The sequence below is a fragment of the Taurulus bubalis genome (assembly GCF_910589615.1).
Source record: "Taurulus bubalis genome assembly, chromosome: 6".
Taxonomy (NCBI): domain Eukaryota; kingdom Metazoa; phylum Chordata; class Actinopteri; order Perciformes; family Cottidae; genus Taurulus; species Taurulus bubalis.
Genome location: NC_136594.1, coordinates 18633495 through 18705583, shown reverse-complemented (window position 1 = coordinate 18705583; position 72089 = coordinate 18633495). Strand labels below are relative to the sequence as shown.

General features: G+C 41.3%; 7 protein-coding genes across 7 annotated transcripts in view; 3 read left to right on the top strand and 4 right to left on the bottom strand.

Moving 5' to 3' along the window:
• Positions 1-19202: 19202 nt before the first annotated feature.
• On the bottom strand, positions 19203-31906 carry slc25a10b (solute carrier family 25 member 10b; the record flags this gene model as incomplete). Its single annotated transcript, XM_079220023.1, has 11 exons — positions 19203-19317; positions 19934-19990; positions 20110-20187; positions 20272-20364; positions 22507-22577; positions 22664-22707; positions 22789-22830; positions 22910-22958; positions 25539-25653; positions 27218-27337; positions 31817-31906. The coding sequence occupies 11 exons, from the start codon at positions 31904-31906 to the stop codon at positions 19216-19218; spliced, it is 861 nt and encodes a 286-aa protein (XP_079076149.1). The 3' UTR covers positions 19203-19215.
• A 2148-nt stretch (positions 31907-34054) lies between these two features.
• On the bottom strand, positions 34055-34723 carry LOC306737586 (claudin-4-like; the record flags this gene model as incomplete). Its single annotated transcript, XM_079219328.1, has 1 exon — positions 34055-34723. The coding sequence occupies one exon, from the start codon at positions 34721-34723 to the stop codon at positions 34055-34057; it is 669 nt and encodes a 222-aa protein (XP_079075454.1).
• A 1804-nt stretch (positions 34724-36527) lies between these two features.
• Positions 36528-40011, top strand: LOC306737466 (GTPase IMAP family member 9-like; the record flags this gene model as incomplete). Its single annotated transcript, XM_079219200.1, has 2 exons — positions 36528-36549; positions 39031-40011. The coding sequence occupies 2 exons, from the start codon at positions 36528-36530 to the stop codon at positions 39870-39872; spliced, it is 864 nt and encodes a 287-aa protein (XP_079075326.1). The 3' UTR covers positions 39873-40011.
• Positions 40012-44067: 4056 nt separating this feature from the next.
• On the bottom strand, positions 44068-46584 carry LOC306738372 (GTPase IMAP family member 9-like; the record flags this gene model as incomplete). The annotated part of the gene is made up of 3 exons (XM_079220217.1): positions 44068-44999; positions 46211-46282; positions 46476-46584. The coding sequence occupies 3 exons, from the start codon at positions 46582-46584 to the stop codon at positions 44068-44070; spliced, it is 1113 nt and encodes a 370-aa protein (XP_079076343.1).
• Positions 46585-53173: 6589 nt separating this feature from the next.
• On the bottom strand, positions 53174-54529 carry rasd2b (RASD family member 2b; the record flags this gene model as incomplete). The annotated part of the gene is made up of 2 exons (XM_079220044.1): positions 53174-53718; positions 53917-54529. 2 exons carry the CDS (start codon positions 54527-54529, stop codon positions 53174-53176), a joined length of 1158 nt encoding a protein of 385 aa, XP_079076170.1.
• Positions 54530-55383: 854 nt separating this feature from the next.
• Positions 55384-66635, top strand: mycbpap (mycbp associated protein; the record flags this gene model as incomplete). The annotated part of the gene is made up of 18 exons (XM_079219199.1): positions 55384-55429; positions 56303-56373; positions 56485-56626; positions 56771-56877; positions 57005-57188; positions 57684-57799; positions 57948-58098; positions 58304-58422; positions 60352-60476; positions 60924-61032; positions 61809-62001; positions 62150-62337; positions 62461-62607; positions 63518-63616; positions 63798-63925; positions 64045-64172; positions 64250-64386; positions 66537-66635. 18 exons carry the CDS (start codon positions 55384-55386, stop codon positions 66633-66635), a joined length of 2289 nt encoding a protein of 762 aa, XP_079075325.1.
• Positions 66636-71061: 4426 nt separating this feature from the next.
• The window catches only part of epn3b (epsin 3b), a gene marked incomplete at both ends in the record, with an annotated part of 7005 nt that continues 5977 nt past the window's right edge, over positions 71062-72089 (top strand). The window contains 2 exons of the mRNA XM_079219686.1: positions 71062-71130; positions 71335-71493. Coding sequence (XP_079075812.1) covers positions 71062-71130; positions 71335-71493 — 228 coding nt within the window. The remainder of the gene's footprint in view (positions 71131-71334; positions 71494-72089) is intronic.

Genomic DNA, 72089 nt, shown 5'->3' with positions numbered 1-72089 from the left:
TGTAGTTGCCATGAGCAGATATTGTAGAAATAGGAAGTAGGAATTTTAAGTAGGAATTTGAAAAAAACATTGGGTTTGGACATGAGAAACCACTGAACTTAATCAAACATTTTGAACAATTGTTCCATATCAACATTCTTGTATGGCAACCGGGCTCAATTTTAAGTGTATAGAAAAGTTTAAGACAAAATAAAATGAACTCAAAGATGTCTGTCCATCCATCCATCTATCCATCAATTATCTTTCCACTTATCTGGGGCCCGGTCGTGGGGGAGGCAGACTTTGCAGGGTATTCCAGACAGACCTCTCTCTCGCAACGCTTTCCTGATCTTCCTGGAGAACCTCAAGGTGTTCCCATGCCAGACAAGATATATAATCCCTCCAGCGTGTTCTGGCTCGACCCTAGGGCATTTTACCATGGACATGTCCGGTAAATCTCTAAAAGAAGGAGTTCCAGGAGGCATCCTAATCAGATGCAAAATCACCTCACTTGGCCCTTTTTGAAAGAAAGGAGCAGCGGCTCTACTCCGAGCTCCCTCCGGATGTCTGAGCTGCTCACCCTATCTCAAAGGCTGAGCCCAGCCACTGTGGAAGGAAGACAATTTTGGGCGCTTGTATCCACAATCTCATTCTTTCATCAATACCCAAAGCTCATGACCAAAGGTTGTAACATAGATGGACTGGAAAATTGAGAACTTCACCTTCAGCCTTAGCTCCCTCTTTGAAACAACGGTCCAGTACAATGCTTGAAGCCCTGCTAACGCCGTACTGCACCGCCTGTCCATCTCCATTTTACCCTCACTCAGGAAAAAGACCTGAGATACTTGAACTCCTTAACCTGGCTTGGACAATTACTCACCCCTTATGTGGAGGGATCAATCTATATTTTCCCGGCAGAGAACCATGGCCTCAGACATGGAGGTAATGACTCTCATCCCGACCACTTCACACTCAGCTGCAACCGCCCTAGTGCATGCTGAAGGTCACAGTCTGAAGGAGTCAACAGAACAACATCGTCTGCAAAGAGCAGAGACGCAATTCTGAGGTCCTGAGGCTTTGATATCCTCTCAATGAAAATCACAAACAGCATTTGGGACAACACCCGGGCAGAGGCTAACACTCACTGGAAACATGTTTGACTTTGAGCTGAGTATCCAGACACAGCTCTCATTTTGGTCATAAAAGGACTGGATGTCTTGTAGCAACACGCCTGGTACCCAATATATCGGCACTACCCCCCACATGACTATCCAGGGAACACAGTCCCTTCTCCAAGACCACAAAACACATGTAGCAAAACTCACATGGGCAAACTCTCATGATCCCTCCAACAGACCTGCCTCATCCACAAATGACGTGTTGGTTGTGTTCAGGAGTTCCTCAAAGTGCTCTTTCCACAACTTGACAATATCCCCAGTTGAGGTTCGCAGTTCTCCTCCTCCGCTCAACACAGCCTGAGCTAAGCCCTCTCCCTTTCCGAATTTGGCTTTCCTCCTTATGTCTGTCAACTGCATGCTGTCGACCACAATGACAACACCTTTTCTTTCTCACTTATGTAAGAGCTTGAGACTGAAACTTGCCTCACGTTCAATATTTACTGTGTCCGTAGAGAAAGATCAGCAATTTAAAACATCTGAAAGATGTGCAGCCTTGTGTCCTCCTGATCTGCGGTCATATCCTGGATTAATTAGCCACATGAGGATCGCACGTTGATGACATCAGCATCAGACCGAGATTAGTTAATATGATTTTCGCTGACACATAAAATGTCTCTGTTTAACCAGGCAAGGGCAATCTGCTCCTAATGTGCTCAGAATGTGTGTGTGTGTGTGTGTGTGTGTGTGTGTGTGTGTGTGTGTGTGTGTGTGTGTGTGTGTGTGTGTGTGTGTGTGTGTGTGTGTCCGCAGCATGCGTCAGAAACCAGCCTGGGTCAATGTTGATCAAATAAACAATTGTGTTTATAAAGCAGACCTTCTCTCAACACGCATACTGAGAAAACACACACATAGATGCGGTACAACTTTCAACATGCTCCACTGTCACACCACTTTGTTTTTATCCCCTGTGAAAAAGTGTAGAATAATGTGGTTTCACGCAGTGGAATACAGTTAGTGGATCAACTGTGTGCCCGAGATAGAGACTATTGTGAGCTCCTCTCGTGCTCCTCGTGTGAGCCCGTGCCTCGGCCCTCCATCATGAATAAATAATGGAGCAATCAGATAGAGGCAGGGTACACCATGGACAGGTCGCCAGATTAATTTAGGGCCGATTTAAATATATAGACAGACAACCATTCAACAACAACAACGGCACTTCCTTCTATGAATGCCCCCCACAGGCTCCATCCATAGGGGCTGGATGAGATTTACCCTGTCTTGTTTCACAACCACTCTCCTTCTTTGTCTGAAAAAAAGATTGGTCAGTGGAACCTCAAGTTTTTTGACAACAGTGTCAGGGGGAGGAGGTTAATGGAAAAAATAAGTTAGCTTACTTTACCTGCTTTCATGTTTGAAGACCAACGTCAGATAATCAATATCTGCTCTTTGTGAATGTTCCCTGTATGTGCGTCAACCTGTCCTGACCAAGCAAATCAAATCTCCGGCCTTCATACCATTACAAAAGAGTGGTCTGAAGAAACCTCAGAGCCCTCAGGCAGGACAACTTAGGATATTACTTCTTAGAGAGTGAAAGAAGCCACAGAAGGGGGCAAAAGGACACGCAGGGAGAGAAAGAGCTCATGGTGCAAATCTGGAATGAGGACAGATGGGATGGCTACACTGTTGGTGAGACAGGCTTCACTAATGGCCAATCACATCAGCCTCTCTCATCCCATTTTAAAAGCACATACGATAATTTTCAAACGGTTCGGAACGAGAATCCAGGTCAACTTCTCTGACAGTGAGGTTAACGAAAGAACATATACAAATATAAAGACCCCAAATTAGCTGCCTGACATTACAGTAAGCAATAGAGAGGCCATGTGTGAAACAGTTGTTTTCTACATAGGCTGCAAGTCCTAATATTCATCATCCGTTAATATGCTGATTGTTTCCTCTGAATTGTTTCCCTCAGCCTGAGTGATCTGTTTAGATCGCTTGTTTGATTTGACAGTCAGTCCAAAACTTTATTTGTATTATTATATATTAGAAAGCAGCAAATCAGCACATTTGCAAAGCTGGGCTTGTTTGCATTAAAAACTGACAGAAATTATGAATTGGTTATCAAGCCAGTTGGAAATTAATTTTCTACTGATCAACTAACTGATAGAGTAATTAGATCTTATTGCAGCAGCAACCCAGTACACATAAATACTCTGTTACATAACATTGATTTATGTCGTATGTGGCATCTATATAGTAATGTAAACTAACTGATGATGACTGCAGGGCCACTCTCAGTCCCTCAAGGCATATTACGGGGACTCTGGTTGCAGCTGCATTAGGCAATAATTATTATTATGTCCAGATGTCAAATGTAAGCAGCACAATATTCGCCAGAGATGTCTGCTGATTCTAGCTGATTACCCAGCGCAGCCTGACACAACTTCACGCATTGAGAACAAGACATTTAAGATAAAGTGAGGAAAATTGTTTGTTTTAGATGGAAAACTGTGTCTGTTGTATGATGATGACAAAACAATCCTTCATAAAGCATGTTCAAATCAAACAACATAACATAATCCTGAAAGCAGCTTTCTGCAGCTCCTAATATCACACTACACACATCTTTTAGGAGCTATTCAAAACTACCAAAGTGATATACATCAAGAAGAAGCTGTACTTGCATTCACATGAAGGACATGAAAACACGTACAACATCATATATTCTGTCTTTCTTAGCTCATCCAATGTCTCAAACAGCCTCAATGTTTCTGTCCTGCTCATCAACAAGCAACATTATCAAACCAAATAACATTTACTTGTCACATACACACAATCATATTAAAACAAATTACATTACATATATTTCAGAGAAATTCAATTGTTTAACATTGAATGAGTTTAGAAAAATGAAAACAACATCAGCAGTGCCAATGCAATGTATAGCAGGTGGATGAATCATATTGGTGAATTATAAAGTATGTGCCCTGCAGGTCACTATGGCATAAAGGGGACAAGCAGATGATGATTAAAGACCACAGTGAACTCGGTTTGCTGTCCATGCAATTTAAAACATGACAGAAAGTTGATTGTTGAAAGAGGGAACTGTTTGTTTTATTTAAGCTCTCTAATTCCCTTTTAGCGATAAGACAACACACAAACACACACACACACACACACACACACACACACACACACACACACACACACACACACACACGCACAGGCACGCTACAGCTCCTGAAGCATCTCAAAAAGTTGAGGCTGCGCTCTCTCCCAGAATGAAACAGACACACTGCTCCTCTAAAGCGTATAGAACAGAGTAAACAGGTGAACAGAGTGAAACCTTAACAAAACCAGTTTGTACCTCCAGACTTGCTCGTGCGCACCCGGCACCCCCACACTGCCCGCCGCTCATCTCGATGCCCGACCCATCACCGCAGGTAGCCTTCAGTCCGGAGAGCAGCACCGGCACGCATCACCGTGTCCAAAGGTAAAGGGGAACTAATTAAAAACCAAGGTGACTTAGGATGACAACAAATACATAAAAAAAGAAAGAATGGAGTTGTGAGCTCTTTACATTCCCCCTATACAGCTAGGCTCACTTTCGTTTGTCTGTAAGTCACTTTTCTAAAGGAGTCTCGCTCGTGTTGCAGTGGACTGAAGCGCGTCGCACCGAGAAAGGCTGAATGGTCCGCTGCTGATGCTCTGTGCTCCCTGTTGCCTTAAAGCAGCCAGAGTATGGAGAGGAGACTTCCGCTGGAAACTTTCAAAATAAAACTCAGAGTGAATGTTTTGCAAGTCTGTGCTGAAGATGAAGCGTGCTGTGTGTGTGTGTGTGTGTGTGTGTGTGTGTGTGTGTGTGTGTGTGTGTGTGTGTGTGTGTGTGTGTGTGTGTGTGTGTGTGTGTGTGTGTGCGTTTGATCTGAATTTTAATTTGATCTGGGCTTGACCTGCCATATAATGATAACCATGGTATATTGAGATCCCCTTATACATAGCCTAACACTCGGAAATTAAGTCATTGCATCCAAAATAACGTACAACACTATTATTACTATGTTGGGCCTGTTATTGTACAATAAAACTGACTTTGAATCTAGCATTAGAAGACAAATGTGATGTAAAAGCAGTGACGGGCCGTCAGGGCCTGCTAAGCCTTGTATGCTGGCCTAAACAGAATCACAAAGTTATGCTTGCCACTGTGTAAAAGTGAATAGTGAATGTTTTAAAAAGCAGCAGCGGATGGTCTGTAAAAATGCAACTTCAAAGAAAAGTAGAATGTCTTCATCTTTTTAATGAGAATATGCCCTTACTGTAAAACAAAGCTTAAAAGTATAGCGCAAGGTCAATGAATGTGAAAATATGTCTGGATGTAAACATTCATTTTAAAAGCTGCAGTCTTCTGTAGGTGTTTAGTTGAGCTGAAACACATTACACATTATTACCACGATTGTTATAGCAGATGAAGAAAACTGTATAACAAGATATTTAACAATCCTAAAGATGACAGAAAAAAAACAGATGCTGAACAGATTAGTCTCGAGCTCAGGAATGTAAAGATCACTACACCCTTGAAGTTGTCATAGCTGGTGCTCTTTGCTGAATCTCAATGAGGGACGAGGCAGAGGTTAGTTTGTTTACTCCACTTCTGTAAACGTCACATCATGATGTCATACAAGTAGCATGTAAACACTGTGTGTTAAATTGACCTTCAATTCAGGAGGTTGTAGTCCTCAGCTTCTGGACAGCGCTGGAAAAATAAAACATCCAATCGTGTTTATCTTTTTTTTTTTGTCGCGCCGTGCTTTCATACTTTTATTTTGAAATACCACTTGAATTTCCGGTAAGATTAGTCTAAGTACAGTTAGTTTTATCCAGGTAAAGCCGGTGTTGATAATTGAAAGTGGATCAGTCATTAAACATTTTTTCTGTCTGACTCATGGAAGTGACCAAAGGAATATAATAGGAAGTGATTTTATTTTGGATTTGTTTTGTGGCCTTTTAAAGAAATAGAGACTGCCACGATGAACAAGGAGCTTGTTGTGTCTGTATGGGGGGGGGGGGGGGGGGGGGGGGGGGGAGAGGGGGATGCAGAGGTAGACCAGATCACCTGACATGATCTGATCACATCCACCCAAATCAAGCCCACCTGCCTCACATTCTCTCCTCTGCTCTTCAGTGAATGTTTCCAGCTCACCTGCTCTTTCCCAGCTCATATTCCTGCCTATGTTATGCACCTAGGAACCAGCCATTGGTGCCTGCTCCTGTTTATCCTCCTGAGGCTCCTGATACCTGCATCTTGTTTAGACTTGCTTCCTGCCTTGCCCCTCTGGATTGGTTTGCTTGTTTGGACCACTTTGGGCCAGAAGCCAGACACAAACAACACATTGGTTTTGTGAAGTTTCTTTTCCACGTGTTCGATTTCAGTGTCTGCATTTAGGTCCATAAGTCGTCATACACACCCATGACCAGCTGATAAAGCAAGACTCGTGGGGGAAACAAAGTGGAGACCCTGCTTGTTATCTGTTCTCTGAGTACAGTCCCATGACTTTCAGCTGTAAACTGCCTGCATGTCTCAGTATCATAAAACGCATCGCCAGTAGAAAAGGGAAAATAAGTTCACATATATGGAAGTTCAGAGATGAAAGATTAAAATAAAACCACCCAGTCAAATAAACATTTCACTGCAACAGAGTATTACAACTTAAATGCACTTTATATTTAATTTTTCAACAATATAATGATTAATTTAAACCCCAATGTGAGTGCTTTTGAGTGATACTCTTGAAAGGGAAAATGACAAGTGGATTTTTACTATTTATTTGTCATGATTTTCACATGAACTACAAAATAATGTTTAAATTTGACATAATTGATTCATTGCATCACTGTCAGTCCTCGACTTTCATACAGACAGTAATAAACACTGATTGTACAATAACACAGATTACAGGTCATTGCTTTACCATATTTATTTGTGTCCTACATATTTAAAAAAAATAGTTTTGTGTAAGCCATGTGGCTTGTCTGTTGTCAGTTTTCATTTTGATGGAGAAGTTGAGTTCTGTTAATATTTAAAAAGCATCACAATCCCAATCTCCATTATTCTACTTCTCTGCATTAATAACAAGACAATGTGATTCACATTGCTCAGAGATTTCATTCAGGGTCAGTGAGCTGTAATTGGCAGCATAACCTCACTGATCATAGGTTATCTGAGTTGAAGTCTTAAAGGTGATGGAGGGGGCTGGCTGGCTGTTGGCATCAGGGATGTTGACCACGAGGAACTGATAGGATAAATAGAAGTACAGAGGAACGAATGGATAAGAGCCACGAGGCACAGCTTGACTTGAGAATGAAGCGAGAAGGGAGAGTGCATGAAGTCCCCCTGAGTGAACCCTTGCAACATTAAATTATTATGCAAACCCGATAAACCATCTATTACATTTTACAGATGTATTTGGCTCTACTTTCTATTATGGCTTCAAATGCAATACATTGTAATAACCTTTGTCTTCACATCCAAAGTGTCATAAGTCTCTCTGATACTCGATGTTAAACGTGGTGTATCATTTAACACCTGTCTGAATGTATAAGTGTCACATTTCTTTTCTGCATAATGTAACTGGAATCAAAGGTGGTTGAAAAAAAAAAAAAATTATTTGTTAGACTTTATCTCATTTTAGGGGAAACCATAACAGCCTTGATCAGACTTGAAGAGGGTCGGACTGTAAAAATAGCATAATTAAACCCTTGAAAATGAAAATAAAAAACGTTGCACTATAGTCATCATTCTGAAAAGAGTGTGAACTAAAGAGTACTTTATTTTGCATATAGTAGGATTCTCTGAATCTCATTTGAGAGATAAATGAGAATCTATTAATGTGCAAATCTTAGATTAAATCTGATCTCAGGTCAGATGCTGAATGGTCCCACTGTAGACAGTATGGTCTACCTCTTAATCACTCTCTGTGGTATTGCAGGTGGTGTTTATGAAAAATACAATTCAATATCAGAGTGACCTCTGAACTCGTATGTGCTTAACACAGACCAGAGCCTGGCACGGAAACACGGCTTTCAGAAGACACGTCCACCATTGTTTACTCATACACATGTTCAAACACACACAAACACATGCATGTTTGTGGAGTCAATTTCCACACGTACTTCTAATAACTCTACAAACTGCGATTGTGATTTAAGATGTGAAATCATATTAAATGTCACGGTTCAGAGAGAGTTGAAAGTTTGAAGCATCACCTGACAGTATTTTGTGGAATGAACAGAGAATGTATTTACTTTGGCCTCTCTGTCTCACTCACACACAGTTTACAGTTTTTCAAGGTTAAAAAGCATGTTGTGTAAAACATTATTAAGCAACCCATTCATAATTATAGTAATTGTATCAGCCTGAATGAGGAGAAAAAGAAAAGACCCACCAACGTCAGAGCTGCTTCACATGACGAACAGTAACATGTTCCTGCCTTCAATTTCTACCGATTGTTGCTTATTCATGAAAGTGGTCACTAGAAAGTCATTCTCTACTCCTGCTGTGATAGATTGACAGCGCTGCTCTGAATTTGGCAGTAATGCTTTGAGTTCATAAAGATATATCTGGGCAATTAATTTGTAAACATTGTGCAGATGGCAACTACAGATCTTTATAATAATAATAAGACTCTCAGTCACCATCTGTTCCATTCAATTAATTTATTTGTAATTTCCCTCAGCAATTGTGATGAAACCTACTTAAAGTTTCTTCTATTCTGTGAATGTGTGTGTGTGTGTGTGTGTGTGTAAAAATGCAAAATAACTGGCATCTTAGTCGAAGTCCCAGTACTGTTCCTTCAATTACAACTTTTTGAAGTTGGTTAACAGCAAGTTGATCAAAACTGCCAAACACAAATAGATTTGTGACATTTTTCTCTGAACATGGTTTCAAAACTCGTAAGAGTTTTCTACAGTGTGACATTCAAAACATGTAATGAAATAATACGAGTGCATCGCTGTAGCTGCAGTACACTCGTCCATCCGCTAAACGTGTTAAGCTTCACATTGTAAAGGATTTCTGGTCCATAAGAGAAGATAAATAGGAAACATTAAATCCGCCCCAATGGTTATGATCAGCTTCACCATGATGTCTCTTCTTCCTCAGCACACCAAAATCTGTTTTATTGGTCTCCATTGATGTATTTTGTCACTCGCTGTCAGTGACATTAACATAAAACCCATTTCATGTCAATGATCCCAGAGTTGTCTGTTTATTGCAGGCTGTGTGTCCCCAAACTCTCCAACTGCATATCAATAACTATGAGATGTTAGGTTCCTACAAATGAATAGATTAATACATTCTGATCAAGCTTGATAACCTCTCTGTGTGTCTAAAGCTGGGAATCTTGAAATGCAGTTCAGTTTTGTGTCATTTTGCATGTGTAGATGCTTTTTTGTCTAGTTTAGCAGTGAACACTAACTCTTTCTTATTTCATATCTATGAGGAAAAATATGTCTTTAAGAACATGGAGTTACCAGGCGGCCAAAGAAAAGGTTTATACAGGACACATTAGCTAATACTAACCGTACTTACTTACAATGCACCTTTTAAATGGATTAAACTAAACTGCCCTGAAACTTTATTCTTAATTACTTAATGTGTTTCATGCTTCTTGCGATGGTTTTCATCAATCCTTTTTGTCGCTTGATTGATGGTTGTCTGGCTTTAAACTTGCTGGCTCGATCTCAATTACCTGTTTACTAAAGTTACTAAATAACTTGCTAATAAAGCATGATTTCAGTGAAGTAGCACTTCAGTTTTATTAAGAAATACAGTAATCCTTTCTCAGTAAAGCAGCGAGAGTGAGACGGCTTTCCACCTATATGTCTTATGCTCAGGGTAAAACGAGGAACCTAAGAAAACGTGAAAATGTCCCACATTTGTTACAATTTGTTGAGAAAAAAGAGCAGAAATTTCCAGAGAATTCAGTTTATGCAGACTTGAATGTGTTATAAACACTTTATTCCTAATACATACTGCAATAACCATTATAGATGCATGTGTTTACTTGCTGATTCAGTTATTTGTACGTGCGTGATAATGGATGTACTAAAAGTACATGCCGGGGGCCCATTGAGGATGCACATGTTCGGAGCCCAGATGTATGTGCTGCTGCAGGATGTGCTCTGTGGGAGTGAGTGGGCAGACGAGCAACAGAAAAAATGTATTCAAGGACAACTGGTCTGCAGAATCCTTGTCTGGATGTATAGATAAATAGTATAACTTGAAAAGAATTCCTCATACAGCCAAGGCCTCCCCTTGGGATGTTTTCAAAACATCGTTTCAGGCTGTAGCCACACAGTTTGACACAGTTCTAATTAATTATTTTGCCTTGAATGTAAAGCAACTGAATCTAAAGCCAAACAGGCGTGTATGGGAATCATTAGATGCATATATGCAAATGTTCTGTGCTTGCCTTTTGTCCAGCTGGCGTATATTTCCCCCTCTCCTCACATTTCTAAGAAATATGTTTTTAATAGCACTTCCCTGTTGCTTTAATGCCCTTAACGTGAGACAGTGTGGCAACAATTTTTAAGTCCACATTTCCACAAACGCATGTCGCTTTACGACACGAACAATCAAATAACTATGAACCACGAGTGTATAGACGAAGAAAATGTGAGTGAAAAGATGAGAAACCACACCATGTTCAGCATCCAGTTTTTGATGCTGGTTTCACAGACACACATCACTTCCATAACACTTAAGAGGAAAACCTAATTAATGTCAGCTTGCACTCATAGATCAGGCCTGGATACCCTTTCACATAGAGGTATGTATGCACACGCATGTATATAGGACCTGGCCACGAAGACATAAACGCGCTTTCTTTGTCTTTTCACCCACACCTAAAACACACTAATTCAGCATCATCATCGTCACACACACACACACACACACACACACACACACACACACACACACACACACACACACACACACACACACACACACACAAAGTGCCGGCAAACATCTGCAGCTCCCCCCTGTTTGTCCCACAGTCAGAGGGTGAGTTATGATCATTCACATATTCCTCCCAGCAGAAATGCAACGTGAGTGTGTCAGAGAGACTTTTCTCCCCGTCGTACAATTTATAACACTGTTTTTTGGCAGAAGCATCAGTCTTATTGGTTGTGATGAAGTCAGGAAAGTGTGGTGTGAAATATGGGTTCTGGTTCGTGTGCATGAGAGAAAGAAACAACTCAGTTACACACTGCCCTCTGGCATTTCTCATATACTCTTTTCCAGTAATAAATACGTCCGATACACCGCCTTCTGCAGTTATGTTATTTTCTTTTCTTCCTCTATATGTAAACCTTTCTAATCCTTCTACGTCCTACACACTTAAACAGGGGAAATCACCACATGAAGGTAATGTGGGATTTCAGTTTTGTGAATGGCATCTCTAAGCCCTCTATCTTAAAAAACATATGATGTTGCAATTTATTTGGCAACAGTGGACTCTGTATAATTACATTCTAAGTTTGTACAGGCACTTCACTCTCAGGTGTTCTGGTAAAGATGTTTAAAAAAAAACCTTTTCAACTTTTAGCTGTCTTCCTAGCTATTTCCAACTGGTGATCAAAGTATTTTTGATTCTGATGTTGTTTGCAAAGCTTTCACATCAAAGTCCACTTGGTGCAACCTATATCTATAACATATTCAGACCATTCATATAAAAACAAACAACTATTTGCCATAAATGTCTACCTGAGCAGAGAATGAGCTCTCTCTCTCTCTCTCTCTCTTTCTCTCTCTCTCTTTCTCTCTCTCTCTCTCTCTCTTTCACCATTAAGAGCTGTGTGGAGTCAATAGATATCATCTGAATTGTGTTTTGAGCACCTTTAAAGTGCAACATTATTTCATCCATACAACAGCGCGTCCAGCCTAATGCTGCAATGCTTCTTACTGAACACAGGAAATCCATTCCTATAAGAATGAATGCTGAAGCCAACATAACACTATACATTCCACAATGAAAAACGGTTAAAAAGTAAAGTGGATAAAATAAACGCCATGAGCTACCATTACAGCTTTCCAGGTTGCTTCCAACTGGCTGCAACAGATTTCTTGATGACTGATGTGTCTGCTTGCCCGGTCGTGCAAAGCGTCCTCATCAACTATCTTACTGATGTGAAAAGAACTGCTCAAAGAGTTGTAATATCTCTGTCATGCAGTCTATTGATCACTTATGCCTCCGCACTCTTTGTGGTGGGGAAGTCATGACCTTGTGAGCAGAATAATGAGAGCAGAAAGGGAGCTGACAGCAGGTACTGAACTCTGTCCGTCTTCACCAGGGTCTTACATGTGAGATACACTTGTGTGTCTTGATGTCAGATATTTTAACTGTGAAACATAATGAAACAGGTTACATTTTGTATATACAAAGGCAACTAAGGGATTTACAACACACTGTATAAGTAAAAAGATAAAACATATTTCAAAGGACATTAAAAAGATCAAACAGAAACATATAGAAGGAGGTTCAGGATGTAAGAACACAGTGTAACTCAAAGTGTAAATCAACCCAGGTAGCCAGCGGACTCGGCGGCGGTGATCCGGTTTGATGCGGCCAAATGTGAGCCAGCTTTTGCTCATTTCATTTTTGTCATATTTGGCCCTGATTTAGCTCGTTACAGACGAGACACTGGCCTAAACTGGCTGAGAGGTGGGACCCGGTCTAATCAGCAGCAAACACTAAAATGGGTTCTGGCCCATTGATGGTTGTCATATCTGGGCCTGATCTAACATTGTAAACAGGGACCTCTCCTGGCTGAGACATGACAGCCAGGCTCATCGGCAGCCAGCACTAAAACAAGTTCAATCAGGAGAGACTTGTTTCGAGTTTAACAATAATTTATTTCAATTGCATAACATTTGATTTGAAAGTCTTTGGCGATTGGACTCCATCCTGAATTAGGATAAGCAAAGGGTAGTGATGCTGATGTCTAATAAGCAGCACCGCCCCTGGAATCAAGAAACTGGCGGTGGAGAAGAAGAAAGTTGTTGCAATCCGATTTTGTTGCACCTGACTGATGCTGACTAAAGGTGCCTGGAGTGGAAGAGGGTTGTCACTGTTTTGAGATGAAATGACAACAAACGTTAGCTTGAGTTATATGAAACAGTTGATGTTGGCAGAGGATAATCTAAATGTGTCCATCATTTCGGTAAACATTATGGCCGAATGATGGCAGTGTCTGCCACTGGAATCAGGCCGGCTTTTCCGGCCCGATTCTGGAGCGTCATTCATCCTGAGTCTCAGTCGAGACGGCAACCGGACTCGGCCCAAAGTAATTTTGGCTACCTGGGACAGGACAGTTCCTTCATTAGGATGCAGCACAGTTCATTTCTTTAAAGGAGACTTTAAACTGCCTCTGCAGTTGTGTATTGTCCTGCCCCTTTTCTGTGCAGCAAAGCGGTGCCTGTTTGTTGTTGAACGTTTTGACCCCCATTATTTTCCGATGTCCACTTTACCTCGAGCTGAGAATAAATACTGAACGGTTTCCTTAAATCAGACCACCGTGAAACCAACACCTGGTCGTCACTGACTGTGACTGACCAGTGTCTTATAGACAATCAGAGTAATTGGAAATATATCTGATCAAGTGTCGTCTTTACCTCTTTACTATTGTCTGGAGTCATTCAATGATGTCCTATTTGTGTCTTATTATCACATTTTTCTGATATTTTTTTCTTCTCTTTTTTTCTGACCACTTGGGGGAAAACAGCAGGCTGTGATCACAACACTGACATCATCCCATTTTTAGTTGATACAGCACAGCAAACAGTTTCCTATGTACACATCCAGTAGACACAGAGCAACATCAGCATTCATTTTGAGTATTGTTTCAGGTGACCGGAAGAGTTTAAGTCCAATATAGTCTCTCCTTCTAGCTCCTGCTTTCAGGCTCCACATAGTGAGAGTGAACCCTTTGCATGACCCTTTCACATTCTGCAAAATTGACAAGAAATATTGGTTAGTGGCGCTTTCACTTGAGTTGTAGGATAAATCCATATTTCCATATTTGTATTTTAATAAAAAATAATGATAAACTTTCAGTCAGAGAGAGTAGGTGAAGGAAATAATAGCAAATAGTTACATATGTTGCAGGTTCCAGGCATGCAAACATTACATTTGTTTTTTTTGTATTCAAGACAGGCCGATAGTACCTTTGAAAACACATTATCTCTCCCATAGGCAAGTTATACGAGTGTTAACAAGTGTAAAGAACCTGATAAAAGGGTTATACGAGCAGACAGGACAACATTGGGATGTTGATACATTGGCAGAGCCAACAAGAGCGTAAAGCAGAGTTCCAGTCGGCTACCAAACAACCTGCCACCGCCCACGGACATTGTTTGGTATTGCATAAAAATAACAAGCCCATAAGACTGAATACAAGTCTTTAAAATATAGTTAATCATCAGCATGAGGTGAAATACATTATAATTATAATCCCTTGAAATGGGTAAAACATTAAAGAAAAGGTGACTCCATCTGTTGTGTGTGAGGCTGGACTTTGGCTCTTGTTTCAACAAAGTATTTGCTCTCAGGCCGGAGCCCAACCTCTGCCCTGAGCTGAAGGTCTGACTCGAGCTGTCATTCATTTACCTATAAGTTCCATAGCACAGTCATTAATGAACGCCCATGAATTGTATCTGTCCCTCTTAACCTCTAAAGTAGTTAACTGACTCAATTTGTATAGAAGATCAATCATGAAATCACCAGTCTGTAATTAGTGTTTAATGAGTAATTTTCTTTACCTCAAAGTTGGATTAAGTTGTTTAATGCTGCAGTGTGTGTGTGGGTCTGTCTCGTTTGTTACTGCTGGCGTTCCGCTAACATCTGTCTCCGGTTTACCCGGTGACTTAAGGAACTTAAAACCCAACTTGAGTGACTCATCCAAACTTGAGTAAGTAAAAAGAGTAAAGTCTTTATCAGTGCTTGTGAAGTTTATTGGAAACAGCTGGTGCCGATTAGCTAATACAAGAATGACTTCCGTCCTCTTGCTGAACTAATGATGATATGCTTCATTTCTGACAAGCATATTGAGTATAATTTTTTTAAGAAATGCATTTTATTCTAAAGGTGAGGGGTGGTTATAAACTCAAGGAGAACAGAGACGCAGACACAAGGGGAAAGGTTTAAATCGTTTATTTGTAAATTTAAAGAGAGGGGAATTGAGATTTGAGAGGGTGATAGTGGCCGGTTGGTTGGTGTGGCAGAAGGTAATGGTGGAGAGTGCAGGCAAGGCTGAATTTAGATTTACAGGCTTTATGGTGTGAGTGATGACACAGGTAAGGGAGCAATAATCCTGATACACAAGGAGTCGTTAGAAGCCAGGCAAATGAACATGGAGCTTATATCAAATCTGTTGCTGAGGGCCGTCATCACACTAGCGTAGAGTGAGGACCCACTCCTGTAGATATTAGGTTTGTTCGAGATGAGCCAGTTCTGCGCAGAATCGATCGGTGGCGTTCAGCGCACAATGCATGCCGGTTAGATTTGTGTCCGACTTGATCCCGACTTGCTCTGACATCATGCACACGTGGTCAACGATAATCTCACAAGAGCAAGACGGTCGCCGATTTTAGAGCCGCGCGCCGCAGTAGCTCTCCACCGACTGCGTGGACCAGTGCATGATGGGAAACGCCTGGCTGTCGCCACATCAGAGAGCTGATTGGCTCTTAGATCTGACAGCAAACTCCTTATTTTATGTGTAGTTGTAATACTTAACGCTCGATTGTTGACTCTTAGTCTCATGCTTAATCTGAAAACAAATCTTGTGTGGTTGATAATACAAAATCTTATTTACACAACACATCAAAACCAGTAGTCATGTATTTCACAGGCAGACATAAAAAGAACAAAGGATGCAGCTACACACACATTTCTACATAAATATATATTTACAAATACATATGAATAAATCCAAACGTGATCTGTAAACTACAAGTAGCCAAAAGATCAGAGTTTTCCTGTGTATACTCTGAAGTCAGCTGAAAACTGTTCGACTTGACCACAGTTTTTTGTCAACGCCCCCTGCTGCTCCCGCCTACTTTCGTCTGGATTCCAGGCGAGGCGCAACTCTTTCGAACGATTAACAGCTCATTCTCAGGTAACAAAAACCCAACAATTCTTAGTTTCAGGTGATTATTGCTATTAAGTCATCTGTAGCCTCTGTGTGTTTGCTTTTAACAAACATATGCCTCTGTAACATTAAAGTTGATGCTGCTGCATCATTTCTTTGTTCTTGTATGATTCAATACTGGTAATGGTATTTTGTTATCCCTAAGGGGAACATTTTTATCAGGCGCATGCAAACATAGAACATTTGTGTTTAGTAATTTGAATATACAATAAAAAATACAAATATTAACGTGCGTTAAAAGGAACATCACTTTTGGAATAGAAGTCTGTCTTCAGCCTGAAAGTCGCAGCTCTGTTGGTCCTGAGAGGAAGAAATCTGAGTATCACAGAAGCTGCACCTTTTTCCACCCTGGGTCTTTGAATGTTGACTATGTATGTATGTATGTATGTATGTATGTATGTATATGTTTTTTTTACTGGTTTATGTTTTCAGACTGAACTAAACTTGAAAACGCAAAATAATCTAAATCTTTAATTCTTCTTGCTCGCTTGTGTAATGATTATGATTTCAGCTCCCGAAACCTGATTTGCTTGAATGTTAATGTGTGGTTAATAGGATGATGGTTCTGCCTAAAATCAAGGCACATTTCTAAAATAAGACTGCGTAGGCCCACAGCCTGACTCTCCTTTTCACTGCACACTCAGGCAGCATAGCTCACAAATTCCCACACGTATATGTGATGGTAGAGTTGAGCGCTCAGTCATTAATGCTTTGCATGTGATGGATAGTATTAATAAAGCAATGTTCATCTAGGTGGATTAACAGAGCCACACCGCCGCCATTCATCGTTACAGCTGAATACCACATCTTAACCATGGATGGTCATGTCACAGGGTGCAGGCCTTAACTCTGCAAAATAAGAACTGATATGAGGTCTGTTGGCTGGTGAAAAAGACCAGCAGAGCTGACTTTAAAGTGTATCTTTGTTCCGAGGAAGGCAAAGCTGTTACAGTCTTCAGTTCAGCATCAGTTGAACTTGAGCCTGTGGCAGCAGAAAACACAAAGATCACTTTTTGCTGTTATTACATGATTTACCATCGATTAGGGCCAGCCGCTGTTTTAGGAAATTGGAAAGATAATTTTCTAAATGTGGAGTTTACATCCAAAATAAGTTTATAGCCTGACTGTATTACCAAAGTAGACATTGAAACACCACACGTACATTTTTCATTAGTATTTTAATTCCAAAATCAACAAATAGTAGTCTACAAAATATAAATTCACATCACCCAGAACTGTGGGTCCCTCCAGTTACATGTCTGTGCATATGAATAAAGCTGGGGATATTAGTCATGACGGATATATAGTACCCCACGGTGTTGAGGGACGCGGGAGCCTCACAACATGCAGGGTCACACTATGTAAGGTTGCTCTGAGCATGTGGCTCTCTTTCTTTTTTTTTTGATAAATGCATCCTTGGATGAAGGTGCAGGGCTTCAAAGCATTCCCAAGAGAGCATAGTTCAGATTGGCATATACTGCCCCCTGGAGGACGCACACTGTAAGGCAACATGACTTGACGAGGTCTCCGTCAAGAGAGCAGGCACAGTACAGAGAATGCATTGTATCACTGAACCAAAGGCCAAACGTATCATCGGACAATAACTGGCACACAACATGTCGAACACATTAGCATTGTGAACTCGAAACATCTGATATCATTCTTTACTTTTAGAGCATGTTACAGTATGCAGCGGGTTAGTCAAGGATATTAATAAAGTGCCTTATAAAACAGAGTAGCATCCTGAGTCATAAAGTCTGACATGCGCTCAGCAACACAAAACAGTAACAATGCAGATTGGAAAGCTACATGTACACTCGTACAGTACAGCAGTTATCTACAAGCAGCTCTATTCATACAGTATAAGAACTTTTAAGAGTTAAAGTGGTCATCCAGAATTTCACTGGGACTGGAAAAAAGAGATAAAACCAAATGTACCTTTACCAGTCTGCGCTTTCCGCTTCACAGTTTCCCCACAATCTCACTCCTTATTTAAAAACACAAGACAAAAACAAACTTGGTCCTCTTCTTCAAAAGATTAAAGCCTGAAACGATTAAAGAGGAATTCGGAATGAAGTATCGGGTCAAAGGTAACCACATTTTAACCTGATCGTAGTTGATTTCCAGTTATAAAATGTGAATTTAGTGAGGAAAAAGCAAACACATGAGCCGTTTAATTCAGGGTGCATCACATAGGTTCACCAGTTGGGAATGATACTATGCAACTACGTACGTTTCTTCAGTCATATTTTTGGGAAATAGTATAGATTGGAAAAGATGGCACTGATGACAAGACTACACTGTGTTTGTTTGCACTTTGTACTTCCATGACACCAACGAGGTGTTGCAGAGGACTAATAGGAAACACATTCATGACACTAACTTTGTAAGCCCTGAAGGCACCGCACACCACTGGTGACCTGGGTTTAAGTATTGTTAAATGAAACATAAATCACAAAATCTGATTTGGAATTAGTTGAAATTAGCACTTTAGCTCAATACGTCTAACTAACCCCACCTGAAATTACGCTGGACAACTACATTGAACATCTGCCAGAGCTCATTTTCATCTTCCCTCCTAAATTCAGGAGGCCACTCTAATAACCCCATTTGAAGCACCTTCATATTTAGCACGTTCTTTCTTATCATATTGATAATCTAAGCTGACAGAAGAAATCGCTAGTTCTAGTGTTTCTTCTTTCTATTGGTTGGTGCTCATAATAATCAAAGCTATTGCTGGCTGTGAGATAGAGGTAGAGCAAATAGGAGAAGAAAAACATGCACATGTCAAAAATAAACTGCATATTTCTTCCCTTCTTTTCTTGTTCAAGAGTAGAGCGACGACAGGCTGTTTTGGGGCAGTGTTGATGGTGGGGTGGGTTGAAGAGCGGCTCGTCACAGAGCGTTCTCAGGAGATGATGCGAATGCCAAAGTATTTCTTGAGCTGCTCGAGGAAGATGAAGGTGAGCACTGTGTGAGGAATCAAGCGGATCCCTGCGGGGACGAGGCCCTACAACAGAAATTTGCATTAGATTACTAATTGTAGTTTTCTCACATCACATCTATCAGTTTAGAGCTGCCGAGCCTAACTGTACTTTAGCAGAAAACAGGTTCTTCATCATAAAGGTGGATTGCCCGCTACTGTAAAAGCAGGTCATTTAACACACTTGACATGCAGCCAGTATGTTTTTTTTAATTAAAGTACAACTTTTGCTGTTAAAAATATTCATGTGATTTGTCAGATTTGCTGTTACAGGGCCAATTCACCACCTTTTATGTGGCTGTCCAGTCAGTGTTGAAGGTAAATGTAGACTATAGTCCCTCAGTGCGGGCTGTATATTGACTGAGAAAGCAGAGTTATCCTGCTCATGTAGGCCATCTACATGTTATCAGTGGTGTTGGAGGAAGAAATGACCACACCATTTAGCATCCAAACTTGACTATTGTGAGTTTGTAAGCTGCTCAAAGTGCTACAGCTGACTGGCTGCTATACAGCTTTCAAAAGAAGAGACACATGTCCATGCTTCTTAATATATTTCACATTGAATATATTTATAATATTCTGATTAGATGTTTTCCCCTCGCTTTCTTAACCTCTAAATAACCTCAGTGTGTCGTTGTTGTACCTTGTAAAATGCCCTAGGACCAAGCTTGGCAGTTTCTCTTAAGCAGTGTGACACCCCCTAAAGAGAGAGACACACTGGATTAGAAGGAACGCTGAGGAATGAAGAGGATGGGCAAACAGAAACAGACTGATGAAAGGATTAGAGCAGCCGATGACCGGAGGGGTCGATCCACTCACTGTGTACTCTCCCTTTGAGCTCATCAGCCTTGTCTTTAGGACATCCAGAGGTTGGCACAAGAATGTAGCACAGCCTCCCTGCAGAGGAAAGAGGCATCAGTTGACAGAACAGAACAGACTCAATGAGGCTCCTAGGGCACACAAATACAACCTGATACTCACAGCAATGGAGCTGGAAACAAAGTGTGTGAGTATGTTATCTCCCATCATGCCCGTTCCCAGCACGAGCTGCTTGGCCTGGTCATAACACGCCAACTAAATACAAGAGGAAATATTTGTGTCATTCTGACGATCAATCTCATCTATTTTTTTTTCTCTCTCTCTCTCTCTGAGAGGAAGCATGGCGGTGGAGAGCTGAGAGCTAAGCGTTAGTAGTGGTTTACACGATATTAAGTAGTTAAAGTGGATGATATAGTGTGTAGTGTTGTGTAGTGTCACAGTGGGGTTGTAGGGTTTGTGTGTTTTGTGTAAACGTGAGTTTTGTTGGGTTTGTGTTTGTTTGTGGCTGCTCGGCTCACGCTAGGCGGCGAGCGGCACGCCAGCATGGACTGCAGCGGACTGAAACGGAGACACGGGGTGAGGATAGCGGGCTTCCCCTGCGCTGTAGAGGAGTGCGGGCTGGCCGTAGGGCAGGTGATGGCAGCGTGGTGTCCGCTGCCCGCATGAGCGGCGGGGTGGTGCTGTTCATAGACAGCGTGGCGAAAGCCAACATGGTGGTGAACGGCGTGTCCGTGTCCGTCATGCCGCTCTCCACGCCGGCGGTCCGGGTCACAGTATTGAACGTGCCGACGTTCATCAAGAACGAGGCTCTGGTCAAAGAGCTGGGAAAGTATGGTAAAATTATGTCCCAGGTGAGGAAGGTTTCCTCTGGGTTCAAGTCGCCACTGTTAAAGTACATGGTGTCACATAGGAAGCAGCTGCTTATGGTTTTAAATGACCACAGCAGAGACCTCGACCACGTGGTCAGGATCAGGGTCAATGACTTTGATTACATTATGTTTGCGACCTCAGGGTCGAAATGTTTTGTGTGCAGGAGCTCAGGACACCTGGCCAGAGCCTGTCCTGAGAGGAGAGCAGGTGAGAGCGCTGCAGGCGGAGCTCCTGATGGGGAGCCGAGGGCTGCAGAGAAGGACCCGGAGAGCAGAGACCCTCAGGATGACCAGGCAGCACAGGAGGGGACAGGTGGGGTCCAGAAGGTGGGTCAGGAGGGGCGGGAGACGTCCAGCAGGAGGACGTGGGACAATGGGTAGAGGAGGAGGGTCAGGAAGAGCCAGGTGGGCTCCAGGGGAACGGGGTCCTGCAGGTGGACGTGGTCAAGGACAGGTGGAGGCCAGTAGTAGGCAGGTGATGAGTGAAGAAACAAAAGATGAGGAAGTTGTAGAGGAAGGAAACAAGGCTGACAAGAAGGGATCAGGGGGGCTCTGGGGAAGCCGGAGGAGAAACAGATGAGGCTGAGTCCAGTGAGGAAGCGTTCTCTGACAGTTGTCTTACCTCTGGGTCCGAGACTGAAAGCCCTGTGGGCGCAAAGACATACAGTCTGGAACGAATTAGAAAGTTTCTCAAAGACACTAAGGGAGCGAGGAAGATCATGCTCGAGGACCACTTCTCTGATAAGGAGGGGTTGGGGACTCTGCTCGGGATCTCCTGCGCAAACAAGTAAGTGAAGGCTTCACTACGCTGGAGCGCTTCAGAGTTAAGAAGCTAGTAGTGAGGATCCTCGACGAGCTGCTAGAGGAGAGTGAGGTTATGAGGAGGATTTGTCAAGAAATGAGCAGGGCCAGGATGGAGAGCTGGAGTCCAGCCGGCGGAGCATCCTGGTATAACGAGAGACGGAGGGAGGAGGAGGATGCTGCAGGAGACCGGCAGAGGAGAGGAGGGCATCTGACATGTTTTGGTTTTACAGTTATATCAAAACAGTTTGTAGGCAGCCATCAACAATCAACTTGTAATATTTTTAGAGCATGCCCAGTGTTGTTCTAACAAGTGATGTAGTCTATGTTGTACCTTATTGTGTGGTACACAGTTAATCCATATACATACATTGACACCGAACTAATTGGATGTATCCGTGCTACAGTCTGGAGTAAATGTCTTGGGATATGTGGATATGCACAGATTTTTACAAAGTTAAGTAAGGCTGAGGTATATGAATTAATGCATAATGCATTGCTTAAACGTTTTTTTAAATCTGACAAAGCAGTATATTCATCTTGAAAATTGATTCAGCATTACTGTTCAATTGATATAACTCAATTTATTCCCATTATCTTATTAAAAAGACTTACAGATGGATTCTGATACCATTTCACGTGATTAATATCTCCTTAATGTTCCGAGGAGAATCTAAATTGTGATTGGTGACGTTGTAAAGTGGCTCTTTGAACGTCGGTGACTTGCCTGTCCCACAGTGACCATCGCTCCTCTGCTGGAGGCCATGGTGGCTCCTGAGAACAGTCTCCTCGGGCCCTCTGTGGGCCAAGACGTAGGTCAGATATGACGCAATACTGTGTTGCCCGACATGATGTCACACACAATATTGCTTATATGGCTTTACCTTCTCTGAAAATTCTGAAGAGGCCATCGATGGCATGTTTGTAGCTGAAAGAAATAACTGAATTACGATATCAGATTTAGAACATCTACGTGAACATTTTAGCTTCAGTCAGTAACAAGACTCACTTTCTCCTCAGTTCTGGTGGCATTTTCATGTCATTCTGCATCCTAGAAACAGGAGAAAAGTTTTTGAATAATCAGAATTGTGTACATATTAATGAGGATTCAAGTTATCACGGCCTATTACCTGACATTCACCATGTCTGCTGGCGAGCCAACAAACCCACCAGTGAAACCTGTTGGTAGAGAAAGCACACAATCCTGTATGGGTAACACCAGGGGTCTCAAACTTGCGGCCCTCGAGCTGATATGTTGTGGCCCCCTACTTGACATCAAAGTTTAGTGTTAGTGCAGCCCGCACGTTTTTCTGAGGTCCGCGCGCGCGGCCCCGTAAGATAACGTTTACTGGACGTTTCTATTAATAGCTCCGTGACAAAACGGAGTAGAAAAAAGATTCAGATACTGCTAGATGCGCCAAAATCTGGAGGTTCCGCCCACTCCTCTGTGTGATCAAATGTGCCTCTCATAGGAGCTTCACAGCCAGAGAAGTCTGTGTCCAGCTCCACCTTTCACCTGATTTGTTGATTCAGGTGTCAGTCGACATTTTGTGTGAAACTACCCAATGAACACTCAGGAAATCCCTGCGGACCCACCCACCCACATACGCTGCAAAGATACACTGGTTTTTATTCAGACAGACAACACACTACCACCTGAGAAAAAAAAAAACTTGCAGTGTACTAAAAAAAACAACACTGTCCACAGAGAGACGGCAGCTCTGCTCTGCTCAGCTGTTCAGTTTTACTCTGCGCTAGACACACATGACCATGCGCTGGTAAAGAGTACACAGTACACACACACACACATGCATACAGAGTACACAGTACACACATACATACTTAGTACACAGTACACACATACATACAGAGTACACAGTACACACACATGCATACAGAGTACACAGTACACACATACATACAGAGTACACAGTACACACACACACATGCATACAGAGTACATATTACACACATACATACAGAGTACACAGTACACACATACATACAGAGTACACAGTACACACATGCATACAGAGTACACAGTACACACATACATACAGAGTACACAGTACACACATAGTACACAGTACACACACACACATGCATACAGAGTACACAGTACACACATACATACAGAGTACACAGTACACACATACATAGAGTACACAGTACACACATGCATACAGAGTACACAGTACACACATACATACAGAGTACACAGTACACACATACATACAGAGTACACAGTACACACATACATACAGAGTACACAGTACACACATACATACAGAGTACACACATACATACAGAGTACACAGTACACACATACATACAGAGTACACAGTAAACACATACATACACAGTACACAGTACACACATACATACAGAGTACACACATACATACAGAGTACACAGTACACACATACATACAGAGTACACACATACATACAGAGTACACACATACATGCAGAGTACACACATACATACAGAGTACACAGTACACACATACATACAGAGTACACAGTACACACATACATACAGAGTACACACATACATACAGAGTACACAGTACACACATACATACAGAGTACACACATACATACAGAGTACACACACGCATACAGAGTACACAGTACACACATACATACAGAGTACACAGTACACACATACATACAGAGTACACAGTACACACATACATACAGAGTACATATGTTGTTCTTGTTCTGAAAACTGTTCTTGAAAAAACGAAACTGAAACATGCACATTGTAAATAGTTATTTTTCTATAGAACATATTTCGACTCAAATATATATATAGTAAATATTTGGTTTGAAAACTAAAATTGTTGTAATATTAATGTTTCATGTGCACACACCCATGAAGCTTGATCTGTAGTATGAAGTCATTTCTCAGTCCCGAGTCTGTTACAAATGGAACTTATTGACTTGCAGCAGAGATCTAAAAGCTAAATTCAGAGGAGAACCAGACATGATGGACCATTTCTGAGAGAATTGCCTCCATCCTTCCCTGAGCTGACAAAAGTGATCAGTCGGGTCATGTACCTTTTTGGAAGCATATATCTGTGAGAAACCTTTCCCCTCTGTGAACTTTAATAAATGCAAGTACAGGTCCAGGCTTAGTGATGCCCATCGTGAACCTGGATCAGGGTTTCACTGTGACCTGGTTCAGGGCTTCAGTGTGACCTGGATCAGGGTTTCTATACTATGACCTGGTTCAGGGTTTCACTGTGACCTGGATCAGGGTTTCTATACTATGACCTGGATCAGGGTTTCTATACTATGACCTGGATCAGGGTTTCTATACTATGACCTGGATCAGGGTTTCTATACTATGACCTGGTTCAGGGTTTCACTGTGACCTGGATCAGGGTTTCTATACTATGACCTGGTTCAGGGTCAATGTAGCTCAGCTGTGTGAGCAGAAGCGCTGCCAGGTGTCTGGCAAGTAATAGAATAAAGTACAAATGTATTCAGGTTTTTCATTTGTTGGTTCGGTGCAGTTTTAATAAGTTATTTTTAAAAAATCAAATATATTTGCACTGTTAAAAACTATTATAAAAATGTATAGAAACTGCTGGTTGCCTTTTTTATGACGAAAATATGTTATGAATGCTTTCTGTGTGGCCCTCCGATGAGATCACAATACCAGCGCTGGCCCCAAACCAAATTGAGTTTGAGACCCCTGGGTAACACTGTGTGTTGGTGCGTGTGTAGAGAAGCAGAATTAGTGTGTTCTCACCTCCGAAGGCTCCCAGCAAGACCTTCTGGTAAAAGGGCATTGGGCCCTGGCTTGTGCTGCCCATCATGTCTCTCACTGTCTCATAGATTGCAAATCTAGTGAGCGAATAGGACATCTGAGAGGAGAGGAAACGAGAGGAGAAAATAATGAGTATCCTATACTCTCCTTACTATTTGAATTTTTCTTTTTTTCCAACCAATAGGAGGCAATACAACCTATACCAGAGAAACCTTTCCTATCCAAAGAGCCATTTTGCCCTATTTTCCACCAAATAAAAATCGTCTGGAGCCACAAAAGCTATTTGATATCATAGCTTATAAAGTTTTATATATAGTCATAATATATATACAAAAACTATTGTTTGTTGTATTTATGAAATTATAGAACAAGAATAAAGACAATTATTGACATTGTATTGCTATTGTACCTGTTATAACTATCAAGAGGAGAAAAAGAAATACAGTCATGTGTCGGCTACATTGAGGTCAATTAAACACATCTATGCCGGCCTTGAAACCTCCTCATATGTATGGCTCATGGGATAGAGTGGTTATCCTGTAACCACAAGGTAGCAGGTTCGATACCTGTCCTCCTCACAGTGTGCATGTTGAAATGCAAGACACTGAACCCGCACTTGCTCCCCGGGCTCTTCACCGCAGCCCACTGCACCTAGAATGCTAAGTATGGTTTTCATGTGATAACTTATTATTTAAATAAAATAACTCTAAATAGGCCATGTCCACACTACTGCGTTTCCATTTAAAAGGCATATCTTTTGATACATTTCAGAAAATGCTGTGTGCTTGTTCTAGACTCTTTCAACATCAAATATTTTGTTGTTTACTAATTTCGCCACATATCAAGCAGACAGGTCAGCAGCATCGTTGGTAGTGAAAGCAAATGAATACGTCGGCGCAGAATTAAACTTTGTATTTTTAGCCGTGACTTTTCTTTTTTTTTTTATTATCCGTTGACAATTTACTGAGGGTGGGGCTCTGCATATCATGAGTAGCCACCTGCAGGGAAAGACGCTTGACAGCGACGTGATAGAATGTGACGCACTTTTAGTTAAAGACTAAATCGAAACTCTTTTTTTTCAGTGTCACAGTATCACCCCAAACTCCAAGATAAGAGGTGTTCCTTTTGGAAGATTGTCCACAGGGCAAAAAAAAAAGATATCTTTGTTTATTTTTTGTCAAAGCCTCAGGGAGCCGCACCAGAGGGGCTAAAGAGCCGCGGGTTGCCGACCCCTGACCTATACTAATCTAAAAATAAATAAAAAAATACATTAAAAGGTTTTGGGACAGTTTTGATCATTTAAAAAGGTCTATGACCAGAAACCAAACAGGATGCACTATTTACACAACATAAAACATATCCTACTCTACTTCATGCAGCGGCTGTGATTAAAACTTTTTTCTCCCTCAAATCATTACACTGACTCTCCTACAATATACAGACCTGCTGAACACTATGCTGTCCTCTTATGATTTATTTAAAAAATACCCCATTGGTGATCTGATATTATCCTTCAGCCACAAACCAACATTTCAGTCACTTGTTAATATTAACTTCACATGAAGTCGGCGTTTGAATGTCATTCGAAAAGTTACCCAAAAGCCTGTTCTTCTGTGGTCTTTTGTACTTTACATTTCGGGCTTGCACACAGACACACATACCTGTCTACACAGGGAGGCAGAGAGGCCACTGTAAAGAGCCAGCACGCCGTCGCTCTTCACCACATGAATGGCCATCCCCACCATCCTCTGCTTCACTTCCTGCTGTGTCTGCAGGTGTACCTGGAAGGACAGCCATGTATTCAATACCAAGTTAGACACTGTAGTGGCATTATTAAGAAAACATCAACACAGACACAACAACCTTTAGGAACTTTTTATTACAGGGTAAGACACCAGCTGGGCAACTAAATGTGTCAAGAGGCTCCATGTGCCACATCTTTAAAAGGGCACGCCGATTTAGTGTTGCACTTTGATAAAGTTGGGTTTTGACAGCAGAAGGAGAGATATCGTGATTTCTTTTTTTTGTTGGCCAAATAAAAAACGATCCTACACTTCCCACTTCTTGACCTGTACTTAGTCTGCTAAACACACGTGCCTTTCAAACTCCACACATCCTGTTTGAAATGCAGGTTTAGATTTAAAGAAAATTCTCCAGGGTCACATAAATGTTCTCACAGGCTGAGTAATACTGACCACAAGTATTAAAAAGGAGTTATATATTAATATGTTATAACACACAATACACACGTTTTCTTAATCTCCACTGTCGTCAGCAGCGCTACACTGTGGCCTATGACCTCCGTTCTAATCTGTGTTTGGGTTTTAAGGCCACTAAATCCTTCAAAACACAATGTTTGAAATAATACTGTCGCATCACATGACATAAAGTTTACCTTCATCTTGTCCAAAGGGAATAGGAACATGAATGTCACTATAAGAGTTTACGACCGATCAAAAGGCATGTATGCACGTCCATAGAGCCGGGAAGCTAACATGGCTAAGAATCCAGTAATACATCCTCCAAAATGAACTCCTCTAAAACTATCTGTGATAACAGGACACAATCTAATTTTGAGGAAGGATTCATATTGTGGGGGAAAAAATGAAATACTTAAGGGAGTATATCTAGACGTATTGAGTAAAAACTCTGTAAAAACTGTAACATTTCCGTTAAACTCTTATAAAGGGAAACACAAACTTTTCAGCAGCAAGCTGAGTACAGGAACACACACACGCACACAGTAAAATATGTCACCCAGATGAGTTGATAAGTGTCTGGCTCAGGTGAGGTCAGACAAGTCCTGTTCAGGACAGAAATAGAGCAGCTTACATGATGTGATGGATACCTGAGTTAACACAAAAGAAGAAATCAATAAACCATGACTAGGCAAACATTGCCATGCGCTATGTTTGTTTGGTTAATCCCTACTTCCCTGCTGAAAACCACATTCACATAATCTTAATCTCTCCTCTAAATTACATTTCAGTCCTTCTAAATTTCACAGGAATGTGATAAGTGTGCGGCATTATGAGGCCATTGCTACAAAGTCATCATTTGCTGACAGAAAACAGCTTAACCATCGTCATCAGAATTCAATTCCAATGTGTATAAATGAGGACTTCTTGATTCGTTTTTACAGTCGTCTTTCACATATTCTCACATTTTGAGAAAAGAACTCCCTTTTACCAGTTAAAGCGCCTCCGCATGAAAGCACCAGTCCTGATAGTGAACCAGCACAGATGGTGATATCTACATCCAATACCTATTACATTCCTCACCTGTGCCACTGAAGCGGTTTGATTGGGGTAAAACCACATGACTGGCGCAGTGTGTAAGTATTTGGACAGTGACACATTCCTTTGTTCTGCTGGCTCTGTACTGTACAGCACAATGGACCTGAAGGAAAACAATGACTGAGGTTCAAGTGCTGATTCAAAGCTTTCAGATACTGCGTAAGGTGCGCAAGGGGAAGTTACTTATTGTAGTTTGACTCGTTTAGCAACTTGGTAAGCAGTTGGAGTTGCATCAGTGGCTGGCAATGATGGCTATGTTTGTTTGGTTAATCCCTACTTCCCTGCTGAAAACCACATTCACATAATCTTAATCTCTCTCCTCTAAATTACATTTCAGTCCTTCTAAATTTCACAGGAATGTGATAAGTGTGCGGCATTATGAGGCCATTGCTACAAAGTCATCATTTGCTGACAGAAAACACCTTAACCATCATCATCAGAATTCAACAGCTAATGTTGCCATTCATTTTGTATATTATTTAAGCCTTCGTTGCTCAAGCAGTGATGAATCGTAGTTTCCCTGTTTCAAAGGGAAACTACGTCCATTTCCAAAATGCATACATGTTATTCCTATGTTCTAAGAAAGCCCAACAATATTAGTACACATGAACAACTCCCTCCCAAATCTAGAGAGTTGAAACTCAAATGTGTGATGTCATCAGATATAACGAGTGTAGCTGTTTCATCGATAATGAATAGTGAAAGATGTATTGGATCAATTCTGTGGGTCAACAAAATCAGTCTCCCATCCATTGTATATGAGACGACATCACACGTTTGAGACTTTCTCTGTGGTTTCTGGCTTTGAGAGAGAAGAGCCATGGAAATAACATATTGGAATTATTCATTTGGTAAATAAATAAATTGAGAATCTCCGGGAAAAAATACACTCCTTATAAGTCTAGAACTTGTTGGAATCATTGTATTATTTTAGGTTTTCTTCAGTATGAAAGTAATCTAGTGATAGGTGTCACTGCAGACACGGGTACACGGCAAATAGGAACTGCTAATAGCTAAAGTTGAAGGAACATTTTCTTTTCCTTTTTTAGGGATTTGAAAATATGTAATTTGCTAAATGCAGCTCAAATTGCAAAACCTTTATTTAAACCAATGTGAATCTGTCTTGGATTTAAAGACAATCCGATAGTGATGCATATCACAACTTATTGTCTATTCTTTAAATATGTTTGTATCCACACAAGGATAAAGACTAGAGACATACTGGCTTGTTGGAATCAGGATCCAATTAATGTAAAAACAATAGGTTCACATCAACTGTGTCTGCAACTGGAAGAGATTATCACATTCTGTGGTTTTGTAGATTAACAAAGAGTCTCACAATCTTGGATTAAAAACACCTGACAGTTCTTAGTGTTTCTTAAATATCTACCATCTATTGACACAGATCATGTACAGTACACTCAATGTGGACACGTAGTCCTCATGACGGTTTTGTCCCACTGGAGGAGTTGATCACGACTAAACCAGGAGGAACTTGATTTACTTATTTTTTGGTCACTCATTACCTTTTTTGTTGTTGGATAAAACACAAAAAGGAGATCATTGAAGATTGGAGAAATTCATTTGGAAATACATTTGAGGGAAATTAATATTCTTAACAGCCATGATACCGGCAACTCTTTAAATTAAAAAATAAAGATAGAACACTCTATTATGCTGTATATGCGATAAGTTTATTTTTATTTTTCATATTTTGCAGATGTTGTTTGGTGGACGTCATATTCAGAAACAGGCCAGTTCTAACACAACGGTTGTCCTCAATACTACAAGTACAGCTAAAATACAGGCATATTGAAGATCATGCAAGTAGTAAATGTAGAGAAAACAAACACTTTGAAACAACTGAATCACCAGACGTTGAATTACTCAATTTTATACTACTATAAATGGCATCACCAGCTAGTAAGCAGGATAGGGCTGAGTTTTGCTGCTATGTGATGATTAGCAGCCTCTACATAATTGCCCACGGCATGACTGCCGAAGGAGCCGTTAGCATTATAAGAGTCATGTGCAGCTGTCTTCAATTCAAAAATAAATCAAGGAAAGATTTTGGCATTAAAGAGGTAGCGTCCTGATTTAGTCCTCTGTGCATATTGTATATTAGATTATATATTGGTGTTATCCATTGTACTGAATAAAACACTACTCCTCCTCCTCTGTGCATCACAGAGAGGCAAAGATTAACAAGAGTGAACATGCATGACCCCACTGACTCTCTCACACACTCTCTTTCTCACTCACTCACTCTCACACTCTCTCACACACACACACACACACACACACACACACACACACACACACAGGCTGGTATTTGTGATTTGGAGCGAGTCATGGTTAAACATTTTGAAATAGTGATACTCCCAGATATATCCCTCAAAACACATATAGGAGAGCCTTCCGTCTGCTTCTCTGTGAAATCTTTGTTTCGTAAAAAAAAAAAAAAAAGACTTGCAGCACTTAGTGGCAGTGTGGGCCCTGATGGTAACTGGGGGGCGGGGCATAGCAACGGTTAAATTGCCACATTGTATGCTATTTGTCTCAATAAAACATCATCGAATAGAAAACTAAGGCTAGATTGGGTTATTCTGTGTACTTTCACAAGAATACAGCAATGACCTCCCTCCATAATTTGCGGTTACTGGTAGCTGGGCTAACAAGCTATCACTTGTCCTAACCTGTGCCCTATTTTTGAACAGCCTTGGCCATCCTGATGCACATTACAGTGATGCCAAAGAAGACATGTGATACTTCGGACTATGGCCCGGCACTCTCAAAGCTCACTGCAGCTAACACGTACACTGATCTATAACAGTAACACGATGAGTGGTCAGGAAGTTAATAACTGTAATCCACCCTGCAGAGGGTCTACTGCTGGAAACAGCTGTCGCCTGGTCTGCAGGCCTCGCGCCTCCAAACACCAGCCTTCCGTTGTCCTCGGCTCACCTTCAGCAGGTCCAGAGGATGCGTGCAGCAGGCAGCTCCGCACGACGCCAGACCCCCGAAATACCACCGCGACATCCGTTTCTCGGTCATGGCTGCGCGCTCTGCCGTGGTCCGATGCTGTTCCAGCGGCGACTTCCTTCCTCCCCAGGCCGCTTAAGACGCGCTGTCTGCCCGCTCGCTCGGCTTCCTGGCTGCTCTCGCAGGACACAACTGTCAGCAGCGAGTCTACTGGATAAGGGCAACCTCGTTACTCTTCAAACATTACGAGCAGAGCGCCGCGGGCCGGGGGACTTTGGGCTCCTGCAGCACCGTGCGCGCTCGCGCCACATAACGTGCGTGCACTGTAAAAACACGAGGTGTGTGCGCTGTCTGCCGTGTGTTTTGGGTTGTGTGTGCAATAGGAAGCAGAGAAGAGCGCAGCCAATTGCCACCGTGGACGGCGGAGCTGCCTACCCGCCCCGAGATCCGAGCTCCAAAGGTCGACAGCGGGGTTTGAGAATGCTAAAGCCCCGAGCAGCGCCGCGCAAAGTCACACACAGCGGCCACTTTCACCTCTAGAACTGTCATGCCAGGTTTAAAGTGATACGCGTCATCGTTCCTGCAGCGGTGGAGTCGAAATAACCGCACTGTCTCTTTAAAAGGAAGAAGAGAATGCTTGACGTTCTCAAGCAAAAACTTCATCCAGTTAACCATGAAACGACCGTTATTGCAACATGTAGGTTTTATGTTCCACACACGCACACGCATACACACACACACACACACACACACACACACAGATATTGAGTTGAGTTTATTACAATTTGTCATTTGGGAAGTAAGATTTAACACACACGAGACAAATATAAAGACAATTACGTCCCATTGCTGTGTCAGCGTCTGTCATAATGTCTCCAATAAATATAGTCTCTTGAATCAAGTGCATCTTTTTATTCAACGTGTATAACTCACACCTAAAAATAGAAAGGCAGAGACATAGTCTTAATATCAAATATTCTATTACAGACATACAAGGCTGACAAAAGCTGCAATGGCACTTAAACGGATCTTGGTTTCCCTTTTTGCTATTGTTAACTTAATTTAAATATATAACTCTTCACAAAGTGTTTACATGTTCTTGCCCACTGCCTGTATATATAATTAATTAGGTAAGCACATCAGTTATGAGTGTTTACTGCCCCCAAGTGTACAATGTCTGCTGTCACCACTCCACTACTCAATGTGGTGAAATAATGGTTTGGGATGATCCCACTAGGATCGCATCATTGTCAATGTAAATACACATGTGTTTTGGAGTGAGTGTGCAGGCGTTGAAACCACTTTCCCCAACCTCAGAAAAATAGATGACAGCAAACATATCTCTCTGGTATTAAACGTGATAACTAGAAGAAGACGGGAGTAATCCCTTGAAAACGTGACAGGCTTACTTCTAAAGTATAATTAAAAACAGTTGCAGTGGAATACACACATATTTATTATACATAAGTGGTTATAAATCATACAAGCAACAGTCAAAACTAAAAACTAAAGGTGGAAAATGAAATATCACACTTATGTAAACAAGCATCACTCTGACTGCCCACACATGTTGTCAGTCAACACACGAGCATACACAGATATGCCATGTACACTGGCCTTCTGTACACAGACCGCCCACAAACACACACACACACACACACACACACACACACACACACACAAAACACACACACACACACACACACACACACACAAGCAGAGGCAGACTGGAATTTGAGAAATGTAAGTCGCACACATTAGTAAACTTTTAAACATTTAAAACCTCCCACAATTCATGTCAAATCCCACTCTGACGTACAGCTATTAAATTATATTAGAAACCCTCAGCCGAGTAGCTCATCTTGTAATTTCATTAATAAATGTAAAATAATAATTTGCCAAAGTGTAATGGAATCTACATTCTGATTGAAATACACAAAAACAAAACTTTCTGCTTAATAATACTTTCTTATACTACTAGCATTTATAGCAATGTTTTTTTGTATTCTTAATTCTAATTCTTTTTTTTTACCCTAAGTTCATTGTAATTCTGTGTGTAAGGAGGATCTAGCAAAATAAGCTTTTCATTGTACGGAGTAACTGTCTGTTATCTGTGCATATGAAAATACAAATATCTTAAATCTTGAATCTTATAAGATAGTAAACACAATAAAGGCTGATGACCTTGTAGTTTGATCTTGCATGTCCAATAAAATCATCTCATACAAAAGATTTCTCCTGTTGCTTCGCCTCCCCTGAAACCCCTGGCAGTGGGTTGTCCTTCACTGCTCCGCCAAAAACAGGCAATGCTCTTACTCCGGGTGGAGACGAGCCCACATAGAGCAGAGAGCCCCCCACCAGGAGCAGCAGGCTGGCCCCCCAGCCCAGGTACAGGGCCGGCCCCAGCTCTCTCTTAAAGGGTGCTGCAACAGTCGGATCATAGAAGTCCCTGATGATCGCATGGGCCGTCCAACAGATGGGTATCAAGTAGGCCAAGCCAGCTACGAGGAAGAGCAGCCCTGCTATCCTGGCCAGCCGAGCCTTGGAGGCCTGGTTACCGTCCCCCATGCAGTGAGTACACTTGGCCCCTGCCACCCCGAGCATGAGTGCCAGGAGGCAGAGGAGTAGGGCGAGAACAGTGAGGCCCCGGGCGGCCTGTGCAGTCTTGGGCAGGGCCAGGGTGGAGTCATAGGACTTGCACTGGATCTGGCCTGTGGACTGAGACAGGCAGTTCATCCACAGTCCCTCCCACACCACCTGGGCGATCACCAGCTCTCCTCCCACGAAGGCGGACACACGCCACAGAGGAGCCGCGCACACCAACGCCCCGCCCACCCAACCCAGCACAGCCAACACCAAGCCCAGCAGCTGAAGACCTGTTGATGCCATAGCCAACGAAAAAGCTCCTCTCTCACTCTTGATGGAAGAAAAACTGAACAGTTTCAGATTTTTTTCTTCTTTTTTCCTTCTCACCAGGAGGTCACTGTGCTCTTAGTCGATGAAAGTCAAAGATTCCCACGGTATGTTTTCAGTCATATAGTAAGATGTCCAGGGATTGTGAGATCTTGAGATGAGTCCCCCTCTTCGCCTCAGTGTCCTTTCTTGAGCAATACCTACGTTAAGATGACAGTTTTCAACAAGTTTACCTTACAGAAGCACATTTTAATGAACTAATTTTGAACATTTTAGATCTGAGCCATTAAGTAAATAAGAACAAGTGCATTAAACTTAATTCAGCTGGTTTTCTTTGGTTCAATCAATTCCCTCATTTCCTCACGCTGCAGCTAAATAAAGCGCTATATAAAACATACCTTTCAATCACCAATCAAGCAACCAGATGTCCACAGATGGCGGGTTGATGATCCACTGTGTGTTTCTTGGTGGTATAGTCGCGTGATGTGAGTAGTTGGTGTCTTTCTCCTGTTATGACTGGCCAGCTTGTCTCCTTGGATCTCATACACAGGGGTGTGGGAGGGCAGCAGTGTGTAATGCTGCATACTTAATACACACACACACACACACACACACACACACACACACACACACACACACACACAGAGAGATAGTTATGCAGATAATGACAGCACAAGGACACTCTGTTGCAGACATTGTTGATTGCTACCATGTTGTCATTTCTTGGCATGTGAGGGACCATATTGGGGCAACATATGGAGGAGGAGATGAAAGCTGATTGGAGCTTTAAGGTGATCTGACAAGCACCACGTGAAACAACTCCCATGTCATATTATACTGAAGATTGTAACTTTGTTTTGTGTAAAAATGCAGGACTATTTTAGTGAGGTTAGGGAGGACAAAGCATGCAGGTGGGTACATCAAAAGTTGCTCTGGCAATAGAGAATAGTGCTGACATTAAGCTGCCTGGTAAGATGTCGGGCAGCATTAAGCTTGAGCAGAGTATAGAATCAAAGTGCATGCTGACACACTTGTTGATTACTATCTGTGTTTCCTCTCATCCTTAAGTGTCAATAATCAGTTAATACAAGGTTATGTGTGTTCCAATTTATTGTCTTTGTCTCATTTATGCATTTTCTCAGTGTGCGGCATAGAAGGGTGGCAACCACATTGCATTGGGCAATCCTTTATGCTATAATGCTCATGAAAATGGATCTTGAGCCTTGACAATGTGAGCAGGAAGAAAACGTTAAGAAATACAAAGAGTTAGTGGTTGAAAGTCGGCTACTTCATTTTCTACAACAAGATGGGTTTAACCTCAATATAAGGTGAGTGTCTTTATTGTGTTGTTGAAATCGCACTCAGGGGGCTTATCTGTTTGAAAAGATAGACACGATAGTGCACTTAAATCGTAACCATTAAAGCAGAAGCATGTACGGTGAGGCCCAGAGAAAGAGGAAGAAGTCGAAGGAAAGATGGAGTAGATGTGCAGGCTATGTGAACACTCTAAGTAATCAGTTGCTCGGGCAGCAGCAGACACATCTGCCCGTAGCTGGTGCTGTTTTTATGGCTGTTTTTGAAAAGTTGTAGTTTTGTTTTCCGGGAAACCACTGAGGTGGGGGGAGAGAGAGGGAGAGAGAGGGGGAGGGGAAGGGGAGAGACAGAGAGAGAGATTAATCACGAGCAAACAAGCACAGTTGAACTGTGAGCTGGAAGGAAAGGTTAAGAAATTCACAGACAGAGTTAGTGGTTCAAAATCAGGTTCATTTTCTACAATACGATGGGTTTAACCTCAATAGAAGGTGAGTTTCTTTACTTGTACACTGTAAGACATTTCAAGTCAGTTCAACTTGCAAACGAAAGTTCACCAGCTGCCTTGAGAAATCTAGTTGACTCAACTTGAAATGTCCTTTGATTCAACTGATAAATTAAAGTTCATAAGGTTGATGTAGCTACAACATGCTAGTTGTCTCAACATTATGAGTCAAGTTCTCAGAGTTGAGTGAACTGTTTGTCTCTTGTTGTTTGAACTTGATCCACCAAGTTAAAACAAAGAGTGTTTTTACATTATCAGTTCGAGAAAACTTTCCTTAGCTAGTCAAACAAACACACATTTGTGCTTTTATTTAACTCACAGTTACAAGCTAGAATAACTTAACCATGTGTAAACAACTTTCCATTTCAAGTTAAGAGGACTTACATTCCAAATTAGTTTCAACTTGCATATGAACGGTATTTTGACTGAAAGTTTGCTTGCTTTATAAGAAAGAAATGACCAATAATTCTTACTTCTGTTCAACAGATATAACATTTATTGGAAGAAAATATACACAGACTGAAACATTCGCTACAAGTACATCTCAACACAAATAGAAACATATATATAGAAAAAACAATTTAAAGGTGTCGTTCATATTACTCCAGGTCAAGGCAGTAGATTGTGCCATCAACATGAAGCCTGTGGGCACGTCTCTGAGCTCATGTTGGAAGATCGTCTCTGGGCTCATGTTGATCTTCTCTGCTTCCTCGGCCACGTCGAAGACTTCCAAAGGAAGGGAATCATGCAGAACGCCTTTGTGTCCCATCAACAGTCCAACCTGCATTCATCCAGGGTTTCTCCATGAACCTGAAGACATATAAAGACATTCACATCTTAACTGACATCTCCAAAATATTACTGGTTCAATGGTTTGAGAGTCCTCATTAAAAATCCCTAAAACAAAAAAGGTGAAGGAGACTCCATTAAAAGGTTAGTTTGCAATTATACAAAATCTCTATACAAATGTGTGTGGGTAATAAAGCTAATGAAAACAAAACATGTTACATTGTCACATTACAACCATTGAGTGTAGTAAATGTGTAAATATAGTGTCTTACATCATACATCCGGATTATGTCGGAGGAATCCTCTGAAAGATAGTAGCATGAAGACCAAGCAGGGCAGCTGATTTTCGGTTCTGATTTGTATCCTACAAAAACAGACAAGAGTAGAAAAAAAGCTTTTTGAGTACAGACAAGGACTAAACACCGCAGATGATGTCCATGATATAATGATGGATTGTTCTTCACGTCCATTAGAGGAGAATGCACAAAACTTACATTTCACGTCACGTACTGGACATTCTTGATGACATCTGTAGAAAGAAAAAAAAATGCACGATAGGCTAAAATTTGCGTTTCATATATATATATATATATATATATATATATATATATATATATATATATATATATATATAACATGCGTTTACTTTACGCTTAAATTATCAATCTTTTACATTTCTAAATAGTTAAAACAAAAAATGGGATCAAGCGATTTTGAAGCAAATATCCTCCAGTTTACAAAAAAACAAACATGCACCCACACAGCAGAGGGGAAGGGATGTCCGCAATACAGTCTGTGCTCAGTGCGTCCCTACAGCATGCTCTGCATTAATTAAATTAAGTCATTACTGGCATACAACTAACTATTAACACATTAATACATACATGTTGTCTACTGTCAGGTCAAAATAAAATACAAAGAGCAAGCAAAGCACGGGCAGTGACTCTGCCGGTCAATGTGAATCCCTCAGCCGTATGACTATACATTCAGACTGCTTAAAGTTCGTGTTAGCTAGCTAGCTAACCGAACAAGCCAGTTGGAGGGGGAGGGGTGTTGAGTGAAAAACGTAACTTAAATGAAGCATGAAATAATGAAGGAAAATTGTGGTCACTTTAAAAAATTAACCAATAGCTTATTCATTAATTGCATTTCATCAACTGCAGGACAGATAAAATAGGTCAACCATTTGTCTTAAAAGAAGTTCTAGCTAAACATTAAAGCCACAAAGTATCTAAGCCTTTCCAGACCATTGACAAGCACGAGTTACATAACTGTGTTACATTACTAATGTTACACATGCTATTAATTAAGAAAAATACTTAAAGTCATCATTTAAACTCACCTTCATGTGCCCAAGCAAAGCAAAAAGACTCCTCAGCGCTCTGGTCAGTTGGCTCTACTTGTTGCAGGTGGAAAGTAACGGTGAATTGCTCCGCCTCATTCACTGGAGGTTGCCAGGTTAATAGAATCCCTCCCCCTTGAACAGTTAAGTTCAAATCTAAAACTTGTCAGAGCTCTTTGAGTTAAAGAGAAGAAGTACGTGGACATAACAAAACAGGGCTGTGATGTTTTACAGTGTAGAATATACTGTTTGCAGGCCTTTTGCTCTTGTTATGTGAGCTGACCCAAAAGCTCTCAGACGTTCATCTGAAGGGTCTCTCTGTCTTTTTGTCCACAGACTGCAGCTCTCCGGTTGTCAGTGACCTGAGGATTGTCCTGCTGGGGAAGACTGGATCAGGAAAGAGTGCAACAGGAAACACCATCCTGGGACGAAAGGCTTTCACCTCAGAGATGTGTCCTTCTTCTGTGACTCAGACATGTGGAAAAGAAAGCGGCAACTTTGATGAAAGAACTGTTAATGTGGTCGACACCCCGGGAGTCTATGACAAGGCGATTACCAAAGACCAGTTAAAAAGTGAACGAGAGGAAAGTATCATGCTGTGTTACCCAGGACCCCATGTGTTCCTGCTGGTGATCAGACTGGATGCACGCTTTACAGAAGAGGAGAAGAATGCTGTTAAGTGGTATAAAGACAACTTCGGAGAGGAATTTTTCAATTACACTGTGGTGCTCTTCACTTGGGGAGACATGCTCAAGGAGAAGTCTATTGAGGAGTATTTAGACCAAGATCCTGATCTCAAGGCAGTGATCAGTGGTGTTAAAGAAAGGTACACTGTGTTTGACAACACATGCATGGGAAATCGCACTCAGGTGACTGATCTGTTTGAAAAGATAGACACGATGGTGCACTTAAATGGTAACCATTATACCAAAAGCATGTATGATGAGGCCCAGAGAAAGAACAAGTCGAAGGAAAGATGGACTAGATGGTCAGGCTATGTGAACACTGTAAGTAATCAGTTGCTCGGGGCAGCAACAGCCACAGCTGCCCCTGTAACTGGTGCTGCTGTTATGGCAGAAGAAGCAGTAGTTGGAGCCATGAGACCAGCTTTAATCTTTGCAGGTGCAGGGATTACTAAAGCAATTGGGTGGTGGATGAAACCTAAAACAGAGAGTTGAGTCATGTCAAGCCATGACATGATCCTTTAAGAAAATCAGTGAAGTCCTTCCATTGATTACCTTCTTTGATTCAGTAAATTAAAATTAGACTTTTTTAGGCAAAGCTGCATTGCATTCCTTCATTTAATTATTGTACATGGATACTAATTCATCACATCGTGCCTGCTTTAAACTATAAATGACCCTTTTATGACCAATCGTAATGATGATGCTGTACACTCTTATCCTGAATATCATTCTGTGTGGAGAACACTATTGTAACTGTTCTGTTTGAAAGGAATACAATAAAAAATGTGATAGAAGCTTCAAAAAGGGTTTTTTGATGTTGTATCGAGTTTGAATGACATGGACATCCCAGTTAAGAAAGAAAACATTCCACCAAAAGCTTCCAGATCTCCAGTGAATTCATTAGACACAAAACCACTTTGGGTCATATTTGAAATTGAAAATCTCTTGTGGGAAGATGGAAGCTGAAAAACAAACAGTTAGCAACTTCAGTTAAGTTATCAGCCATCAGTGTCAAGTCAAAGATGCAGTTGATATTGAGAACAATTTAAATATTTTAAATACTTTTTGGTACCAACTACAAATAAATTCATATTATGCATTACAATTAAATGATTTATTAAGTAGATGGGGACAAATGCATTTTTCAACTGTGCATAAATTAAAATAAAGGCATGTTAACTGCTGCATTTATCGATCTGCTCGTCTAACGTTCGTCAAGAAGGTAAATAAAAAAAGAGTCATTTCCAGAGTGTCAAACTGTTCCTTTCACTGCAGAAGAAGCAATGCATTGCATGCATAATACATGAATATATTATGATGCCATACAACAACACCCATTCAGCATTACAGGTATGATTAATCATTTACAAGCTTTGTTTTATGTAAAAGGTCAAAAGGTTTTCTGAACATATTATAGCTGCAAAAATGCTTTTATGATGACTCAAATGTTCCTCCAAATAAAAGGGAACACACTGATCACAGTTGATCCTGGTAACCACAGGGATATTTAACATAATTTAAAGATATTTAAAGAACATAACCATAACCATAGCCTTGTAGAACAAACATCTGGGACAACTGGTTCTACGGGAACACAGGCATCGCATCAGAAACGTCACTCCCTGTCTTCCACTCCTGAGCGCTCATACTGGCATTATAATCAAACTCAGACTCAAGTCTTTTTACAGAGAATATTTATTCAGTAGAAAGCAGTTCCAATGAAAATTGTTGACAGCACATTGTATTGATTAGGCACAGAAGATTAGATGTTGTCAAACAAAAAAAGCACCCAAAGGTTCTGCATTTGTTTTAATGTCATCTTTTTTCAAAGCTTTTTGCTTAAGTATACAGACATTGCATTCATCAATTTGGCTGGTCTGTTTATTATTTATCATTTTCACTACTGCCTCACTCCCACGACCACCGTGCTGTTTTGCACTGTAATTTACCAGTTATAGTACTTTATTGTGTGGTTGGATGGGTGTACTGTATGTGTGTGTATACTTTGAAAGTAGTATAGTTTGAGTTCTGCTTTTTTCTATTTTTTTATTCTACCTTACTCTGTTTCTTTTTATACCTATTTTTTCCAAATGTATTATAATTTACTTAATCTGTCTCATTTATAAAATTTCCGACAACAGCATTTCATTGCGCAGTTCTGTATTGTGTAATGCCGATAAGGATTAGCCTTGAACCACGAGTATCAATGAAGGGTTGAAAAGTGCTACATTTCCATGATGAATGTGTGCCAAATTTGAGATTAGGTTGTCACCTGCTTTCCACCTATTGAAATGGTTTGAACCAGCTTTCTGAAAGTTGCAGTTTCACTCTCCATGTAATCACTTAGGAGGAGAGAGAGAGAGAGAGAGAGAGAGAGAGAGAGAGAGAGAGAGAGAGAGAGAGAGAGAGAGAGAGAGAGAGAGAGATTAATCATGAGCAAACAAGTACAGTTGAACTGTGAACTAGCACACAGAAGTACAGACTAATGTGATCTGGAAGAAATGAACAGAGCAATAGAACAAGCTAGTCACTAGATCTCTGGTTTCTGACGACAAAAAGTGAGTTAGGGTGTCAAGTCTCCGTGCAAAGGTTAGGCCCAATGTTGAGGTTAGGGTATCCCCTGTTTTAGTATGTAAAACGTTTCCATCCAAACTATTTAAAACATGTTTTGAAAAGTTGTAGTTTCGTTTTCAGTGAAACCCTGAGGTGGGGGGAGAGAGAAAGAGAGAGAGCGAGAGAGAGAGAGAGAGAGAGCGAGAGAGAGAGACGTGAATTACGATAGCAAACAAGTACAGTTGAACTGTGAGCTGGAAGGAAAGGTTAAGAAAAGCACAGAAAGCATGTATGATGAGGCCCAGAGAAAGAACAAGTCGAAGGAAAGATGGAGTAGATGGGCAGGCTATCTGAACACTGTAAGCAATCAGTTGATTGTGACAGGACTAGTCACAGCTGTTATCGCCCCTGGTTCCGCAGCTATAGTGTTCACTGGTGCAGGTATTACTAAAGCCATCGAGCGGTTGGTGAAACCCTAAACAATAGGCAGCTGAGGACCTTGCGGGGTCATAACTTTGATTGTCGCTTCATATACATATATTGTTTGGAAAAACTTACATTATAACTTGATATAATTTCTTCCATATTGTACATGCATGCATATTTGTCACAGCTTGCCTGCACTGAAATATAAATTAACCTTTTATGACCAATCTTTTAAATGTTTATACTTTAACCTCTTATTCTTAATATCATTGTCTGGAGAACACTAGTGTAATTGTTCTGTTTGATTTGAAAGTATAGATTAAAATAATGTGACAACCATTTTAAAAAGTGTTGTTTGTTTTTGTACCAAATCACTTTTTACATGAAGATCCCATGTTGTGAAAGCAAGAATTCCCACAAAAGCTTCCAGAGCTCAACGCAGTTGCTTGTTTGAGATTAACATGCATGATCAAAATGCTTGATGTGCAAAGTTACTTTTCACATCAATATCCAATTTGAGTCTTTGAAAACATAAACCAACTCTGACCTCTACTGGACAAAGAAGTACACTTTTTGGGGATCGTTTCCTCTACATATGAAGGCACAAAGAGAGGAGGTTGCCATTCTGGGGTTAACATCTTGATGTGATGGATGCAAACCTCAATTATTTTCACATATGTAATGAAAAAACACTGCATAACAAAGAAAACTTAAAAAAATAAAGTTTAAAACCATGTGAAAACTGTAAATCTTAGTTACCTAATGCATTTCATTAATGTATTTTTCTTTCGTGTTGTGTATTACCATTATGGATGAAGACTCAATCTCCCAGCCCTGTGACATGTTTAAAGCAAACAAAGCAAGCTAAGCACTGAGTGATGCAGTTCAAGTATTACAAAGGTCTTAGTAAAATCAGCTAGTATGTCTGCTAGTTTGTTATCATTGTGCAAACAGTTTGTGAAGAAATATAATTAAGTCTGAACCCAACATTTCAAAGCTAAAGTACCCTTGTTTTGATCAATATGTGGTTGACTCAGACTGGCCTCCACTCATCATTTAAGGCCTTTTTGGTCATTGTGTGGTAGATGGTATGTGCTGGTGGCTGGCAGGGATGCGCTGGCAGTATGTGAGGGGCTTGCTATGTTAACAATGCCTCCTCAGTGAAATGTGATCGGCCAGCGGACGTTTACCATTGTCTCCCGTTTCCTTTAAGGAAGTGAGCTAGTAATGTTTCTAATAATAAAGCACGGCAAACAGCCCATCACAGTCTAAATAAGGACCATGAGCAAATCTGCATAGATATTCTGTTTGAGCAATTATCACAAGTTATGAAAGTACAAACTGTGCAAAAATAATGTACTTAAGAACTTTATGAGATCTATAGCACAATATTTCAATACATTCTAACAGTATTTATTAGGAATCTCATAGTCATAGTGTGGGTTTCATTTATAAGCAACAATTAATAAATGAGTGAAAAGAAAACAAAAAGAAAATGCATTTCATACCGTTTGTTTACTGTCAGCAATAAAATCACATACTTCTGTTGTGTCAAAACTTAATAATTTTGGAAGCAGGAAGCAGAAAAGGCCATAACAACACCATTCACTGATAAGCTCTAAACAGTCAATAGTAATGTGTGCAATACTTCCACTGTATATTCAGGGTCACATACTGCAGATGTCCTTGTCACTTGCCTTGCACATGTTTATACTGGAACATTTGCCTTGGCTTTGCATCGTATGCCCTTCCATAAGCAAAAGGCAGCTACACCACAAAGCACAGCCAAGACGAGCACAGGAGCTCCTAGAGCCAACGCCACCGTGGTGTCGGCTCCCACGGCGATAATCACCCCGGCTGCCACCAACAAAACAGCGGCAGCCGAGGCCACGCGTATATTCTTTCTTTTAACCCTTTTCTCCTTTTCTCTCTCTTTCTCTTTCTTCTCCCTCTCTGCATCCCACATTTTCTTCTCCTCCTCTTTCTTCTCTTCCTCCTCTTGTTGCTTCCGCTCCTCCTCCTCTTTCAGCTTCCTCTGGGCTTTCTCATACAATTCATTGGTGTAGTGTTTCCCCCCGTTATCCTGTATCATTTCCTTGACCATGGTGACCAGCTCTTTGACCTGTGCTTGGTCCTCTGCGTCGTTGTTGTTGAAAGCATGGTACCTGCGTCCAAATGTAATAGAGAGTCTCCGCAGCTCCTTGCACTCCTTCAGAGCATTGTCAGCTTTGGCCTGATCTTTGCATGTAAACAGCATGATAGTGTACATGGAGGCGTCGTCTCCGAAGTTGTCCTGGATCCACTTCACAGCGTTTCTTTCCTCCTCCGTGAACCGTACCCCGAGCCGGATCACCAGTAGGAAGGCGTGAGGGCCGGGCACCGACATCTTGACGCACTCCTCTATTCTGGTTTTTAATTCTTCCTCTGTGATGCCTGTGTCAAACAGACCCGGAGTGTCGATCACCTGGACAGCAGTCCCGTCCACTTCCCCGCTCTGTGTCTCACAGTGCTTGGTCACAGACTCAGGGCTCGGGTCCTCTTTGAAGGCGGCTCTTCCAAGGATGGTGTTTCCTGATGCACTCTTGCCTGATCCGGTCTTGCCCACCAGGACTATCCTCAACCCTCCGGACAAATCCAGAGCTGTAACAGCAGAAGCACAATGAATCACAAGGCAAAAGGGAATCTTTTAGATTCATGGCCACCACTTGCTAAGATTATGAAAGATCTGTTTGAATAGTGTATCTCCCTCTAGTATAAGTTGCTTTATCTTTTTAGCTGTGTTCTTTAAAAAGCAAACTGTTGAGGTTTTGACCATAAGTAGTGAAATAGAGCAATGTTTTTCTAAGAGAGCTTTTCATTTATTGAGCACATGCAAAGAAGCATGACTGATGGACAGTTGGTGGCAGCAATGTGCAAGAAGGAAAACCATGCGCCAACAAAGGCAAAATGAATGCTGCGAGCATGCAAACATGGTTGTAAACCACGGATGTAGTAAGAGAAAACAGCATTAACCTGCCAGCCAGCAAATAAGATTAATTATTAATTATCATGGAGGTGAAACTTTAACGGAGAATATATATCTAGTCTTTGACGTCTGTGACATCATCCCAATGTCAAGTCTATGTGTCAAGTGTGAACACGCAGTCAGGGCCAGCAGGAGAAACACTTAGGCCCATGCGCTTAGCGAAGTGATTTTCATTAAAATGACTGGCCTGCATCCTGTAGTCTGATACTTCAGAACTTAAAACACATGTTTGATGTAAACATTGCATAATTAAAAAAATATTATAAATATCAGCTGCGCAAGTGCTTGAGAACTAAGGAATTAAAGTGTACACAGTGTGATTTTGGTGAGAAATACTGAATTTAGACATGACTTTGTTCACATAATGTAGAAGAGCAGTCAACCACTTACCGTCTGGTAAGAGTTGCAGGACAACAGGAACCAAACTATGTTAGTAAATTATTCTTTACAATTAAAACTGCACACTCTTTTGTTTTATTGTTGTGGAAGAAATATGTTATTAATGGCCATTGAAAACACCACTCATTATAGGGTGAAAAAAGTTAGTAACTAGTAAGTCTAAGATGTTAGAAAATTAAAGAAAGATGTTAGTTATGTAATTTTTTCTGATAAGCCATAAAGGCTAAGATAGAACTAGTACTACTAGAGAGGAATATACACCATATAAAGGGTTGTTTTACAACCTGGCAACCTTAAAGGTGTTATTGATCTAAAAGCATTAATATTCATTGTACTTGTGTTAATAAAGCCATTATTAACTGTCTATTTAAAGTGTTCCTTTAATAGTAGGTGGTATACAGATATGAGAGATGATGAATGAGCATACCGTCAAAGTTATTCAGACCACACCCATCCGATCGAGGAAGAGTTTTCTGTTTCTTTTCTCGCAGTGGTATTTCTGTGATAAGAAATAACACCATAGAGACACAAAAACAAAGTACACAATTATTAAATTCTTCGTTTTCATGATGTCCCTATTGTGCCCTTTCTAGCGTCACAGTGGCAGCAGTGGCACAGGAAGTGTTACATCTCACAGAAACCAAAAGATCACTGCTGTTTTGTTTAAACACAAGTCACATAGATTGTCTTACCTTCAGCCATTACTTCAGATTTATATTTTCCAGTTCCCTCCTGGCCAAATGCGTTGTTCCAGGCCCGAGTTGTGAACTTTGACAAGCTCTGTGGCTTCACTTTAGACATCAGCATTCTGGGAAACTTCTGGAAGCCTGCCCTTTGCTCGGGGGGCTTCCTATTTCCTTGTATTGTCTTTAGTTTACGTATGAAAATGTGCATCCCCAAAGAGGCTGTGCACAGCTCTGGGAATAGGTTTGTATATGTGCATGGCTGATATGTTAGAAAGTTCAACCACAACACAAGAAAAGCATTTCAACTCTTTAGCATTGTCTTCCTATAACCACATTATGAGGCAACCAGAAAGCCTCACATCTAAACCTAAATATCTTAAATATAGCTGTACAGCTGCAACAAACGTATCAAAAAACCTTTTTTTAATTTATTTTTATTATCAGCAGACATGTTTTTGACTGACAACCTTTTACTACATGTTGTCACTTAAAGGGCTCCATGGACACACGCAGCACCAATGGCATGGTTTCCTTTTCGATCACGCACCTTTGTGTTGGTGTTGGCAGAGAGCACGTAACGTGATCAGCACACGCAGGGTGCAACCTGCTTCCCAACATCTCTGGATCAGGGATCGCATGTCAAAAACAAAGTAGTGGGGGGGAAAAGAGGGGGAAAAATTTAATTCATTTGATTAAAACAGAAATGAGTAATTTAATGGTGCCAAGTCAGTGGTTCTCAACCTTTTTTCAGTGATTTACCCCCTGTGAAATATCTTTTCAGATGAGCAACCCCTGACCAGTGCAAAGCATTTTTGGTTGAAAAAAATATGTAAAAAAAACTCTTCTGTGTTAATTTATTTTACAAAAGACGTCTTGAACTCTTGAACAACAAAAAGAAAAAACAACATGACCTTTTCACTGAAGGACAAAAGAGACTCAAATTATTTAAACTGAAATCTGTGCCATCAGTGTCAGATTTAATATAGAATATATATACAATTCAGTTTATGAACTTACACTTATGTTGTATTGAATATATTAAATAGCAATTTTTGAAGTATTTTGTACTGGATGCTCATTTAAAATATATATATATATATATATATATATATATTATATTTTTTATTTTTTTATTTTTTATTTTTTGATCTCACGTACTCCTGGAGTGCCTTCACATACCCCCTGGGGTACACATACCCCATTTGAGAACCACTGCCTTAAGTTGTTTGGTTATATAATGACACAGGTAAAGCACCTTCACACATTAAAACAGATATTTTTTAACAAGTGTTTCCTCAGCTGTCTGATATGTTGGCAGGTGAGACTTATTCATAGCACAATAATCAGACCACACTAAACTGTCTAAAAACAAGGATGTTGAACTGTTCTACGCTCCAGGTTTCACTTTAATATTTTCTCTATCGCTAAATTTAATGAAATTTCCTCTGCATAAAGTACTTCTAGAGCAATTATGGCATACAACCAATGAACAGGCCAAACCAGAAGCGGTTAATGTTAGAGAGTTGGGGGCCAAAACCTGGTGGCAGGTGTCTGTTTGTGTTTGTGTGTGTGCTTGTTCCAGCATTGTCATTTAAATTCATCTATCACTTGCGTGACAAGCCACCTGCCTCCTCTCATCCTTATCTCCGTGGCATGATCTTGCCCCAGCTGCTGTGAACTAGTGGCTTATTAGAGTGTTGACAAGCACTACTCTCCGTACACTAGGTGTAGACATGCTTCCATTCCCACCTCATATTGGGAGTCATAGAAAGTCCTGAAACGTTGGTGATTACGTTAGTAGTGGGTGTGCCGATCCTATACTTGTTGTGTGCATCAGGAGACCCAAATTCATGGTCGAGGCTTTATCCCAGATGAACATTTTACAAACTAGCACAGACAAGTATATTTGCATATAACAATATACTGCATGAGTCTGAGTGGGCGGAGAAATGATAAAAAATACTGAAAAGTGAAAGGGAAGATACAAGAAGCGTAGTTTATATTTACAAAAACTGGACATGAAAACTGTGTGTGTGTGTGTGTGTGTGTGTGTGTGTGTGTGTGTGTGTGTGTGTGTGTGTGTGTGTGTGTGTGTGTGTGTGTGTGTGTGTGTGTCTGTGTTTTGTGCCGTTTACACAAAACGGCACAAAACACACAACACCTGTCTCCTCTCACGTTCCCGCACATTTTAGCCTATGTGTTGCGAGAGCCCGTCTTTATTTGATTTTGAAGAAGAGTATGTGATTGAGAATCAACTAGTTCCAAATTGAAGACGAGCAACAGGACCAACCCGTCAGCAGCTATAGCTAGTGAAGACATATGCTCTGACCTCAGGGTTCTATGCTCTAACTTTAGGGTTATATTCTCTGACCTCAAGGTTATATGTTCTCAGGGTTCTATGCTCTAAACATCAGGGTTCTATGCTCTGACCTCAAGGTTCTATGTTCTCTGTTCTCAGGGTTCTATGCTCTGACCTCAGCTAGTTCCAAAATGAAGACGAGCCCCAGGACCAGCCCATCAGCAGCCAGCAAGTGAAGAAATGTGGAAATCAAAAAAGATCTGGGCTGCCTGTGATGCCACTTTCTCGTATGCCTGGAACTTACACGTCTTCACAGAGAAGCCTGATGGAGGAGCCAGCCACTCTGAAAAATCCAGGAATGAGAGATGTGCTGGACATGACTCAGGGACTCAGTGGACACAACATCACATGTGACCATTTTTTTTAAGTGACAAAAGCAGGGACAGGAGTCTGAGCTCCCACCCCAACTGCTGACTACAAAGAACAGTTAAATATGCCAGTCGGCATACTCAATATTCACTTTATGACAACCTTGAAAGTGGAGCGAAAAAAAGGTTACAGCACCTGGTATTCCCAGGCGGTCTCCCATCCAGGTACTGACCAGGCCTACCCTGCTTAGCTTCCAAGATCAGACGAGATCGGGCGTGTTCAGGGTGGTATGGCCGTAAATGAAGACTCAGCCTACAAAACAGAGTTTTAAAGATGGGAGTGATCTGGCGTCTTAGTGATCAGGAGTGAAAAAAAGCTTCGGTCTCCCATATAGGTGCCGACCAGACCCAACACTTTTTGTTTTACTTCATAACATCCCCTCTCAATGTTACCTTGTTAAAGGCTATACAGCTTTTATTGAATTATTAGCACTGATCCACAGCTCTAAGCGCTTTGTCACTACTTGTGCTTACAAACAGCAGAGGGCCCCGCTGCTTCTCCACAGTGGACTATCGTCATAGCCTTGAATTTCATATTTTTTCTTTTTGTCGACGATTTAACCCCTCCCCCGCAGAAGAGAAAACATGTGTGTGTAGTGTTCTGGTCTGTGGGACCCGTTTTAATTTTTTATCAAAAGAAAAATTATACGTTTAATAATTTATTTCAAACTCTGACTCAATGGCCTTGGCTCATTTTCTGTGAAGAACATAATTCAGAAAAACATTTTCAATGACCAAACACTGTATACCTCCTCTACACATTCATAATTACAGGCTGTTCGGGTCCACTGGATCCGGGGCTAATAAGAGTGTGGACATTTTAAGACCTTCACTGTGTGTGTGCAGTGATTGCTATAACAAAGAAGAACTGTACGTGCAATAAAGTCGTTGAAGCCACACAGGAGTGAAATTGGTCCCAACTTCCTGCAATGTAAACTTCCAATCATGCAACAGCAGAAAAGCAAAGAATAAGAAACCATCTCACTGCAGATGCAGACAACATAGCAGGATCAACTTTGATCAATATAGAAAACATAGAAAAACAACATTATCTCAAACTCAATTCAAACTAACTAATAATGAAAAGAAATGTTTGAAATTATAGTGTGAACTCCTTTTTAACAGATGTGACTTCACCCTGCTCTTTGATTTGTGGAAGTCAACACCAACCCAAGCCAAACTCACATTTTACAGACGTTATGCGTTCAACAAACACATTTGTCTTCTACATCCTAAAAGTTTTTACTCTTATAATGTTAACTTAAAAGTGGAAATTACCATCTAAGTATGAAAGTTCAGCAGAGTTATGTTTGAACAAAATAACAGAGTGATTATATTTTCTTGTTCAATTTCATAAACAATGGTCTTACTTTATCTTATGTCTTCCACGTGTATTATTAACTGGTGACTTTTGGCATTGTTAGAGTTTAAAAATTAAAATATGCTTAAATAAAGCAACAAAACAATAACACAAACACACGATTATAAACGTATTTGTAATACGTCAAACACAAACATAAAAACAATAAAACAAAAATATGTGTATAATCAACATACGTGTTTAATCAACGTATGTGTAATACGTCAAACACAAACATAATCAGGGAGGAGATACGTTTCTGATCAAACGTAATTGGGAATGCGTATTAGTTCTGGGGGAACGTAATTTTTAGGAGACAGGGTTGCATGCATATACTGTATATATCAATGCATATTCAGGGGCTTTTGGAGTTTTCTTGTTTAAAATAATAAATCTGGAGATATAAATAAGTCAGCCGTTTTTAACCAATTGCAGTAAAGCATAATTAGTGGCTAATATCAGCCTGTTTTTTTTCTACCTACCTCTGTTTAAAGTATTGTTCAAATAAATATTTCGAGTAGAAAACCTGCCCTGTTATCTTCACTGCTAGGGGCTTAAACAGGCAACAGTGACTCATAACTCTCTTCGGGGCTTAGTGAACAGTTAGTCATTTTTGTTAACTAACTTAATTTACATCTTTGATACATTATTATTTTTCTTGTTGGTGAGTTATACTACAATATACACTGATGAATGTCAGCTGGATATATATTTTCTCGAGCAGCAGGTATTCAACTTTCACTGTCGCCTCTTGAATGGCATTGAAGAAAATGTGACAGGTCGTCAGGTGATTTTTCATATGGCAACTAAATATGACATTTTAGTGGTTATTAGCCTGAATTCTTTCTACATGTGTTCTTCAGAAAAGTTCTTTCTTTTTTTTAAATAGTTTTTCTTTGATTGCCCCAAATATCCCTGAGCCTCTGCCTCACCTCGGTTGTTCTTTCAGGCGTTGTGACTCACATTCGCACACCACACATCTTTATAATGGCACCCAATTAGAGCTATGTGAGTAAAGAAAGTACTCTCACTTTCTTTTTTTAGAATAACACACGAGATCTCACAAGTGATATGGCGTGATTATCACGTTTAATACGTAAAGAAGAGGTTTAAGAGTTGGCACTATCAGTACTTTTAGATGACACCGTGGGCGTGTGGCGTTATCAATCCATTTATTATTGCACTGTATAATGTTCTTTTCTTTTTGCAAATGCTGCTGGTAGAGATCATATGAGGTCTATAGTAAGTGTAAAGCCCTAGTATTCTGGATATACACTTAAAAGCAGTGGCCATGGAAACGCTCTGTACCTCCAGCAAGAGGAGCGAACGACCTTCACAAAGTGCAGCACACACAGAAAAACATCCAGTTTATTAACGACTACTGCAGGGTATATTTGTTATTAACACCAAGCTATTAAAACGAATGGTGGCCACAGATATTATACAATGTAATGTTGTAACTTTTATTCATTCATTTCATACAGTTGGAGTTAGTTGTCATGTCTTGGTGCTATGCTTCACTTTGGAAGGTGAGATGTCGGCTGAGCCGACCAACACTTCTCCCTCATGATTTAGTACAAGCCCTTTACAGAGGCCTCTTCAGCTTCACAGTGAATGAGTGAGCTGACAGTCATCATGGGAGTGAAAGTCCACTTGTTGGCAGGCATGAAACACCCACTGAGTCAGTGACCTGAGAGGTCATTTATAATTTAGGATTGGAAGGTAACTCCTGGTTTCCAACGGGAAACCTCGGCTGAAATGTGATTGTTCAGGTTGGGTGATTGGGCTGTGACACTGTGGCATTCGGGCAATCATGACTGCAGGTTAACACACACACACACACACACACACACACACACACACACACACACACACACACACACACACACACATTTTCACACAGAGAGATGAAAAGAAGAGTGGGCGAGAGAAGGAGTTGCTATCGAATATGAATATAGATTATGCAACAGTCATGACTACAATGATGAAGTTCCTGACTCAACATCCTCCTACGTTCTCCTTCAGTTGAAAAGGTAGCACACACAAACCACACACACACTTAGACAGATAGATAGATAGATAGATAGATAGATAGATAGATAGATAGATATCTAGACATACATCTTGCACTATTGTTTTGTTATTTAATGTAATATTGTTCTATTATATTTGTTTGTATGTATTGTGCATGTTTATATTTAATATGACTTTATGTATATGCTGCTGTAGCGAAGCAATTCCCCCTTCGGGGATTAATAAAAGTAACAATCTATCTATCTATCTATCTATCTATCTATCTATCTATCTATCTATCTATCTATCTATCTATCTATCTATCTATCTATCTATCTATCTATCTATCTATCTATCTATCTATCTATCTACATACATGCATACATACATACATACATACATACATACATACATACATACATACATACATACATACATACATACTTTTGGGGTAAATACGCAAGCCATTATGATATTAAAAAATATTTTTATTTGAAAACATCATCTCAAGTGCATTGCATTATTAGACAATGATACTACATTATAGTATGTACAACATGAACACCAGTGCTTTATTCCTTGTTTTATGATCATACTGAAATTCTTATTGAATCCGACATTTTTCCAGCGCTTTGCCCGGCTTTCTTGCAGTATGCGACCCAATAACTTGTCGGAGATCCGTGCTAAAACTCGGCCGACGGGCCAGTGGGTACAGAGCCCCGCAGGCTTCATCGCGCCCCGGGGTCTGGCAGCCCCTCCCCGGCATACGACCTGTCCGCATTGCCTGGTAGGAACGGAGGGAGAGTTTGCGATGCTGAGACGGGCCAGTTTCAGTCGGAAGCCCGCCTAGATTTGCCAAAGTTTCGAAGACTTTCTCTAAATTCGTGCTTTCTTTTGCAGATGTTTCAAAATAGGCACAGTCCTCACCGAGGACTTGGAACACCTCGGCCTTAGATATTCCTCTCTCAGACTTTGGTGCATCCACCTTGTTGGCGCAGACCACCAGCGGAACCTGCGGCTGTGCGCACTGCTCTGGCACAGAGGATTTGGTGAGCTTGGATTTAGCGGCAAGAATCTCCGATCGCAAGGCGCACACCACCTCGAAAGAGCTACGGTCATCTAGACTGAAGACGAGGAGAAAAATGTCTCCTGCAAAGAAGAAAGAACATGTATTATTTGTATCTAATCGTTGATATTTTTTTATCCATGCATTATTTAAAAGAGAATAGCATTTACGCACACATCTATATTAATTGCAACGATTCTACTGTTTTGAAAAAATGAAAAAATAAAATGACAAGCATTTGTAAGTTTCTGCAGGGCAGACATTAGTGAGCTAATACGCACCAGTGAGGATAGACAGCCGCCTCTTGGCTGGGAAATCCCTTTCCCGGGACGCATCCAGCACATCAATTTGGTATGTTTCTCCGCGGATACGAAACAGTTTCCTGAGGAAATCCTCGGAGGTGGGACTGTACTCCTCCACAAATCCGTCCCTAAGATATCTTCTCAGGATGGAGGTCTTGCCGACCCGTGGCGCACCGAGGACCACGATGCGCTTACAGTTCTGAGGCTTGGTGGGTGCTTGCGCTTGGCCAATTTGGCGCTGCCGGGTTTGCCCGTGGAGAAACAGAGCTGCCAGATGATCAAGTGGGGATCTCTTGCAGGGAGAACTGCTGTTGGCTGTGGACAGTTGCCGTACGGCTACATCTGAGCGCGTCTTCTTGTCCTGTTTCCACTGAGACGAGGCCACTTTAAGTATCCCCAGTCCCATTTTAATTCCCGATGAACTTAGATTCTGCGACGCGTTTTTGTATGCTAGTAAGACTCTGGAGGACCCGGCGCACTGCCCGTCCATATTACCATGAAGCTGGGGACCATCAGTGGTGGAACCGCTGAGCTGGTGCGCAACCGGGATGGGGGTGGTCTGTGATCCGGAGGAGATGCTGCCTCCCTCCATCGTTTTAATACGATGTCGGCACCTTGGCTCCACGCAACAAAGTGGGCAGAATCTGCGATCTGACTTTTCATAGGCACACTCAAGCTTTCTCTGGCGCTGAGGATGATATCAGCTGTCTTTATATAGGCCGTCCTCAACTCCGTGATTCATCCGCGTCATGCTGACAGGGAGGGTCGATGTGTTCCTCATGTTGACAAAAGACGATGCGGACTATACCACGGAGCATAGACACATAGCTATAGGCATGATGTAGCCATGTTTCTGAAATCCCTTGATAACTTGAAGTGTGCGTCAAATTGAATTCTGTGCAATTTCCTACATTATTGGTATTATTATGTTGTGTATTGGTATTATTAAAATGTGTTACAGTACACTATTGCTTAAAGAACAGTAGTTTAACTTGTTATAGCTCTTATTAAGAAATAAAGAAGGGACATTTACATAACAACTTTTTTAGGTGAAATCAAGGACCTAAATATATTCCTAAACTATATTTTCCCCTGCTCCTCTTCTTGTCTCTCTTTTTGTATATGGTGGTGCTTTTTTTTTGTATCTGTACATTTTGGGGTTTTCATATTGCTTATGAAAGAAAGAAAGAAAGAAAGAAAGAAAGAAAGAAAGGAAGAAAGAAAGAAAGAAAGAAAGAAAGAAAAAAAAGAAAGAATTAAGAAATGCTCTTGTGTTGCTCTGTGGCGTTGAGGCATCCGTTACCATGGCTACCACTAGAGAACCCATACTCAGGCTGGGAGTTAGCTTGTTAGCTTGTTAGCAGCGTTAGCTTGATAGCAGCGTTAGCTTGGTAGCTAACTAACGCTACATTAGTTGTCAGGTTGCTTTCACGGCAGTTAGAACACATGAGCTGCAGCGAGTCCCAGAAGATGGAGGTCAGACGTCACGCAGGTCAGCTCACGTTACAACTACCTGTGTGTCTCTTTCACCTCCGTCCGTGTCTTCCCCTCTAAAGATAAGTTCATTGTAGGCTCGCTAACATCTCCATCTGCAATCTACAATTCGACACTGTTAGCAGTAGGCTACCTTAAGTATCAGAACTCTTACTCTTTTGATGAACTATTCTTAATCGGCAAGATAACTATAATGTTATCTAACGAATGTAACATTATAGTGGAGTAAACAAGTACTATATTTCCTACTGAAACGTAGTGGATTAGAAGTATAAAGGAGCATTATTGGAAATACTGAAGTACTTGGGTGAATGTACTTCATTCAATCACCATAGAATTACAGTAAAAAGCAAATGGGGATTTGATGCCTCGAATGTCGGGAAGAAATACACAAGATCTGAACCAAAAAATAGGACAGCATCATATCCTTTTGAGAGATTAATTTGTAAAGACATGTCAAAGTGCTGCAGCAATTTATTTCCTCAAGGGCCAAGGGCATCTGTTGCCCTGAAGCAAGGCACAACACTTATAGAAGAAAAAGGATTAATCATTGTTGGTGTGGCCATGGAAACTATAACCAGGCACTCGTAGATAAAGAGAAATTAACTGAATTGCATAACCATGTCAGTATTCCAGGTTAATCTCTTTGTCTCTGGATGTGTGTGTTTGTTTTTTATGAGCACTAATGTACTTTGCACACAATGAAGTAGAACATCTTTTCGCAAAAAGCATCATGAATTCATATAATCTCTGTGTGCAGCGATTAAAGAGATACTTTGAAATAGTGCAGCACTCTGTTTGACAGAACATAGCATCAATCAAGGACACACAAACTGTTGCCATTTTATAATATATGTCTCCTCTCCTCCAGAGAACAAGAAGCTAACAACATCAGAGGAGGATATCCAGGCTCCTGCCACTCGCCCACAGGACCACAATAAAGTGAGCCCACTTCATCCATGCACATTGTTTACAATTAGTTGGAACATTTATTATTTATTTATTATTTTAATGCAGTTGTATATGTAACTGAAAATGTGATGATGACTGCAGATTCATATACCAAAGCCACCCAAGGATCGTCAAAAACCAGAGCTCATGGCTTGTGTGCGTAAAACACAGCCAGCAGATGAATTAAGGGATGCTGTGCATCCAGTGAATCTGGACCTTTACTCTCAACTTCTGGACTACACAGGTTGGCCAAATTCCTTTTCCTTATGGATAATTACAGACTGTACAGTAGTATATTCAAATATTTCCTGTATATAAAAAGAGACATATATATGCATCCATGTGACTAAAATTACAGTTTCTTTCTGTCATATTTTTCTCTTTTCAGGATCGGAAGGGTTTCGGTTGGATGACCAAGGGATGGTTCTTCCACATAGTATCCTGGGTAGTTTAGAGGATTTCAGAAGTTATCTGGAGGCCAAAGGGGAGACAGAGGTAAAGTCAGAAAACATAATGGGATCTTGGTGAAAGTTGTTTACAGCATTTCAAATCTGACAAATGCATTTAAAATCCATTGACTGTGTTGCGTTTCGTCACTTCTGGTTCCTTCTCCACCATCCAGTTGGTGAAGCACATCCCAAAGTCCAGCAGATATGATCCATCTGAGACCCCAGGGACACATCATTCTGAGGCTGTGGAGAACGGGCATGGCCTCCCTTCAGGCCACAGAAACGTGCAGTGTAATGCTCTGCAGCATTGGCATACACATATGACGCAGCGCAGGCAGCAGCAGGACTTCTTATCTGGTGAGCTGATCAGAGAATACAGCAACCTGCTCCTGAAAGTAATCATATTTCAACATTATTCCAGCCTTAAATTAGTTTTAATTATGAGTATGTTGTGCTGCTGTGTTTTTTTATTCTATTGTTTTTACGTTGGATTTATGGTGTCTTCTCGCCTGGAGCACTGGACCAAACAAATTTCCCCGTGTTGGAAATTAAAATCATCTGAGTCTCAAACTTGTATATAACTGCAAGGATGTGAAAGAAGCCACAATAAACTCATTTACCTGTTGTTTTATAAAGATTGATAATATATCAGTACAAAAAAATATATATATTATTAATAAAAAATTTTAACCTGATTCAGGAGTTTATAAGCTAATGAATCTCATACATAATCTAAAATGAGGTTTCTCCTTTTAAGCAAATTCACGAGCAAGAGGATAAAGTATGCATTCATTTTCTATCTCTGTCTATCCATCTCTTTTGTCATCATCGGCTCTTTTCAACTCTTTCCAGACTTGCTCGACAGGCCAGTCGAAAACTTGCTGATGAACCAAGCTAACCGTTTCAGAGAAACTCAGGAGAAGAGGGAGTTTCTAAATCAAGTCATGCCACTCATCCACTCTGGATATGTATGACACATATGTGCTTTCTCTGGTCTTCTGTGTCTTGAGTCATTTGTCAGAATCATATCTCATCTTTGTTATAGTTCTACAAAACAGTAACATAATTTGACCTTCTTCATCCATGTGTGTCCTTACTGTTACTTCTATGGGTTAGGGTTACCGTGTGGGTAGTGAGTTTTGGAGCCTGCCCCACCGTTATGGAGATGAAATGAGTGGAATCATAGCTACTCTGACTAAGACAGAGCAGGGCAGACGGGAGCCTGTCACACACGTGGGACAACCAAGCAGCATACGGCAGGAATCAGGTACACACAGACACCTACGCTCTATCCCAAATTGTCCACTCTGCCTTGTTCTTGAAACTGTTTCTACTGATTGTGCATTCACCTAAAACACAGTGGTGTCCCCATCGATGAAAAAGAAAGAGCATCCTTTTTGGGGGGAGGTGGTGGGGGGATTTTGAACTAAGAGTAACTGTATTCTCTCTGTCGAAAATGTTTTATCCTCAAGGACTAATTTGTGCTAAGACTCTGCGTCCAGCCTCTCAGACTTGGGACCAGAGTGCATACCTGCAGCGCCGGTTTCAGGAGCTCGGAGAAGTTCTACGGGACATGGACATGAAAAAGCCGGTAACACAACATACAAACTGAATAACACTGGATTTAGCTCCGGCTTAATAGCACTTAAAATTAACACAACTGGTCTTATTTTAGCATTGCAATTGTCCCTTTCTTTCTCTAGTTTGCTATTTTAAACTTGTAACATTTCCAAATGAACTGGATCGTTGAAAATGTCAAAGGTTTTTCAATGAGAGCTTGAACAATATATAGGCCGAGTCATTTGCAGATACATCAGTATCAGCGCTCGTGTTTGCAGATAAGTAACTCAATATTAAACATTCCAGGGTGGCAACTATAGAAAACCAGGAGGAAAGAAAAATGTATTCAGTAAATAGATTATTTAAAAAAAGAGAATATCTAAGGCACAAATTCTAATTGCATGTTGTTACAGTTTTAATGGTCTTTTTGTTGGTACAGCATTACGTTTTTATAGTTCAAAATTGTGAAAACACTAAAAAGGGGTCTTGCATGTATACAATTTATGTAAATATATGTATATTTATGATAAATGCCCATTCTTCCAATTTTCTATGTTATATTTTTTCAAATGTAAAATGTCCCACATCCCATATAGATTTTTATCAAGTTGAACTGCTCTCCATGAGACCCAAGTAAACAGAAACATGTCAAAGTTGGAGGTGTTCATTTCCTTTGGGTACTCTGGTGATTGTCTGATGCAACGCCATTGGATCTGTAATGAACGATGCCTCCAGCGTTCCATCTGGACTAATGATCTAACCGGAAAGTTATGGCGCCACAATCCAAATCCCATATTATTCCCATTACACTTTATTTTGTTCTCTCTAACAAAGTACAATAACCTAATTCCATACAACTCATTCAGCACAGATATGGCTCTTTAGTTTGAACACAAACAACTACGTTATTGGACTACTCATTGGCCAACCACACAGACCTCTGAAGCTGCTCACACCCACAGGACACTCTGGAGCCGCTTGCTGCTCAGGATCAGTCTATGTCTTCACAAACAGCCTGTGATTATCCAGCCTTGAGCACACTGTTCTTGGTTTCTTGTACAAGGAACAGGACATGGACAAGGCAGACAAGCATATGCACATGCACGGCCACACAAATTAACATACGCATGCAGGCACACGGCCTTAAACCTGTTCACGTACTGTTGTGCCAATATGTGGTGATATATTTCATAACCTGCAAAATGTATATTCAGTATACACATGCAATTAGGAACTGGAGGGCTTCCACAAAAACACTAGTGTCCACATAAGGTACAGTTATGAAATCTGGAGCATGTCCAGTTATAGAGTAGCTCTGCTGAGATCTGGGAGGGTGACAAAAAAGAGACCGATCTTGCCTTGCTGCTCTCTACGCAGTACACACACACACAGTACACACACACACACACATCTGTGCTTGTGAGTCGTGACATTAAAACGAAATGGTAGAAGAGTGCTCTGTCGTGCTGGTGGCGAATGTGATGACGAGGTGATTTGGGGTCTGAAGTACCTCCTGACAAACACACCGACAGTAACAGATTGTCCTGTCAGCATCGGACTTGTCCATGACTTTGTGACATACGTGCAAAGGGAGAGAGATGGTTGAAAAAAGGTGAGCTCATTGAGCTATAAAAGAAGAGAGAGGGAGGTAAATAGACGAGGAGGAGGAAGAGGAGAAAGAAGTAGAAGAAAGTCAAGGCTCCGATGTTATGTATAAGTACGTTAATGTGTAAGCCTCAGGAAGAGGGGGAGAACAGTACATGTGCATTGTTTGTGTCAACTGGACAGCGTGTTCCACAACACCTCGCCCTGTCATATTGAAGGTTTTATCAGATACCTCATCTTTTCCTCTCTCGCTGCACACTCTGGGCATACGTATCCTGGAAATCTGAATGTTGAATGGACATACAAAGCTGACCACTTTGTTCACAACCACCACTCTGTTCCACTTTGATTACAGGAAATCAATGGACTGGAGGTTATTGGCTCGAGCAAGCCATTCCCTTTTGTCTCAGTGTGCCGTGGTTCCCTACTGGAGAAGGAGGAGGAGGAGGAAGAGCACGAGAAGAAGAGGAAGGAGAACCTGTAAGCTGTGATTTACTGATTTCAAAGGCATGAAAAGAGTGAATCCACGAGCCATTAATTCAATGTTGCATTAATTAAGTTGGGATATGACATGTGACCATGTTGTTTACCAGGTAATTTAGAAACAATATGTGGATATATTTTCCATTAATGTGGGACTCGGTTGTCCTCAATGTTAGAATTTTACGTTTACTTCAAACTCATGTTGTGAAAATGGTCTCTGTCGTCACTGGTCCTCACACGTTGTCGCCTGGTTGAGAGCAGCTTACTGTTGCCAAGCTTGAAAATGTCAAGGAGAAGAAACACTTGTTTCTCCTTTCGGGAGGTGGGCAGTAGGTCTAGTTTCTAGCTTGTGGGCTGTGTCCTTTGAAGGATCCAACCCCTGAACCGGGACACAGCTAGCGAGTGACTGGAGTGGTACTTCTGCTGTCTTTTTGTCTTCTAAAGGGATCCACTGGCCCACTCTGATGATGTCCGGTCAGATGCTCTGCTCATTCCTGCCTTGAGATTCTGTGGTCAGCTTGCTAGCTGGACTGGAAACTCTACCACTAACCAGGTACGAAACGACCTTTACAAAGAAGGTTGGTTGGTGTGTATGAATTTCAAATCATGACTTGGGTCAAAGTTACAGGACACACACTCCGTGTTTTACAGGTTGTCCTGATTTATGTTTGTTTCTCCAGTAACAAACAAAATCCTTCACACTGTCTAACTTCCTGTATCTTCCTGCATGTATCTTAAAAAGAGAGTAGCTGCAAGTCTGCAACCAGTCCCTCATTTCATACCTCACATGAAGGCATAAATCCAAGCCAATTTACTCTATGACAATCATCAATATCAGCAGATAAATAGACTACAATGTATAGATATGTAAAACAACAATAATCCAATGTACCCGCTCTACTCCTGCCCCAAGTATGTATGTATGCCTCGACTGTATTTCGTCTTGGAGTCTACACTGGCACAGACCAACTGATCTCTTATGCTTTTCCCACTTTTATTTACAAATAGAGGTGGATCTCCAAAAATAGAATAAAGTTCAGGCCGTACTGTAGGAAAAGGCACTATTTATTTTTAAATCAATCTTATTGCAGTAGAGTGGACCAAGTGTTGAGTGAATCATGTGACAGCCAACTCATATACTTGATCAATCCACAGTGCTGGGTGCCCATGTTGTGCAAATTGGATCTTCATACCCCCCGTGGAATGACAAATGCATCATTATTAAATAAAAAAAAGGCTTGTAGCTAACGTCAAGATGTTTTTTCATTTTTGTTTGCCAATGTGCTTTGATTTGTGTCACCTTCTCTCTCTTATTCACTTATTGTCCAGGGAGAAGTAGGACTCAGTGCCACATTAATCTTTGAGGCCCTGACTGGAGAAAGAGCCTCTTCGCATCTGGAGCTGCACAATGAGGGCAGCACAGCCATCTTCTACAGCTGGGAGGATCTTCCCGTGCCACACAGCTTTCCTATACTGCGATCACGAACAAAGAGTCCGCACTTCTACTTCAACTCCTCCTCTGGTACACACAAACATTTCCAGACACCTGTGGCCTAACTCTCACCCCACTTCATATGCTGTTTGTCCCTGTCAGCCCATCATACTGTGTCTTTCTACCAGTACAGCGATGCACCTTTCTGCTTGAAATCTTTGCTTCCTCTCCCATCCAGGTGTGATCCGTCCAGGTGACGCCCAGCGGGTTGAGTTCATATTTAAGTCCGAGGAGCCCGGTATCGAAACTGAACTATGGCAGCTCAACACCCACCCTGTGCTGCTGCAAGGAGCCTCCATGCAGGTCACCTTGAGAGGAGTGGCTCTGTACCATGACAACACTGCCGACCAGAGGCTTTTCATAGAGGTAAAATGTACTTGTCTGTTTGAAAGTGAGACAGAAAAAGACATGGACAGATGGAACGGAGGTCCCCATGACCAGAAACTCATTTTTTTTTTGTCTGTGTTTATGTTGTGTGTGCACGAGCAGACAAAGCTGGAAGAGATAGTGAAGGTAAAATTGTGTCTGTCGATTGTGGATGAGGTGCTTTGGAGGGTCCGCACCCCAGAGAGACCCAGCTCTCCGGCAGAACTCTATGTCACTGAAGAGCAAGAGTTTTTAAGCAAAAACCCCGAGGTAATTTCCTTAAAGCTTCTCACGCTTATCCTAGTCTTCAGTGGAGTTTATGTCTTTGTACTATCCTGATGAGTTCAGTGTTGCCGACAGAGGATGATCCTATACAACTTATATTTTTGTTTCATATAGTTTGAGACACATTGCTCATCATACATCAAGGTGGCCCAAATTCATGTCTCACTGATGTATTAAACATGTTTCTTTTGTACTGAGTGTTTGTGTTCGTCGCACCACCTCATTCAATGTGAGATGATGACCCGCTAATGGGCCCATTCACAGTGTTGCTCTTTTTGACATTTCACTGATTATAGTTCCCTTCCCAACCTGGATTAGATGTAAATCCACCATTCTATTATTGCCATCATAACTAATAATATATCATCTCTGATACAATCTTAAACCAGTCAGTGTTGTCTATGTACAAAAGAGGTTATGTTGCCATGGCAGTGTAATATGAACCTAGCTTTAACGGGATTAATTAGCAGGGAATATAAAGCACGACTGACTTAAAGGTCTCTTCAGGATAACTATGTGAGACAAAAGCAAGAGACATGGGAGGGAATAACTGAACACAAGATTACTAAGAGTAACCAAACATGACATAGAAATATTATATCTTATTGTAGGCCATCTATTTGGGATAAATGGAGGACTCTTATTTAATAGTCACATGTTCTCTTGATTTTTCACGTGGTCAAATTTTATCACCCCTCAGGGTGGCACACATATTGTCTTCTCTCCCCTTGAGGAGTGATTCAAAATGATAACATGCATCATAGTGGTTAGAGGAGGATAACTATCAGTGACGGATATCATCCTGTAGCGTGACAATATTTCTATTCATGGGAGTCTTGTGGTCACATGTTTATTATACTCCTCACATAATTAACTGCTCCATACATTGTTTTAGTTGCAGTACCTTTGTCAGCCAGTGGAGGACCTAAAGAGACTGTGGCAAGAAGTGCATCCGGAACGCACCTTGGATTTCTCTGTCCATACACTCCGACAGGTAGAGACATAATGTGATGTTATGATGCATGATAATACTTGGTTAGTGCAAAAAAATATTCAAGTAGCAGTAAATGTAGCAGGTAGCTCCACGGGCCTCTTTGAATCCCCTCTCTAAAATGTTACACTGTGATGATGCATTGAAAACCCAAATTTGTATATTTGTCTATTCTCTACTTGAGGATGTGCTGTCTCTGCGTGAGCAAGAGCCAGCGCAGGAGAAGAGCCTGGCCCAGCATAACTCCCTGCTTCTGCAACTTTCTGAACCTTCTCAACTTAATCACCACCAGCTAACAGCAGCAGCGATTGGGTGAGGCATTAGCAGCCTTGTTATAGCATCTTGGATCTGTCACATACACACTCATGATCCACACCTGCAAACTTGATGTGGTAAGCATGGGTTATTCTAGTGTGTGGCGCCCCCTGCAGGCAGCAGCTGTGGAGGAAACTGCTTGACACTATGGCTGCTGAGGCCATGAGGCTCAGAAACCTGCTAGGCCTTCCAGAGAGAGACTCATGGATCGATAAAAAGGAGGAACCCCCAATCTCTGATGCTGGTGAGACTCCTGGACTTTCAATCAGATATATATTGGTGAAGATTCATGCTGCTTACTGCTGTGTTATTACACCGTAGATGTGGCCGATAACAAAGATGAGAAGAGTGAGAACAAGGGAGGAGCAGCTGCTTCAGAGGAGAATGGGACGAGGTCCAGAATTAAAGATGACAACAAATGGGAGTCCCAGTCCGCTTTAAATGAAAAATCAGTAGAGGTGAGGGGAGAAAAGACATATGTGTTTGTGTAGCTGACTCACTTTTGTCAATACAGTGAGGGGCTACTATAAAAAGGTTTTGCCACTGAGTGGCAGCAGAATCAAATGTGCTTATGAGCATGAATGAAACACAACTTCACGACTTCAAACAAGCTGTCAGTTTGTCATTCATTCATCTGCCATTCATCAAGACAACTCTTGATTTCGTGTTACTAGACCACACAACCTGGCTTCTCAATACGGCATATACCTACAATCTGATGTTCTGTCGGTTAGTTTTCGAAAACAATGTTTTTTATGTCATGTGTGCTTAGTTCTCCATAACACTAAGGGGTTTGTTTAATTATAGGAAGAGCACATTTGTCATCTAATACAACTGAGTAACCATTTGTGTAATAATACATGTTAGTGTTATTTAATAATAATAATGTGTGTGTGTGTGTGTGTGTGTGTGTGTGTGTGTGTGTGTGTGTGTGTGTGTGTGTGTGTGTGTGTGTGTGTGTGTGTGTGTGGCTAACCATCTGATATGTAGGGGTTAACGAGTCATTCCACATTTAGTCCTCCCACTAAGTGGAGGAAGCTAATCCTCTCCATCCAGTGTGCTTTGTCCCCCAGATAAGTCATTATAGTCGCTTAGCAATAGAATACAGTCGTGGCCATTCATGTTTTTGCTGTGTGACTGGTGGAGTCAGATAAAGAGCAAAAGCTTTCACTTAGTTCCCCACCATTTTTATGCAGATGATTGTTACCCTGCACCCATCCTAATTATACCCTCCAACTTTGCATCGTCCTATTCATGAATCGGAATTTCAGCAACTTTGCATCGTCCTATTCATGAATCGTAATTTCAGCAACTTTGCATCGTCAGCGGCGGGATGGAGAGCCTTAATGAGGATACTGACTGTGTTGCTCAAATACAGACGAGATGATGCATCCGGGGGCTCAGTTGGTCATCACATAAACAATGTCTTGGGTGTGAATCCACCCCAGACCGGTTGCAACATCTCTTTCCTAATGGTTCGTGTCTCCACTGTCAGCCATCATCGTCAAAATAGAAAAACGTAAATTGAAATTGACTAGAGACGCAGAGTCTTGTGTGTGTGTGTGTGTGTGTGTGTGTGTGTGTGTGTGTGTGTGTGTGTGTGTGTGTGTGTGTGTGTGTGTGTGTGTGTGTGTGTGTGTGTGTGTATTTCGCTCGGTGATTCTCTCCACCGTGTGATGGTTGAGTCATATGTAAGGTACAGCCTATTACTCACAGGGAACCATGGTAACAGGACACTGTGTGAAAATGTGCACCTGCTCTTCAACTATGCATCCAGGGTGTGAATTAATAGCACCTAGACCAGTGCAAGCCATCTGTGGTGCACGTATACACGCAGCTACTACTTCAAACAGCACATGGCATCCAATATAATAAACATTGTGAAATATGTGAGAGACAATTGTCATGACATAAGACGCATACAACCGCTTACCAGCCAGCTCGTTGTGGAAGTGTAACCGTATTGACCGCTCAGTAAAAGCTGTCATGTATTAAGTATGTGTTCTATCCCATCGTCTGTACAGGACAGCAAAAAGAAGGGGAGAAGATGGGAGGAAGTGAGGAAACGCACTCGGGAAAAGCAAAACAAGGAAACGACCTCGCTGACTGATATCTCCTCAGACAGCGTCAGTCAACAACCTTCAAATGTAGAGTTGGAGGGCGTTATCACAGGGCTCCTGCACAAGGAGGCAAGTCTTTGAATTATCTTACAGATTTTATTTTAAAGGGGCTCTCACAATAGTTCAGCGTACTCGTCATGAGCAATACTAACCTGTGGCAACAGTTGTGTAACATCTGCTTTGACGCCGGAGATGATTTCTAAAGTTTGGGTAAGTTACCCTGATGATCTCATCAAGGTTAAGGTCATAAAGTTGGGACTTAAATAAACAAACCGTTTACAAAAGACACTGTCTGGCTGCATGGGCAATGTAGGATTATCTTTTGTGGAGCTTGATCCATACACGAAAGTATAAGTCATAAGGGCTCTGCCTCTTTAAATCTGTCTCTCCTGAGTCCCCAACTTTATGAAGCACTAAATCACTCCAGTGCCCTTTTAAGGCATCATCTGTACATCATGTAAACATTCAAGGATATGTATAACTGGCAGGTTTATGTGCTGATGGAAGACCTTGTGGACAACCTGTGTGACCTGATGGATGAGCTTGACGAGGGAGATGAACAGGACACGTGCACCACGACCACGTGAGAGGCAGGCACAGGAGCCCACCGAATATATGCAATCAAATGTACTTCAAACGTGTCACAGAGGATTCCTGAATCTCTGTTGTGTACCCTCTTTCCTTGTGAGATCAATAAACCGATTCTTCTTCTGGCACAGTGGCTGCTGCGCGGTGGTATTCGTCATGTGTCATTCACACTGTCACACTGGGCGATAGTAGGTTAACAGGACCGCTGACTCTGCAAACGAAGCGCCCCCGTCCCTGCCTCTCTTTCACGCTCACCGCTGTGATCGTGTATGCTTTGCATGCGCGCGTGGCCCGCCGGTGCCGTAGATGCGTGTGTGTGGACGAGGCTGCCCGCGTGAGCGAGAGAGAGGGAGCGAGTGAGCCGTGTGCTTGTGGCTTATCCTCGTCCTATGCGGATTTCACCACTAGCCTGCCCGAGCGGCTCGCGTCATCCAGGAGGGTACAGGCCGGGGTTCAGACGCCGACATTCACATTCACGGAAACACGCGCTGCTCGGCTCCTCTCTCGCGTTTTGCCGGATACAGGAGCGGAGGGGAGAATCGTGGTCGCCCTGCTTTGCTGATCCCAGCGGAGGGGATATTATCGGGACCCCGGTGGGGTGGTGGGGTGGGGGGCGGGAGGAGGAGGAGATAGCGGAGAGGAGGATGCTCCGTGGACATGGCGAGAGACGTGCAATGGCCAAGGTAAGCGACACGTTGAGACGACCAGCCGGTATATGGCTCTTCTTGTGCCAATAATTACCATAAGAGTATATACACATATGCAACGTCTACAATAGGTATGAGCTGTGTTGCCGACATGTAACACACACACACACACATAGTGGCAACTGGCCTTGCACCTGAATCTCTGTGCTACACGGCAGCTCGCACATGCAGTGTGTGTGTGTGTGGGTGGGGGGGGGGGGGGGGGGGGGGTGATGCATTATGTAGACCCACCACGAGCGCTCTCCTCTCCATCGCCACCCGAACTATCCAGTAGCCTCCACACCTGCTGTCACATCACGCATGCGCGTTCCATAAACGTGGACGATGGGTTGACGTAGGTGCTCTGTGTTTGAGCATCATACCGGGCCATGCCGGTTCATAAACGAGGAAGTATTTGAAGTGCATGATAATATCTACAGACCGTCTCCCTGCAGTTGGGCATCACGACTTGGTGATTTCATCAGGTGACTCTTAGGAGGTGGTCCATCTTGATGTAGTGACTGCGGAGGAACTTGGTTTGAAGTTATTACACCCATGAGTCATATAGCTATGAATCAGAGACTATATCCAAGTAAAAGGAAGGAGTTGTTGCATTACTCACAACTTCACCGTTTGTCCCTGGATGACTTCAACATACTGTCTGTCTCTGCATGTGACTTTAAGAAATTCACACCTAAAAATGAGCAATACACGTTTTCAGGGATGTCTTGTTGATCATACTTCAGAATGTTTTACCCTTGTACTTAAAGAACATGCAGGGGTGTTTGTGCACATTCATTGTTGCACGGTATTGTTGTCATTTACCTTTCCTAGTTAATCGAAAGCTCAAATAATCTCATTACAGTTCATTTTAGTGTTGCTTCTGTCTGATGTGATGATCTGTGGCCAGCTGGTTGTATTCCTGATAGGACAGAAGGAGTGATAGTGTGGTACCATTCAAAAAGCCATGTTGGAAAGTAAACTATACTTTACTCAATAGCCTATTGCACATATACCACTTTGAAACAAGTGTACTTTCCTTCTGATGCTTTACTTTATACTTCTATGCCACTACATTTCAGAGGAAAATATTTAAGTTTTTACTAAGCACCTATTGTCACTTGTTATTTTAAGATTGTACATAGAAACATATTATTTTATTATAATTATAATTATCTCTGATGAAGTAGTTCAACATTAAACTGCAGCTTACAACTCAATGCAGTAACTGTAATGATATATGATAATGTCTATTAATATATATATATATATATATATATATATATATATATATATATATATATATATATATATATATAACGCTGACAGGGGGCGCGCTTCATGAATAATACATTTGCCTATTATACTTTAAGTACAAAAATATACTTTTACATCAGTCAACATTTATAATGGACTATTTTCATGGGTGTGATTGCCTTTACTTCAGTAGAGGACTTTGTCCACTGTCAAGTCGTGGGACTCGTCCTGTACACAAAGAATCATATTACTCACATTGTGAATTATCTGCCGTGGTGTGAGGGTCAGGTAAAGGCTTTCAAACCTTGCGGTAAAGACAACAGCAGCATGTGATAACCTTTGTGTGCATGTGTGTTTGTGTGTGTGTGAACACAAAGCTGAAGATGATCTTGCAGAAAGGTGATACTGGTTGAAGTTGCTGAGCTTCACTCTCTTCTTCGTGCCCTTCCCGCTCTCTCTCTCTCTCTCTCTCTCTCTCTGTCTGTCACTCTGTCTGTCTGTCTCTCTGTCTGTATGTATGTCTCTCTCTCTCTCTCTCTCTCTCTCTCTCTCTGGCTCTCTGGCTCTCTCTCTTTCTCCTGCACATGCACACAAACCTTCTCAGAGTTGTCTGTCTGCGTCCCTGCTGTGTGCATCTTAGTTCCTCTCCACTTCTGCTGATGTTTGCTGTTTGGCCTCATGTGACTTATTCCAGTCTGACAGCCTTTGTGAACTGTTGTGGAGCAGCACTGGACAGTGACATTAAAATTAAATCAATTGAGAAATAATTCACAGGAGTTTTTTTTTTTTTTAAGTTTGTTAAATGTAATCATTATTGTTAGTGGTCATGATAATACCAGTGGCAGCCCGTTAATAATGTTCTTATATTCAGAATCAAATGCATGGTCGAATTACTGACTGGGTTTACTGGGTACAAACTCAAGGGCTCAGTAGGTCAGAAGGCCCATATTTAATTGTTTTCATGCCTCCGATCATAATTATTTTATACTGAACATCTGCCCATATGTACTTATAAAGTAGTAGATCAGCATATTTGATTAAGTTGATGTAATTGTATGAGTATTGTACTTCATGGACTTGTACCCACATAAGTTATACATAAGTAATATCTTCTATCTGGTTATAATTAAATAGAGGATGCCTCTCATGTTGAGAAAAAGAGAGAAAGACCGCAATATCACTCACAGTGAGTGCAGCTAACCACAGGCAAGGCATCCGTATCGACCCACATCATTATACTGAACACATCAAATAGTCCAAAATAATCTGAATCATCTGATCAAGCCCATGAAATGTCTCATAATGCCCTTTACATTTGACCATCACACATATGTTCTGATACTGAAGTCTCAGGCAGAAAAATAAGTATCACAGGAACCAGTAATCGATTCCCTTGTGTCCTCTCTGAAATATGAATTCGTAGGAGAAAATGGGTTGTGTGTGTGTGTGTGTGTGTGTGTGTGTGTGTGTGTGTGTGTGTGTGTGTGTGTGTGTGTGTGTGTGCGCGTCTGTATATGTGCACGGGCAGCTACAATCGAGTGTTGGCCTAAATAAATTAAGCTGCCAAGAAGCTTCATGAGACACCTGAGTGCCAAAGATTTTGTATGACACACTTCCTCAGCGGAGACCAGATTCAGTGACTATCATCAGTCATTGTATTGCTCTATGTTTTCATATTGACGTAAATAGCTAGGAAATAAACGAGCGCAGCCTTGAACCTGACTCACTGTTCTGAACCATGCTATCAATCTGGCCCCGTGGATGTCGTTTATGTTCTCTTCCGGATGAAGGCATCCGGTCCAAATGTCTACTTATACAAGTCTTTGACAGAATACCTCAATAACTATCATATGATATAAACATCAGCATGTTAGCATTGTCATTATATGAGTCAGAAATCATAGAGAAAAGAAACTCTAGAACTCAAAGTCATTAAGTTTCAAAGTTTTCTTTAGTTTGAAAGTGATTCAGTGACACTTTGTGTCTAAACGCACGTTCCAAACAGGAACTGCTAATAGAGAATTCGGCAGACTTTATGGTGCCAGTTTTAAAAATGTAAACCAAATGTAAAAAAACAGGCCTCAAGTTGGACATAGCGTTACTCCATGAATCCATAGCAACATTATACTTACTGTTTACATCCTAGAGCATCGAACAGTAACACTGTTGAGTGTCATAATGTCCTAACAGGACTTTGAATTTGCCAATTAGATCAAACCTTATAGGGTGAGATTAAGTTACTTTTAGATTTGATTCGTATTCATATAGTGTCTCTACCTCTTTCTCACAGGGACGTCCTGTAACTGCTGACAGAGAAGAGGAGCCTTCTTTGCCATAGCACCTTTCCTCTCCTCTCCTTTCCTCTCCTCTCCTCTCCTCTCCTCTCCTCTCCTCCTCCAGCCCCCCTCCCCCCTTTCAACCCCTCTCTTCACCTGTTGAGTGTTTTTTTTTCACTTTCTATCGCTCCACATCACCTGTCACCATGACAACCTCAGCCTTGCGCCGGCAGGTGAAGAATATTGTGCACAACTATTCAGAAGCGGAGATCAAGGTATGATAAATGAACTGCTTGGTGTCAATGTGCAGTTGCTTTTATGTGTTAGACTGCCTCTTATTTCTGGACTTCTCTGTCATAAATGTGCTTTGCCACTTGTAATTTCGATACTGCTACTCCGGGTGAGAAATAACATTATATGCATAAAATGTAACCATGAATAGAAAAGGATACCATTGTTACTCTGCTGGTGACGTGTAGGTTCGTGAGGCCACCTCCAACGATCCATGGGGCCCGTCCTCGTCGCTCATGTCAGAGATTGCTGACTTGACCTTCAACGTGGTGGCGTTTGCTGAGGTCATGGGCATGGTGTGGAAACGCCTCAACGACAGCGGCAAGAACTGGAGACACGTCTACAAGGTGACCTCATGAAATATTTCTGTCAGATTGGACATCTCAGTTTAATTGGGCGGCTGTAGCTCAATGTTAGAGCAGGGTCGTCCTTCAATCAGCGGATCGGCGGTTTCGGCTCCGCTGCTCCATGTCCTTGGACAAGACACTTAAGCTCGAAAGGCTATGAATGCATGATTAGTTAGAGTCCCGGGGCAGGATATATTCTAACAAATATGCTAATCATCTGACTTTTCCTCTAGCGCCACCAGCAGGTCAAAGTTTTGACTATTCTTTGTACTATACTCAATGGATTGGCACAATATTTGGTTTAGACCTTACAGCTGCATCATTCCAAAGAAATATTTATCCTGAAAGTGATTTTTTTCGAGGCGGACCTGAAACCTTTTCATTTTTGCTGTGTGTCATCTGCATTTACTCTTAACCAGTAACATATAGACTGATATGTACACATCTGAACAACATCTCACAGCCTTTTATTATAACACCAAAAGTATTGAAATAGCCCTATTGGCTGCAGAGATACACCCTTTTTAGTTTGGGTATGCAATTTTCGAGCAGAGGCCTAAAAATAGGTTGGTGTTCCTAACAACCTCACCATGTGT